Genomic DNA, 53,804 nt, shown 5'->3' with positions numbered 1-53,804 from the left:
GTGCCCTACTAGAAATAGGCTGTAAACAAACAGTTTCACACAAAACAAAGTTCATATTGAATTTTACACCATTTAGAACAAACATGCCATTACAAACAAACATACCCAACCGGATCCTGCGTGCCAAAAGCAACAGCAAACAATTTGCACCATCATTTGGGGCCAATCTTCCCAGAGGAGCAGACATTCGGAATAAAGCATGCCTTACAAACCACAGAAAAGAGACAAAAGGGTCCGCCGGGGCGTTTAAGTAGAACTCTACCAAAGAAATGACATCAGGAGAGGGCAGATACTTGTCATTTATCCTAATCCCTTTTAGCTGGGTGAAACTTCTAACTTGTAAAGGCTGGAAAAACTGCCTAAGGTCAAAAAAAGCAATTTCCACAGAAAGGCTAAAACGCCAGAAAAAAACTCCAGAAAAAACGCCAAAACGCAGGAAAATGCAGTGGCAGTTTTCTTGGCGTTTTTCATCAAGAAAAAAAACGCAGGACAAAAACCCAAGTGGAAACCTAGCCTTAAGAAGTTGAGCATCAAGGGCTTGTCTTCTCTGTCGGTTTTCCCACATTGCATAGTGAGGTTGCTAAAACTCACTAAAGAATCACAGTTTACACAAAAGAAAAAAAATCTTCAGATACTCTTGAGTAACAAGCATTGCTAAATCCTTCAATACTCAGGGTTGTTTGTCCAGCACTTACATATCAGTGCTTGGCTTTACTTTTTTGTTCTGGAGGAAGTTTATAATTCAAAAGACACTAATAATTACACAAATAACATGACAACAAGAACAGATCAAGTAATTTATTCAGCACATACACATTCCAAAAGACATAACATTTGTGGTCAGTATTAGGCAGGGGCAGATGAATTACTGCCCTCGTTAAAACCAGCTCTCCTTGGGAAGCAATTTGTTTAAATTGTACAGTGGAACAGTATGTGAGCCTCATCTCTAACCTTTGGAGAATCACAGATATCCCTCCCTCAGGCTCCACCGTACTTTGGTGAATAAAACATGCTGGAAATGCACTGCACATTGTTTCAAAGAATAGATTAGGATTATCTATCCTTATTCATGCCTCAATTAGAAAATATTGACAAACAGGTGAGGACGTAGTCCATGAAATTCCTTATTTCTTGGCATCATGCAGGAGTGTGCACATAGGATATCACTCTATGGAAACATTCTACGTGCCCTATGTTTATTTGTACACTATACATTTATTTTTAATGGGGGGATTGAGGAATATTTACGTATTTAGGTGGAAATACATCTGCAATATTATGTCAGCTTATAAAGCTTCATTGATCAACCGGAAGAGTCATCACCACAAAAAAGTTAAGGTAAATTGTGATTTGATGACCCTCTATCCCACAATCACATTTATTGTTTAGCACCTACAGATATAAATCATAGGAGTTCAGACATATCTGAAAATAATTATTCCCTCTATCATCTACAGGGAACAAGATTATATTAAAAAAAAAATAACAAAAACATCACTGTTTGCGTTTTAATAGTAAAACAAATATAACATTTCTCAGAGCCTTCTAGTTTAGCTCCTGCTCTTACTATTTTTTTTTCAATGATACTGGGTTACTTGATACTGTCTACAGGCGCTCTCTTTTTACTTCTATTAGTTACAAATAAGTGTTTGATTACAAGGAAGACAGATGTGCAAGGGAGTCATTAAAATTCGATTCTTTGTCATTAAATAAATATGAACAAAATATGGAGAGGAAAATGAAAAACATGTACACCCGTCATACTCCTGTAATCTACATTCAAATGTTAAATCATTGTTAATTAAATTGTTCTGGCTTTTTTTTTAAATCAACTGTTAATTTAATTCTTTTAATTGAATTACTTCATCCACCCTAATAATTACCTCTTGGATATTTAATTTTTATTAAAAAATAAAAAAAAACTGGTATACCAATCTACTACAAGACTCCCATAATTTCCTCTGAACCAAAACTGCCCCACATATATTTCCACAGCCCATCATCTCCTAATCTGGTTCCCTTGACACAAGGTAAACTTAAACTAAATAATTCCAGTCTTTCTCCAAAACCCTTCTCTAGAAGGAAGTCTGTATTTGCAGTGTTTCTAATTCCCTTTTAAAAAGAAAATACTCATATTAGCTGTCAATTAAAATAAAAACTCCTTGAGCTTGTTTCTGAATCGCCTTATTTAAAACTAAAACAAGGTGTTGTGAAGCCGTCACCGATTGGTGACACACGCTTATTTTTATGATAAGTTACAGATTGCAATTAGACAGCTGCCTGGCTGGCAAAACCCAGCTGAAACCAGCAGACCTTTGCTCGGGTGAGGTCCAGGTCTCGCAGCTTGATGCTGACTTCCCCAAGCAGTATATTTTCCCAGAACCCCACCTCACTCAGTACAGAAAGATGAATCTCACGTCGTTGGAGGTCACCTTTAGGAATCCCATCGTAAACCAACTGTAAGAAAAAAATGGCAAATATTAGAAAGACATAGCTAGTGATTATGTAAATAAATAAAATCAGATTTTGGAGATGTCTTAGCCCCACTAAACTGAAGAGAAATCCAGGAAAATACTTCTGACCTATTTTTCATACAGACCAGTGTTACAGCTGTTTTAGAACAAAGGGCAAGGATTATTTATCATGACAGTTATGTCGAAGAAGCAGATTTTTATATCCTGTAATTTACATATATCGCTAAACAATGATTAAGGACAAAATGGAAGAGAGTATTGTGTATTCTTCCTTTTTATTAGTGGTAGATTTATTCACGTTTCACTCCATAGCAAAGAAGTGGTGTGGTGAATAAAAGACACCCCTGCTAATTAGGCAATCAAATAGAACCACTTTAAGAAGAATGTATTGTTTATCAACTTATTACTAGCTTTGCAATGAAACAATTTACAGAATATTTGATACCTCTACCACACTTTGAGAATAACATTTTATCACCAACATCTGCAACTGGCAATGGAAAGGGAAAAGGAGAGCCTTTCACAAAACTGTGCAATGTAGAGGAATGGGTTGCATAAAACACATAGCATCCCCTGAACTGCTGTTGGAGCCAGTTGGTTAGATCACAGAATGTCTGCAGACTAGCTTCTGCTCTGTAGAAAACAATTGAGGTTCGTGCTTTTGCAGAACATATATACCAGTCACAGGCCACCTCGCCATCTATGAAGACTGCAGGGATAGGACTTGGTATCTCTGAGCTCCACATCAAGGAACTGTCCCTTTAAATGTTTCCATCTGCTTACATCTTAAAGGGCTATTGTATTATCAAAATATCTATAAAATACCTGCTTTTTAACATCATCAGTAGTACTTACTGTGTAGAGGAAGTCTTAATCACAGTTAATTTAGTATAGTTTTTTTTGGCATATTACCACTAATAATTATTGTGTTTTAAGTATTTCTATGACTTTAAAATAAGTCATGAGCAAAACAATATATACTTTGTGTCGGTACCTCAAATATGGAAAAGGGAAATCATGGTTTAACAGACATAGGGTAAAAATGACTAAAAATTCCAGTCATTAGGGCAAGAAAAACCCTGGTCGCAAAAGAGTTAAATAGTAAGCCCAAAGAACAGTTTAATATTTATTTACATAGACTACTTTGTACCATTTCATTGTATGTTGGGTTGCAAGTTTTTCGAGCTACTTTAGTCTTCCTCTTGGTGGTCTTCTGTGGGTCCGGCAAGAGGTAAATCTTAACATAAGGATTCGGCTCATTGTTATCCTGAAGAGGCTGTTAAAGAATGTTGACATTACTTGATTTTCTTTAAACATTTTATTAAAATAGTAGGCAGTGTAATACTTGGAAAGATGTACATAGGCTGGTATTAAAAAAATAATATTATTAAAATGAATATTAAAAGAAGGAGGAATATCACATAAAGAAGCCCAACAGGAGCGTTTATTTGGTGCAAGGGGCGCTAAAAAATTAGCTCCAGATCAGCAAATCAAATGTGACAATAAGCAAAATCACTACTGTTTAACTGTATGGGGCCTGCCCCCCCTAATCTGTCATGGCCCCCTTATTGGCCTTCTACCCAAGGCTGGTCCTTTGCAGGCTTAGGATCTTAGATGGACCCTATTCGGAGACTGGCTTGGAGGCCCCTTTGCTCCATTGCAAGCATGAGGCAAGGCGGGGGGTCCTGTCTTTAGGTTTGTACCGGCAGCAAGATTTCCGATTATTCCCTTGTTGCGCGTTTTTTCTTTAAAGACTGAGCTCTAGTTTTCAACTATGCATAATCAAATTTATTTGGTGTACTCATCAAGATATTGGGGCTGCATGTTGACGATATCATGAGTTAAAGAGCTCTAGATGTCTGAATATGAATAGAGACCAAAGGCAGACAATTACCAGACCACGGATGTGCATAACCATAATAAACAGCTTGTCATTCTTGTATGATATGGAGAGTTTAACCTCTCCTCCAACTGTACCAACCGGTACAGACCAAGTTGCATCTGAAAAATAAAACAAAGTTCAACAGACCGTAATTTCCAGATTGACATGTTGAGTATCAACAACATTTAAACTATAGCTATACATTCATTAATAACAGCAAATTACCACCAACCAAAGCAGTACTGAAAATCGGTTAATTCAACGGGAGTAGAATTGGACGCGTGAAAAAGTTAGCTTTTTAATAATTTCAATTACAAGTAAAGCAGCACAGCCTTAGCTGATCCCTGACTGCCTCTCACAATGAACTAGCACTGTAGGCGCATATTCATGTGATCCAGAGCGTACGTTCTCCTTGTGGAACCATGCTCCACTGGGTCATTGGCCAACTGTATGTGTCCCTCACTTACAGATTCCCACTGCATTGGTGTCTCATCACAACACACTGGAAATGTATGACAACTTCCATTTGTTATACATAAATGTAAAACACGGTGATATCGTTTTGGGCCCGCACTGATAAGATGTTGGGGTGGCAGCACTAATAGATTATCTGCTATGTTACTAAGGAAGTAGGGGTAGGAGAAGAAATAGTTCCACTAGGTCATTAAAAGCCCCAGGGACAGCCAGGTTCTGGATCAAACTCATGCATAAAATAAGATTCAATATTTTACCTGAAGGCCTCTGAGCTGCAGCATTACCAATGTTTTTCTCATCACGAGGAAGTGGATGGAAGAAGGTATAAACCAAATCACACTGTAGAAAGAACACAGACATATCCATTGGCTATATATTTGTACACAACATGTGTTTTACCATTATCTATCAAGTCAGCGATAGGCATTGACAAACCTTTATTCAGGCACTGATAAAATCTAAAATATTACATTCATCCATTGTTTTAATTCTTGTCTGGTTCATATCCATCTCAGGTTGTTAGCCAATCTCCCATATGGCTGTATACTGGCATTTCAGTGTTAAGCACATCATATGTACATACTGCAAATCTTCTACACAAAATATCAGGTTTTTGTTTGTATTGGAAAACAATAATAAAATACGTCTTACATAAAAGTAGAGACTCAACTTACTACAAAGAGTAATCAGTCTAATATGTTTGAGTAAAAAAAAAAGTTTTGTAACTTGCTTCATTTTACAATATTATATATACACACATACATATATATTATTCAATTCAGTTGATTGTGGCAAGATGTTTTACAGCAAGTTCTTGAACGCTAAGTTGTTGAAGTATATTGTGCGTTATTTCTATGAAAGCGAAATTATATACACTACTGATCGCGATTTATTAGCCTCAAGGGTAAAATCCTTGATGGATTATATCACCTCAGCTGCAATACACTGTGGTAGTTCATATCATTTGTGTTGCTCTAACACTCAGTTACCACTAATATTGATTAAAATAAGTGATTATAATAAAGGTGAGCAATCTCTTCAAAATTAATTCATTATATAGTAGAATCAAAGCAATATATGCGACACAGTGATCATATGAACTAAACGACATATTAGATGGTAAAATGTTACCAAGCTGACAGCAGTGCATTATGGGTGCTCAGTGTACACTAGCAGGTGGCTGCACCATGGTGAAACATTAACCTCTAATCACCCTTTTCCAGGTACAGCTAGTACACAATAAAGGAGGTCGTAAAGGTCAATGCATAATTAAAGGAACCATATATATGGTAAGTTGACCAGATGTTGCTTTTGATAAAGAATACAAAATAAAATAAATAAATAAAAATCACACATGCATCACACAACAGACGCCCCTGAATACATAACAAGAAGCCTAAATAGCCTTACCACAGTCATTCCCTTATTTGCCTTTGAGCACACCTGCTATATGCACCATCATTGTTATCTGTGCACTCTGTATGACACATGCTTACATCAGCCTCGCTTCCATGCAATACTGACTCCCTCGACACACAATTAATTTCCCTCGTTTTACATCAGTCATCTCAGCTCACATAAACCGGACACTTATGTTTAAAAGGAACCTACCAACAAAACATTGTATAATAAACACAGCTTCATATTGGATATTAAAAAAAAGTTATTCACAGTTTTATAGGTATATAAAATTATACACAGCTAGCATAAAAAATATCAAAAATATATTCGTTAACTTGCCCTGATTTGGAAGCCAAGCTTTATTCCTATATACGTTTATTTTAAGTTTTGTATTTTTTAAATCCCTTTAGGGTCAGATTACACAAAAAAAAATAAACACGAGCCTTGAGACCCAGGGAATCACTGTTTCTTACTGTTCTCTGTCTCTCTCCAAACTGGTACTTTTCTAGACTCAGCCTGCCATATTTGGAGCCCCTATTTTCTCCCTGATGTCCCTCCTTTGTAGAAGGCCGGAATGCTAACTGAGCATGACTGTATCAGTGCTCTACAGCCCTAAATCTCACAATAATATTTACCGAAACAATAGGAAATGGGTTTATAAATAAAACTGTGTAAGCACACTAAAATGAAAATAAAATGGGGATGGGGGGGCACCTGTGCCTGTGTTGCCATTTAGTTTAAGACCGGCCGTGCATAACAGTGTGGCTCATTTTCAATATAAACACATATATTACTAATCTATGAACATGGGAACACTACTTCCATAATGTACTGTTTCTTTCACAATAATAATAGGTATGCCTGCAAGGATAAGGACAATTTCACTGCATCTGCCACAAAACTAAAAAAAAAAAAACAATTATGTGAGACCATGTATCTCATTAGTGGATGCTCCAAACCAATATGGAATACTTATTTTATCTCATCGGTGTATAGTGATCAGCTACAGGCTGCTGTCTCACCTCTGCCACCTCAGGGGTTGCATGGATCAAGTGCCAGATGTAACCATTCAACTCTTCCTTTCTGCGCTCTGCTGCTGCCTCTCCACGTGACCGACCAATCACAAAGCGGCTAGGAAAACTGAAAGAGTATAAATGTGCCCAGACATTAAAAAAAAAGTTCACGAGAACTGATTAAGGTTTGAGTCTTTAACAGAAACAATGGGCAGACTAAATGAGCCAAATTCAAATTCTATGTTTCAAGTTCTTCTGTTCCGGCATACTGTGTTTATATGTAAACATGGAACTATAAAGTCTTTGTATATACGTGAATGTTTACTGCCATGCTATTATGAAATATACAAGTAATATATTTGAATATCAGGGCCCTGAGGATTGTATGTTTCGGGAACCTGGCGGAGGCCAAGTTTCCAATGTGACAATCTATACTGTTGCAATGGTAATTAATAGAACATTAGGTTATACAAATGAATTACCCTTATATGATTTGCTGCTTTCCTGCGCCGGCAGGTGTGCCCCAACTATATTATAAATATGAAAAACGCTAAAACGTTTATTGTACACAGTTCGGGCTGTCTTTAGGTAGATGAAGCGTCCCACTATAAACGACTGTGCAATACATTGGTGCTCTGTAACAACCCCTATATCTGCAGGGTACACATCAAATCACTCAGGTTAAGACCTACCTGGGGAGCTGTGATGATGGGAAGAGAAGCCTAAGCTTGGTGTGCAATTCTTGGAACTCTTCAAAAGATCTTTGAATGTGGGAGGTCTCTTGTGGGCTTTCTCTCACCACCCTAATGACAAAAACCTGTAGAGAGCAACATGGGTGCATATTACATACGTAGCAAAATCAATAATGTAAGATATAGGAGAGCAAAGTTAAGAATAAGTGCCATCGTTGATTTGTACTTTGGAGGTGGGATTGAGAGTTCAGGGTGAGGTCCGGTAAATCATGGAAAAAGCATTTTCTCTTCTTAGTGCAGAATATTATTTACTAATTTGACTGGTGGGATTTAATTAGAACCTAATGTACAGATCTTAAATGTTACGTGTTAACATAACCACAGTTGGCAATCTTATTGGATGTGATCCTACAAACCTGTTAAGAGATATTGACAGATAAATGTTGAGGAAATGAAACTCACATATCCTTTGTTGGGAGTGAAGATTTTCTTGTATCTTGTCAGGAACACATCACAGATCCTACCATCTGTCTTTATTGTGTACGTTCGTGGGGCAAAGGAGAGCACCAGTCGCTCATCTGAGCTGCTAAACTTCAGCTGTGCCAGGTTGTGAAAGAAAAAATTCAGTTTGGTAGCCACCGAACCAAGACTGGACTCAATAAGTCTGAGAGAATGAAGAGATAAAGAATGATTATAATACGTTACCCCAAGTCATTAACATTTATGGTCAATGGCCCAATCTGTTGCTACTGCTAAGGCTCTACTATGTAATTGTATTTTGTTTATTTCCAGTAATTTCTCAGATTACACCATATCTACCATTGCCTTTTGTATGATGTTATGTGCTCCCAACAATCTCTTTACAATCTAACAATTTTATTCTATTATCTTTTTTTTACGCCAAGAACATCTTGACAAGCGTCTTCCTGACCAAATTAGAATGCATTCTACATTCAAAAGAAGACACAACAGTACACTACGATTACCTTGTGAAGTAGGTAGTGGCATCGGACTCTGAATCCTGAGGACGCAATGCATCGTACACATATTTCAGATCCTGCAAGTCTGAGAGCTCTGGAATCCCACAGGACAACATCTAAAGAACACAATGAGAAATGGCAGGTCCTCAGAGTAGTGCCTACATGGACTACTATATTTAGGATTTTTTACATTAACCACCAAGAACAACATAGCAAAATCTATGTACACCAGAAGACTTCATTCATTCAGACAGCCTTGTTCAGGAGCTGAATTAGTGAAAAAACAGAATTAGAGATACTCAAGAGTTTACCCAGACTTGCTAATGACCCAGATGGGTTAGATCTCAGAGATGGCTCTGAAATATGTGAATAGTGATGACACTTGTTGAACAGCTTTATTTGACGATTGCATGCAAGCTAAATCATCTATTTGAGACTACATAATGCTCCAAAGATCCTGCAGTATGAACTACATCACCAATCTTGCATTCAGGCTTAAAATATGCGAGCAGACACTTTCCACTTTTACTCACCAGTCCCAGTAGATTAAGGAAGAGGTGGGTATGCTTTCGGATGAGATTGTACGCCTGGCAGCAGAGATCCACAAAGTCATGGAAGCGGCTTGAAGTTTTGTCTCCGCCGTTAATGACATATGCCATGTCTGATGTGAACACAAAGGGGGCCCGGTCGCTATAGAGCCGGAAGGAGTCAGTGAGAAGAGTAGAACAATAAACATTTATGCTTAATGTACTATATAAAGTGGGGTTTTTGCACAATTCTATAGAAACATGAAGGACACGAAGTGGGACACTTAGTGAAATCTCTATCGCAAAATGTGTGCTATTGCCTATCCCTGGCGATAATGGGTGAATGCTAAAATCAGTATAAATACAAAAAGACAAAGAGACAAAAACACGTGAATGTGACATATGATGGTTATATGAAGAGGGAAAGCACCATTAAGCTTTCAAATCTTACCGTTTTATGTTTCCAAACATCTGTGCATGGCCCAGGAATCGCCCAAAGTCGATGTGAAACATGTGTCCACTGGTCTTAAGCATGATGTTGTCATTATGTCGATCGCAGATACCTAGGACATATGTTGCTACACAGCACCCAGCACATGAATAAATGAAATTTTCCACTGCCTAGATAAAAATAATGACTGCATCAGATATAACATTTAGAGACACGGATATCAATCATTAGCACCTTTCAGGACTTTAAGTAAAATGTGTGAATCTCTTAACTACACTGATAATGAGCTTTACTACATTACAGATTTTTACCTTATCATACTCATCCTCCGTGGGATTGTGCTTTTTTAGCCATTCTGCCAGTGGGCGGTCTTTAAACGAGCCGGTGACCCCATGCTCCACTTGAATCTTTCTCAAGGTCTCAGCTGTTGGAATCATCTCCACCATCCCTGCAACACACATCTCAGTGTTCAAGATACACAAAACAGGCAATTTCATTTCTACCAATAACACACATGCATGCTCCGTGATAAAAGTGCAGACAGGCAAATTTGCTGAGTGTGAGATGGCAAACCTGCAATCCAGTGTGCCACAAAAAGATGGCGCCTTCCTGAAACTGAAGGTTTTGCTTGGCTTCACAGTATGATCTATAAATGCTCTAAACCTCCATATAAGCAACAAGAAATACTATAATACTGCATTTGCAATATATATCAAAATAGTATTTTATTAGTATACTAATAAAAGCTATGTAACGTGCCAAGTCATAAGGGGGGCAGCAGCTTTGTGTACACATCTCCTTGCAAAGACAGCCAATGAGTTGCTCCGAGCAGAAATCCTCTTGAATATATGCTGCACAGATATATTTTGCAGGGGTGAAGGTTATACGAGCAGTTTGTACTCACCTCGCCCACGGCCTGTAGAGAAGCAGCGGAAGATCACCATGCGCATGTCAAGTCCTTCCTGTATCCAGATCTTATTCATGATGCGTATCATCTGCAAAGTCAACATGTCCTGTCTGAGGTCATCCCCACACTGTAAAAAAAATAAAATATAGTGAGCCATTCTATTGTACAAGATAGCATAACAGAGCTAGAACAGATACAAATGCAGCTGCCTAATAAACATCATGCTAAAACTTTTAACTCTTTGGTAAACAAATACAATAGCTTTGAAAACTTATTTTTATTATGATACTAGCACAGTGGAGGCTCCTCCATAGGAGCACATGCGCACGTGAACCCCCAAGTGCAAAAGGAAAGAAAAATTAGCAAAATTCATCAAAAATCCATCTTAATTTAATTTAGATTAAAATGGATTTTTGCAAATGTTTTTTTTCCTTTTGCACTTTGTGGTTCACGTGTGCATGAAGCCTCCTGTCCCCTGATGTAGCCTGTCTATGCCAAGAAAGAGCTATGAACAGGCAGGTAGGATGGGATAGAAGAAAGACCCTATGTGCTCAATTGCTGCCGTGGGATAGAAGAAAGACAGTGTGCTCAATTGCACTTGCTTAAGCGCCGGCTGAGCCGCCCATTTGACCCACGTCCGCACAGTAAAGGCTGTGCGAACGGGGGAGGAGCTCCCAGCCAACACACCGCCCAGCCCCGAGTCTCCCAGCCCTCCCCAGTGACCGACGCCAGAGGGGAGGCGGGGCTAACAATGCAATGTGTTTGTGGAGAGGGAACAGCAGCATGTGAACCCCCATTGGAATTACCCACCAGCCGGCACTGTACTAGTTATTAAAAAATTATTCAGTATTTTTTTTTCATCACTAAACACCCCTAAAGCCACATTCTCATGTTATCAATGCAGCATACTTAGGGAATTTGCTCTAAATTTGGGATTGATTCACTTAATGGAGAGTTTACAGGGCAGGTGTTGTGTTCTACCCAGAATCCCTTGCACTATAAGATTTCTGTGGGAATAGCTAGTGCTTCATTAACTTAGTGTAGGGGATTTTCATCACCTTTCCTGTCCCCACCATAGCATATTTACCGTATTTGCTCGATTATAAGATGAGGTTTTTTTCAGAGCAAATGCTCTGAAAAATACCCCTCGTCTTATAATCGGGGTTCGTCTTATAATCAGACCTCAAATAGGTCTGACTATGAGACGACTAAGATCCAGATCCCCCGCAGCTGCAGGGGACCTGGATCCTCCTGTCTCCTGCGGGGAACTCTGATCTCTGACAGTCGGGGAAGGTCTGCGCGATGGACGCAGACAACCCCCGCTGCTAGCCACGCCTCCTCCCGGCTGCAGCGGAAGTGCGTGGGATCTACACGCTGCCCCGGCTACATGACAGGGAAGTCAGAATCACCGGTAAGTTTGGGGGGGGGGAAGTGTTAAATGGGGGGCATAAGGCATTTCTGGAGGCAGAGTGCTCTGTGAAATGCCTTTTAACCCCCTTAATGCCACTCTGCCTCCAGAAATGCCTTTTTAACCCTCTATACGCCACTCTGAATGCCTTAAACCTCCCTATATGCCACTCTTCCCCATAATATGCCTTTTAACCCTCTAAATGCCAGAGTGGCATATAGGGGTATAAGGCATTTCTGAAGGCAGAGTAGCACATAGGGGGTCAAAAGGCATATCATGGGGCACAGTGGCATTTAGAGGGTTACAAGGCATATCATGGGGCACAGTGGCATATAGGGGGTATAAGGCATTTCTGGGGCAGATGTGCATAACTGGGGGGCAGGTTGGAAAATAGAAGGAAATTAAACCAAAATATTTTCTCAATCATAGCTTTTATAAAAAAAAATAGTTTAGATGAATTAACATTTACTGGTAAAACTTTTTTCCTATAGGGTCATCTTATATTCTTTTTTCCTAAATTAATATTCAGATTTGGGGGGTCGTCTTATAATCAGGGTTGTCTTATAATCGAGCAAATACGGTATATTCGATGCACACACAAAATATACAGTATGTATAGACCAACACACTCTTCAAGACAACTGTCCCTGTAGGATAAATATAAGAAGTTATAAAATTAACTTTGGGCTGTACTACACAGTTAGCGCTATAGTATCCATATTATGCAACACAATAGCTTACATGATGAGTGAATGCCTGCCCAGCCCACAATGAATGAATGCATGAATGAATGTCCATGACAACAGTCACAAACTGAACACCACCTAGCAGCTAAACAATGTGTTTGGTAACCCTGACCACATTGTCAAGCCAGACAAATATTTTAAGATGCAATGAGCACACAACAGCTTACAATATAATATGTTAATAAAAGGTGGTTTCTGTTATTTAAGTGATTCAAATGTAAACTAGATATATGTCAGAGATTTAAAATGCAAACTTAGGACTTTGTTCTCCCCTTTAAAACTTGAGCATTCAAACAGGATGTATGCCTCATCATCAAATGCAACATTTATATGCATAAACAAATAACATAGTCCTATTGTCACAAATCAGAAGCAAAAGGTAATGCTGTGCATACATTTATAGGATAATGTAGGGCTTTTGTGTGTATGAAAATAAATGTAGGTGACACTTTTTATCAAGTAAATATTCAAGTTTCTCTCTACATCCTAATATAAAAAATGGACAGGTACCTTAAATATAATGCGGATATTCTCCCCCAGTGGATCCACATTCTGGAAGGTGAGTTTGAGTGGCACAGCATTTGAGTTGAAGTGTGAGCAATCCTAGTGGATGTAAAAAAGAAGTGTCTAAGGTTATTAATCTTTACCAAAAAATAATTACCTTATTATAATTAAGATAATTATAAAATATCTTAACTAGAACCATGGTCAGGCTTCAGCCTATCAACCTGTCACTTTGAACAACTAATACACAAAGCAACAAGACCAGATTGTCTGCAAGCCAGATCTTATGTGTGCAGAGGTGGCAAGCATCTTACCAAATGTGTCACCATGCATACTACGATTATAAGGCAAGATGTTTTTCAGAGCAAACAGAGGTCTGATTGTAAGACTAAGATCCAGATCCCCCACAGTGATGCAGGGGACCTGGATCCTCCTCTCTTGTAACATCCGCTGCTGTTGGCGCTTCCGCGGGGGGTCTATGACGGAGCGCCGGTGTGACATGACTTTCTGGTGCTCCATCATAAAAGCTCGGGTGGAACTAACGGGCAGCAGAGGTTGTTTACGCGCATGGTGCAGACGTTCACCAGCTGCACCCACTAGACACCAGGCAACCCTCCTGAACCACAGGCCATATTGAGGAAATTGGTACAGTTTGATGTATAGGTGAAAACAGACTATCGCGTTCCATCTAGTATCTGACAGCTGTCCAAAGTGTAGTTCAAGAGGCAAGGTAAGGTGTAGCTGAAAACAGAGGTAATTTACCTGTGGCACAATCCCTTTCACAAGGAGGCTGGGGCTCAGCGGTAGGCGACAGGAGCCACTGATGTTGAAAAACTGCTTGACATCTTCTAAACCATTCCTGAGAATATCCTACACAACACAAACACAAGTTTGAGCCAGCCTCATCACAAGACATATCATCAATGTTAAGGATGAAAAACAGAACCATTTGGGATTTATTCACTTTTAGAGAGTTTACAGGGCAGGTGTTGTTTCAACTACTTGACGTCACTATACAGTAAAAAGGTCCTTCCCCAGTGAGATTCTACATCAGGAAGAGTTTTGCTGGCTCTGTGTAATACATAGCTGAATTTGGGAGATTTCATAAAACATAACACAATAAATTGCATTATATAGGGCCAGCTCAGCCCTTCGTGCTGGAGAAACTTGCCAGTGTTTACAATGAATAGTAAAATGAGAGTGTTAAACCACAAGTATCCTAACGTCTTTACCATTAGTGAATTTACTCCTTTGAGTACCACACTCTCAATACCACGTATCCTCAAAATAAATCAAATAAGGGTTGTTGTGGTACATAGTAACCATATGCATGCTTCTATTCTTTGTATTTATAAACATGTTTTAAGAAAAGTACACAATTATTCATATTCAGATTTATTAAGATGAAAAACATAAAAATAAGTTCTATAACGTCTTATGTGTGCACAGGGGAATGAACTCTGCACTTAGTAGTGTCATAGGTCTCTGCTCCTAGATTCTTCTTTGAGCCGGGTTTATGTCCTGTGTACCCACTGTGGAAAATGATGGCATTATATAAATCAATATTTATTATAGTATACTTCTCAGTATATATAAATATATGATCTAAAGTGCTTGTAATGTTCTCGTTGACATGCTTTTCTGGTATAACACATACCAAATACTCTGTATGATGTTGTTTCATCAGAAAAGAAAAGAAAAACAAATGACTGGAGTATCTCCCTTACCTAATGTCAAAACTTTTCTGGTATAAATTTGTTGTGTTGTAGGTTATAGTGATGCCAACCAGAGGAACCAGAAGCAGTTATATATGTTTCACATGATTAGACAATGAATTAATATATTAAATATGTCAAGATTATTATTATTATTATTATTAGTTAATGTTTTATATAGTACCATCAGATTCCGCAGAACTGAACAAAGGGTAGACGGCACATAACAATTAGTATATAACTTATCAAGATGACATACAGAAAAAAACAGGTGAGGAGATCTTGTCATATTTTGGTAGGTGCTGCCCAAGCACAGTCAGGCAACAGAACATGTATGGAATATCAGCTTGTTGGTAGCTGGGATAAATAATCTCTCTTCTATTGAAGAGGGTGTAGGCATTTATTCTGAATAGTTTTAGAATCTGTACGTTTGTTTTAAAACTGCTGGAATACTCAGGACAATTAAAAACCATGTCATATATACCAAACAAACCACAATTTGTAAATAGTTTGAAAAGGTTGAAATGATTAAAAGCCACGTTAGCGGCCTACCTAGAGGGTCACATTTTCAGGGGCAGACAAGAAATCATTAGCAATTCCTGAAAAGGGACAACCAGAACATATACACCACCACTTACCGATCTGGAGGAGGGAGCACCTTCTCTGACTTTTTGAGCAAGCTTAGTTAAGGTATTTACAAGCCCACACTGACGGTCAAACTCCTCCCGCAGTCCTTTCCCGCAACAGCAAAGAAGAGCAGCCAGTAGATACTGGTAGCGAATACTGAACTGTGAATCTTTTAAGCAGTCTTTCAATAACCTGGACACATGGGTACACAAAGAATACCATGAGCAAAGGAGGTGTACACATCTTTACAACCAGGGAAACATATAATCATACTAAAACCATTATTTAGGCCTTGACTGAAACATAAGAAATAACTGTTATCCGGCTCCATATTTCTTACTCACCAGAAAAAATAATGCGTGATTCTCAAGTCACAGATAGCTCGTTTGAGAAGGAACCGGACAAGCGGACTGTCCAGATAACACTCATATTTCAGAGCCTGTATAGACAGACAACAGAATAATCAAAAAAGATGGAAAAAAAAAAAAAACCAAACAAATGCTGACCGATCTTTATTTACTAAATACAATTCCTAGATAATTGATCCAATCTCAGATCGTAGCAAATAAAATTCATCAGATGTACTCTGTTGCATAATTATAGACTATAATGATTTCACCTCTATCAGTACACATTCCCATGGCAACCAAAATATATTTCGCTAATAAATCAACATTGCATTGGCTTCATAGCATTGCATTGGTTTCAAGCTTAAGAACATCTCAGGGAGGCAAATCTGTGCAATGTTAGGGGTACAAGTATCTTATAAGGTGCAGTGCCATCCTCACCTGCACAAGCTGTGGAAGATAATCCAGGAGTTCACTGTCAGATATGGAATCGATCCACTGGACTGCTGTACGCCGAACATCCTGATCAGGGAATCTAGGTATAAATATAACTTGTGATTTCTTGTTGAGGTTCCCCGATGTCTGGACATTTCAATTTACACGTTTTCTAGATATCTTATTCCCAGGATACAACATTACTTACTTCTTCAACATATGCACTGCCTGTTATCAGAGTTATCAAAACAAGCCAACATTTTTCAGCATAAAAAACAATCTTACAAAACTATTTGCAACATGTTGTTGAAGCCTATTACAGATAAGCGGGGAAGGATCACAATTGTGGTATATTATATCAATCCTAATTCATTTTTGACAAAAAAAACATGTTACATTGGAAAATGTTTAAAAAGTGAACGGTATACTCTAGCAAAATATTTTCTCTTTTTAAACATTACATTATTTATTTCATTTGAGAACTTTAGTTGAAAGAGCTATTTCTAAGAAGGGCAGTGTTCACTCTGAACAAAATGGATCACTTGAAAAATTGGTGAAAAGTAGAGTCATGGCCATAAAGTGACAGAATCCTCAATATTTATGGCTTAGATAGGTTTTTTTGAATGGTATTCACCCAAATTCTTGCTTTGTTTTGTAAAGGAGAGCCAACTAGGCTTTGTAAAGGAGAGCCAACTATGTCTAATATACAATTCAAATAAAGCCTGGGTTATACAATTATATGAACTGATACAACTATTACAAACACCTGATGAACTTCTGGACAGCAGGAGTCAAAGATATGTTGCAGATCTTCAGAATAGTATTGATTACCGCTAGATACAGCATAACAGTAGCAAAATAAAATAAGTGGTCCAAATCAATCCAAATACATACGTAGCATGAAGTAACCCCAGGGCATCCTGATGTTTCATGTGCGTCCACTGGCCCAGCAGGGCATAAATATCGGGCAGACAGGCCCATTCCCAACTAGGGGCACTTGCCAGTAACAAAGGCAGGGAGCTGACCTCAGAGTGGCAGTAATACCGCTTCTCCCATAAGCGCTTCTTATCTTGTTCTGTCAGCCTGAAATAATTCAACACAACATAACCATTAGGTACACAAACTATGCAGGCTGACCACAGAAAGCTCAGCGTAACGGTCCAGTATATAATAGCCAACAAACATTTGGTAGTCATTTAAATAAACTCAACGCCAACCATTCCCGAAACTCAAACAGTGGACCAAATAATGTGATTATTTAAGGAATGCCTGCTTGGAAACTTTGCTTTATCCCTAGATTCCATGAGGCCACAAAAATAGTAGCCCGTGTTTTGTAGCAACATAGAATTTGACAGCAGATAACCAGTTGGCCCATCTAGTCTGCCCACTCCATGTATGTGCCTCGCTATTTACGACAATACAGTGCATATAGTAGTTAATGTCAATAACTGTTAATCCTTTTTTCGTGCAATACAATACACCTTTATTTTATTGGTCTATTCGACATTGCAGCAGTCAAGCGTGACAATTTAATAGTGATTGCAGCAATAGTTAGTCTTGGTCTGTGAAGTAAAAGTCCATCTAAAGTAAATATACATATATACAGTAAGCAGTAAATGTAATTTTGTCCAAGAGAGGGCAGTAGCAATGCATGCCAGTAGGATTGTGCTTGTGTTTATAGCAGCCTGGAGAGCCTTGTGACAGGTTTCTCCAACAATGCCTCACATCCAGGAAGTGACTGTTACCAATACTAATTTGGAGCATGTGTACAGCAGTAACATATCTAACCCACCGTACTCCTATATTGCAACAGAAAGATTAAGGTATCATGGGCTGTTACATTTTAACGTAATAGTTAAATGTAATAGAAAGCATAATTTCATAAAATATTTTGCTACACTAGAAATACCGTATTTGCTCGATTATAAGACGACCCTGATTATAAGATGACCCCCCAAATCTGAATATTAATTTAGGAAAAAAAGAAAAAGCCTGAATATAAGACGACCCTATTAGGAAAAAAGTTTTACCAGTAAATGTTAATTCATGTAAACTATTTTTTTAATAAAAGCTATGATTGAGAAAAATATTTTGGTTTTATTTCCTTCTATTTTCCAACCTGCCCCCCCCCCAGTTATGCACATCTGCCCCAGAAATGCCTTATACCCCCTATATGCCACTGTGCCCCATGATATGCCTTTTAACCCTATATGCCACTGTGCCCCATGATATGCTTTTTCACCCCCTATGTGCCACTCCAGAAATGCCTTATACCCCTATATGTCACTCTGGCATTAAGGGGGTTAAAAGGCATATTATGTGTCATAGTGGCATATAGGGAGGTTTAAGGCATTTCAGGAGGCAGAGTGGCATTAAGGGGGTTAAAAGGCATTTCACAGAGCACTCTGCCTCCAGAAATGCCTTATGCCCCCATTTAACACTCATCCGCCCCCCCCACCCCAAACTTACCGGTGCTTCTGACTCCCCTGTCATGCAGCCGGGGCAGCGTCGCAGACCTTCCCCAACTGTCAGAGAGAATTCCCCGCACCGGTGCTCTGATCTCTGACAGCCGGGGAAGGTCTGCGCGATGGACGCAGACACCCCCCGCTGCTAGCCACACCTCCTTCCGGCTGCAGCGTAAGTTGTCTACGCCCCGGCTACAGCACCAGTAAGTGGGGCAGGGCCGGGGGGGGGGGAGACAGGAGGATCCATGTCCCCTGCAGCTGCGGGGGATCTGGATCTTAGTCGTCTCATAGTCAGACCTATTTGAGGTCTGATTATAAGACGACCCCGATTATAAGACGAGGGGTATTTTTCTGAAAAAAACCTTGTCTTATAATCGAGCAAATACGGTAATACTGTAAACTAAAACAGAACCATTCTATAGCAAAATATATATTTTATAACAATTCTGTACTTAAAAATACATATATATATATATATATATATATATATATATATATATATATACACACACATACCAGTACGTATTTTGTGTAAGTTAAAGCTCCATATTGAACCTATGTTTTGTATATTTCATTAACAGTATGTAAACATCAATTGTAATACAGAATATTCCTGACAGTATTCTGGTATTAGATACCATGATATATCGCCACATTCATGAAAACCAATTTAAATTTGAAAAAATAAAAATAACCGAAGATTTATAATTAAAAAAAAAAACCCTTAGTGAGTATGGTGGAAATCCATCTAATGTAGGTAGGTGTATTGCTATTATACAAGCTGAATATAAGCATTGTGACTTGTGGCTCCCTTGAGATCAAAGATCTGTGTACATCACTTTGTCAGTCTCAGGGTCTTAGAGGGTCTCGTATGACAATTTTGAAGTGACCAGACAGGTCCCTTTGTAAAATGTATTCCCATGCAGATGGAGGTGTTGAGTTACAGTCCGACAGCTGCAACATGCATGGGACTGTGTAGAACAACTACACTCACGTATCTACACACAACCTGACATCTGTACGGCGTAGGTCAAGTTAAGCAGTGTGGGGTAAAGTGACCATAGTCTCAAAGAGAGCAACCGTTTCTAATATAGAATGATTGGGTGTTGTGTTACATACTAGATGAGCACAGCAAGAGACAAAGTGGGGGGAAGCAATTCTTCATAATATTTCTGCAAAAACAGCCCAAGCTGTCCCACCTCCACTGACATAAGATATAGCAGGTTATGGATACAGTGTATATTACATTCAAGAAAAAAGTGAAAACCAGAGTATTAAATACTCTTTTAAATTTTTTTTTTAATTAAACTCCGGTAGTACCCCCCCCCCCCTTGCTGCAACACTTTGTTCTATGGCCTTCAGAAAGCCAGTGTGCCAAGGACATGGACAAGCATCTACAGGGGATCAGTCCTAAATCCCAATGCTAGGTAAGAAAGAATTCTTCATGCATGTTCAGGTTTAGTAGACCTCGCAGTGAGGCCTGCTAGGAAGTGAGGATGGACAGCCACCGCAGTGAAACAGGCTGGGTTTCTGAAGGGAACTTCACGGAAAGAAGGGCATAAGTACAGTTTAGTTTACACGCTAAATGTAGCAAAACACCAAATGTCACACCATAATAGGTTTCCCAAACCAATGTGCCAAAGGCAATGTCCCTTTGTCTCAATAACATAACATGAACCATATCCTCACCAGTACAAAGACTCCTTTTGCATAGCTTCTTGAAGTTTGGAACGGTCTTCCTCACTCAGACTGGAAAACTCGTATTTGGGACTTAAAGCCTCGATTTCTGGTTTTGTGAATTTTACATTAAAAGCAGAGGTGGGAAAATCAATCTGTGAAAATACAAAAAAAAAGTCAGTGTAGGTAAGGAAAGAAAAGTTATAAAATGAACAAACTGTAAAGAGGAAACATCTCACAACCCCTCTTCAATGCTGGTTTATATAATAAAATTAGAATAAATAACTGGAGACTGGCATTTGCCACTTGCCTTTAAGAAAAAGACAAAACAAAAAATATTAAAAATGCTTCATCTGCATAATTTTTTTCTGTACACTCTTAAATTTTTTGACTGATTGTGGCAGTGTGATTACTTTAAACAGAGCCAGCAAACCTTGGATTAAGAAAAAGATTCATATTGTCGGTGACTGTGCAGTGGTTAAGGGAGGGCAGACTAATTCCACAGTAATAAGATTCTGGTTTTGTCAGAAATTTCTGTTATTAAAATCAGAAGACTTTGCACTCTCCAAGTTTCCTGGCACAGGGACCCCAGCAGCTGTTTTTTATTCTATTGATTAAAAAAAAAGAAAAAAGCCGGTTCCCTTTTTCTCAATCCAAGGAATTGCTGCTCTTCTTCCAAATCCAGAGACCAGAGGACGTGGCAGAGTGCTGGCTTGATTCAAACACAAATTGGTAACCAATTAAAGCAGCAAGACCTATTCAGTTTACAGTCCAATATTGATTTTTATTATATCATCGCAAAGTAAAATTACCCAAACCTTAAACAATTTGCATCTTTACTCTACTGGTAACCTTATTTCTTAATACCACTGTTTTTATAATTAGCCATCAGTTTTTTCCTTTTTATTTCATGTAACTAAAGCACCAATCACGTTCTATACCTTTGTGATTAGGCAAACATTTACAGAAAAGTCAAGAACAATACCAACACATTTATTAATGGAGAACATGTTTTGTAGTGGTTGCGGTGAGAACTAACTTAGGAGAGGCAAATATTTTCTGGAACCAAGCTCATTGACATTATGTCACATTATTTGTTCAATATGACAACAGCCCCCCCCCACACACACATCGTATCTTGACCATCTTTGAAACGTGTGTTACGGAGAAGCTTCAGGACTTCCATTTTAAATCACTTTTACAGTGTAACATTTGGTTAAAGAAAAGCTGTTCTAGTTGTGGAATATTAATGTTTTATTTCCCCATCACTGCCAGCAACAGAAACATTAAATATAAAACTTCACTGAAGGCAGAGGCCTCCTGGTTAAAACAAACCAGACACACAAAGCTCTTCCAGGTTTAGAACAGAGCAGCAAAACCATGAAAACTATAAACAGGCAGAAGTCAAGAATGCTTCTTTGAGGTGTTTTTATCAAGACTGCTGAAACGCTATAACATGATAAAAAGAATCTCCATGCTATCAATGCAAATGAACATTTCACATGGCTTTTGTTCTACAGACTTGCACTAAGCAGCAAAGTATGCTTCAAAGCAGACACGTCTGTAAATCTTTTGCCTTTGAATGTAAGCTTTACCTGCAGAATGATGCTATCGGGTTGGTTCACATTTGGTGTGCTGAAGTTGGTACTGCCATGCTTTGTAGTTGGCCACAATCCAAATAAACGCCGACCACAGGTTAAAAGTCTTCAGGGGAGAAGAATTACACGGTTATTATTAAAGCAGATATTTAAAACAGTTACATTGCGCTATTATGCTACTGATTACCTTGATCACAACAGAATATCTGTCTATACTTAGGTGACAACTTTATGAATAGGCTTCTACTATGGAAAATGATAGATGTATTTTATGGATGTTATCCATAGATGCCTAGTTTCAGGTAACCTTTGCATCACAATATAATGATACAAATACAAAAGAAAAAAATTTATGCGTTTGATCACATTGTACAAATACATACAAGGTCAGTATAAACAGCTCTCTAGTGATCTATTCACCAAGCGGTCTCTACAAAAGACACAGGGTCATCAGTTGGGACTTGAGGAAAGAAGATTTTAGCATCAGCATAGGAAAGGGTTCTTCACAGTAAAAACAATAAGAATATGGAATTCTCTGCCTAAGGAATTTCTGTTATCTAACTCTGTGGATATTTTTAAGAAAGGTCTGGATGCTTTTCTGGATAAGCATAACAAAGGGCTACAACTGCTAAAGGGACAGCCGTATTAGAAAGTTGACCCAGGGAGTAATCTGATTGCCGCTTATATTTATATTTAACTATAGAAATAAAAAAAAGTAGGGATGTTAAAATACCGTATTTGCTCGATTATAAGACGACCCTGATTATAAGACGACCCCCCAAAATCTGAATATTAACTTAGGAAAAAAAGAAAAAGCCTGAATATAAGACGACCCTAAAGGAAAAAAGTTTTACCAGTAAATGTTAATTCATGTAAACTATTTTTTTTAATAAAAGCTATGATTGAGAAAAATATTTTTTTTTGTTTTTATTTCTTGTATTTTCCAACCTGTCCCCAGTTACGCACATCTGCACCCAGGCTTGCCACACCAATATGGCACTGTGGCCCATGATATGCCTTTTAACCCTCTATATGCCACTGTGCCCCATGGTATGCCTTTTGACCCCCTATGTGCCACTCTGCCTCCAGAAATGCCTTATACCCCTATATCCCATTCTGGCATTTAGGGGGTTAAAATGCATATTATGGGGCAGAGTGGCATATAGGGAGGTATAAGGCATTCCAGGAGGCAGAGTGGCATTAAGGGAGTTAAAAGGCATTATATAGAGCACTCTGCCTCCAGAAATGCCTTATACCCCTATATGCCACTCTGGCATTTAGGGGGTTAAAAGGCATATTATGGGGCAGAGTGGCATATAGGGAGGTATAAGGCATTTCAGGAGGCAGAGTGCACTATTAAATGCCCCCTTAACGCCACTCTGCCTCCTGAAATGCCTTATACCTCCCTATATGCCACTCTGCCCCATAATATGCCTTTTAACCCCCTAAGTGCCAGAGTGGCATTTAGGGGTATAAGGCATTCCAGAAATGCCCTACACACACACACATACACACACACACACACTTACTTACTTACCGGTGCTTCCAATTTCCTGCTGTATTGCCGGGGCAGCGGGTTGACGTCTCATTCCGCGGCAGCTGGAAGGAGGTGGAGTTGGCAGCGGGGGTTTGTATGCGTCCGTCGCAAATACCTTCCCCGGCTGTCAGAGATCAGAGTTCCCCGCACCGGTGCGGGGAACTCTGATCTCTGACAGTCGGGGAAGGTATTTGCGACGGACGCATACAAACCCCCGCTGCCAACTTCACCTCCGGAAGCACCGGTAAGTGTGTGTGGGGGGGGGCGACGACAGGAGGATCCAGGTCCCCTGCAGCGGTGCGGGGGATCTGGATCTTAGTCTCATAATCAGACCTCTATTTGAGGTCTGATTAGAAGACGACCCCGATTATAAGACGAGGGGTATTTTTCAGAGCATTTGCTCTGAAAAAAACCTCGTCTTATAATCGAGCAAATACGGTAAATGAACAACCATGGGCGGGTCCAGAGGAAAGTCCCGACATCCGGACTTATTGCTTTATCTCCAGAACTTCCAGGAGGAGGCAGGGTCACGCAATGTTGCGAACACCCACACCTCCGTCACCATAGCGCTATTTATTCATAACATAGGACTATCTTAGCCGTGACACACAGTCCACCAGGCTTCACTTTAAGAGAAAAACACAGCTCATCAACTAATAAAGTTGAGCTCTTTATACAAGGCTCATCAAAGTAAAGTTGAGTGTTCATTTTCTTATTAACAGACTAGGTTAGCAAAACATGTTTGAGAACAATTGTCCTAGATGAAAGGGATGCAACAAACCAAACCACTTTGGTTTAAATTTATGTATGCTTTAAAACTAGGACCTACTGTCTGAAGTCAAAGAGGGGTGTGGTGACCCAACCCAGAGCCTCTGGATTTCTCCTCTGCTTGCTGGCTTCAGAAGAACTCCCTGGAGGAGGAACAGGAACTGCATAAAGAGTGACTGTGAGAAGGGTCTCCCGAGGCAGGTGGTTAATCTGGACTGGAAAGCAGATCCTAAATGAAGAAAAACAGAAAATAAATCACATCTCACAATTTCACAGCCACAAATGCAACTATTTTTTTGGGGGGGGGGGGTACAAGGAACGCATATCCGCTGTACAAAAAGTAAAATCCAAATGTGTACATTTTATGACCTATACATGTTTACAGGTCACTACGACAGTTTCGGTACCAGTCAAAGCAAAAAAACAAAAACCAAAAACATTCAATCTTAAAAATGTTTTTCTCCCCAAGTCAAATATGATGGTTCTCATTGTATACCATACCATTCAGTATTCTTTTTAATGCCGGCACTATTTCTGTGAAAAATGGTATCTCACAAAAATGAACACTGAATAGCGCGTGATGGATATGGGGGAGAGAAAGAGTGATAGTAAAAGAAAGGAGGATAAACAGGCAAGCCTAACATTTAAGAGAGAAAGAAGAAGAAGAAATTAAGAGGTTTTGAAAAGATGAACGGATTAACTAATAACATTGAAAAGAACAAGAGGATCAGGACCCCCATATGTCAGTTATTTGGTCTTATTATTATTATTGGAAAGACAACAAGAAAGGGCAATTTCAAATTTTTCAAACCATGGGCTGGTGTAGAAGCAGACGTGGATATTAAGAATAAACAACAAGGAAGTAAAATGAAACACATGGAAAATATAAGCAAAGAAAAGTATATTCCTGCCAGAACTGGGGGAATTTCCAGAATGTGTGACTACAGGCGAGATTAATACCAATGCTAACCATCATGTAACATTATAGTATTTGTGATATATTCCACAAGCCCCGTACAGAATACTAAAAAGACAAAAAAAAAGTGCTTTCTCAGGAAACCCAACCAAATTAGCATTAAGAAAAGGGCGCAAATGTTACACAGTATGGGATATGCATATCTTTTCAACTATCATGAATGGTAGCAAATATATGTTAACTGCTGCCAATACTCTTTACGCTTTCTTGTGGAGGTTACCCATGTGAATGCCGTATGCCTTGTGTATTGGAAAAATGGTTTTATTTTCCCATGGAATACTAGACTAGCCACCTGTCAGGTGACCTCACTCAAGCAACCTCACATGACTTATACAGTATTATTAGCTACTGCACGTATACAGAAATATTCTTCTTCCAGTTCGTATCAACTCTGACAACTTCGTTTCCCTTTTCACATGAAAAAAAATCTATTGTTGGCCAACGCACAGCCATAATTGATTAGATAACGGCAAGAAATTTGTAGCTGAGGGGAAGACCGCTGTGACCAAAGAATATTTGATTGTTATGTTCCCTGAACAGCCAATTTCTTCAGCAGCTCAACCCCGAAATAATATTTTGTTTAAATAATGCATGCAGTGTCAATGCGGCGAGACCAGGACCCGTGTGTAGTATGTCAATGGGTTAATAATCTTGTGTGCTAACAATTAGTCAAACATGTTTGGATTATGATCAAGATGTGTGTAAGCTGAAAATAAGTGAGTAATTTGTATGAATTATTACAGAGATGTGATTAAACAGATTTGAGAGGAAAACCCTGGTAGACAGAATTCAATTCTAAAAGTAAATTTTGATGGATAAGATCACACAGTGATCAGCGTATCAGAGATGACAAGTTGGTCTACAGCTGATCCCCCACATTTCCGAGCACATGATCACTTCTACAGTGACTCAAATGCATGGGCAACATCAGATTACAAAGGCAATGCTTGTAAGTGTTGCCTTTGTCTATGATCTCTGCTCGTGGGTGGAAGAGAAATGTAAGAAAACAGTGCTTCCTTGCATCCCAGGTTTATTATATATATATATATATATATATATATATATATATATATATATATATTGTACATTACTTTTTGTTACATTTTTAAGATACTTTTTAGTTATAGTGGTGTGTGGTTAGGTCATGGTTAAAAAGGGAAAAGAAAAAAAAAATCTGTGGAATATATTTTGAATATTCCAAGCATGTGAAGGCGTTATCTCTTCCAGGAGATTGTTGGACTGAGGAATTACCGTAACATCTCGCCCATCCATACCACACATAGCAGAGAAGGGTGCTTCTCCAACAACCAAGATCCTAGATGAATAGTCCCAACCCTTACTATTTACAACAAACCACTGTTTCTGAAACTACTAAAAGGTACAAGAAGCTATGCATATAAAAACAAACAAGCCCTATATTTCAGGCCTTTATATTTGTCATAAAATGAAAGGCATGATCAAGGATGGCTAACTTAAGAAATTACAATCTAAATTAAAATATAGAATACAAATGATGTATTACCTACAGAATATGGTGGATATATAGAACATCATTCAAGTGAAGGAAGGAAAATATAAAAGTAGACAGTTTTATTTTAGAGGTATATAGGCGCAAATGATGCGAAAGGCATAAAGATATTACAAAAAATGTAGACGTCTGGAAAAGTATCTCAAAATTTGTCACCTAGGTTGCATATTTTCAATGGAAATAGCTTACTGGTGTACCTTTAAAGATATTTTTTTTTTTTAATTCTTTTATAAAAAACAAAAGAAAAAAAAACAGAAAACAGACATCAACAAACTAAATACAGATAACATCAATGTGAATGCACTACATCGGGCAAATAATAACCAATAATACTAATACAGTATATATTATTAGTTCACAACAACAAAAACAACAATTTGGAGACATTTATCCCAAACTATAGTTTTCTTAACATTAGAAGAGTGGAATCGAGAAACTTCTCTTTCCATCATAAGTTGGTATTTCAGTTGGTTTTCTACCTGAACCCAGGTAAATTCTATATCTTGTTTCCATTGTTTCGCTATTATTCTCTTGACTGCTAAGCATAGGTGTGTTGTTAAGTTTAACTGCACAGAAGACAGAGTCGGCCAGCCTATGTGTAGCAAAAGTGAAGCTGGGGAATTAGGCACCTCTATATTGGCCACTCTTTTAAGGCAATCAAGAGTTTTTCTCCATAATTTGGAAATCTTTGTGCAGGACCACCAAATATGGAGGTAAGATCCCTCCAACAGTCCACATCTCCAACACAATCTCGTAGTAGTGTGGTAAATATCCGCCACTCTAGTCGGGACCATATACCACCTATATGCAACCTTAAACTGTGTCTCCAATAAAGATAAATCGTGCACCATAGGTGGCAATCTTCTAAATGCGCTTAACCAATACTTTGTTGGGAGTGCGCAATTTAGATCTTTTTCCCATCTGACTATATATGATTTTATAGGATTATGTCCTTCTCTAAATCTCATAACTTCCACACATTTAGAGTATAATTTTGACGAGTGTTTAAGGTTAAATAATGATGCCAATTTTAGGAGATCCTCTCTGTGAGTAGACAGGACATGTTTGTTAATAAAATTTTTGACTCGCAAATAGGTAAATATGGATATTTTCCTTGGATGGTATTTCTCGTTAAGGATATGAAATGGTATTATTTGTCCCTGCGCAACCAAGTCACCTATCTTTTGCAGCCCCGCCCCTCTCCATTGATATAAAGAGATATCTTCTATAGATGTTTCCAGTAGATGTATATCTAAAGGATCTAACAATTTATCTTTTATTCACAATCTCTTTTTAATATTCATCCACTCTGTTAAGATGTTATCCAGAATACTATTTTTACCTTTAAATTGGTATATAGATGTTCTGTCTTTCGTAGACCAAATTAAATTATTTAACCTATTACTCTCTAAAGCTTTCTGTTCTATTTTATACCAACTTTCCTCTTTGGAATGGTTTTGGTAAGTTCTACAAATGTGGAATAAAATACTAGCTTCGTGATATAGTTTTATCATGGGAAATCCCATCCCGCCATCTCTAGTCCGGAGACCCAAAAGACTAGCTTTAACTCTCGGTATTTTACCTCTCCACACGAAATTAATAAAACTGGAGTGGATCATTGATAAAGATATTAATGAACATAATACACGGGGAATTTTAAGTGTTTACATGTAATATAACATGTCTCTCCACAGATCTTAACAACAGATTGGTGCATTATTAAAATGCTTTAAAAAATATGTAAAGATGGCGCCATCAACCAAAAAAGCATTCGTCATATGTAATGTTAATAAATTTAGTTATACTCATTACTATGAAGGCATAGGGGAAAGATTAGATAGGTAAATGATCAATGCTCCAAATCTGTTTGCTAACATTCTGCTGTACATTATAGTGAAGAAAAAAAAAAAGTAGAAGTGCGCTCAGAAATAAAAAATTATAAAGTCCCCACCAAATGGTGTAGAAAAAATACATATATAAAGAGGGAATACAACCTTTCACAAATACAGGTCTTCTGCAATGCACCTATTTTAAAAATTTTAAATCTGGGAATAACATGAAAAATACATAAAGAAAAAAACAATAGTGTGGTAGAAGACATGTATTTGTGAAAATGTTGTATTCCATATATATATATATATATATATATATATATTCTACAGAATTTATAATTTTTCATTTTTTTCAGCACACTTTTATACTTTTTTATCCACTATTTTGTATTTTCTGCTAAATTAGGGTTATTATGGTATTTGTTGCTGCTCCACACTAAGTAATGCGCTGTGATCACTATATTTTTTGTACATTCCGCTGCACATAACATACTTTTTCAATAAGAAATGACCATCTTTCACCTGTCAAACATGCAGGAATAACTTGCACTTACTGATTCACAGGGAAAGAAATTAAAACCAAAATCCACCGGTAGATTTACCTTGGAGAGTGGATGACCCTTTACTGCCAGGCCCGGTGGTGCTTTTATGTTGTCACACATCAAACAATGTGTGACCTCCAGGAAGCCTCCATCTTTGATAATCACTTCCAATTAATTCTGCGACTGGGCACATCCCAACTCAGAAAAAGAGCTACACAATATTCACCAAATCCAGCAAATGTTGCATAACCGCTCTTCTTGATTACAAATGCATTCTTCTCAGAGGCAGTAACCGTAAGTCTTATACCTGGAGAGCCAAGACCTCAGGCTTTTCTAATACAACTCTCTTTTTCACTCAATAACCCCATAATGTATCTTTCACTTCCACTTATACACTCTCCCGTACTCTCCTTCCAGAAAGAGAACAGGCACTTTCTAAGTTTATCCATGTGCCTGCGGCTGCTTCTCCGCTCAGAGCGGGGAGGGGGGAAAAGGGCTCAGAGTCAGTCCCACTCGGGCTATTTTGGGGACAGCTCATCTGACAACTGAACAGAAGCAGCAGCCAGAAGCTGCAAGGCAGTCAGTAGGGGCAAACATTCACCCTAAGAAACCGTCCAAAATCATGCAGGGATCACATCCCCATCTACAAATGGCACCATCTTGGTAGAGTTGTCATCAATGAAAAATATAACTTCTTGCAATTCCTACAGCATTGGCAGTACTGATGCAGTTCAGGCCAAAAGTAGCTGCAAACTGCATCACTGCAGAAGTACCAAAATGTAATCCTTTGTGTCGTCACATCAGATGTATACAAATATACTCTCTCATGCTCTTACACGTTTCATGGGTTTGTTAACCCCTTTCGTGACAATGGCTGTTTTAACATTTCTGCGCTGCTTGTGTTTAGCTGTAATGTTCTTCTTTCCCATTTACTGAACCCATAAAAGTTATATATTGTGTTTTTCAGGTCAAGAATGGCTTTCTTTAGATGTCATTATGTTGATTGTACCATATCATTTAGTATAAAAAAAAGCATAAAATATGGTGTAAAATTGAGGGGGAAAAAAAGAACAACCTCTGACTTTTAGTTTTACTCATCTATAATGCTAATGAAAAATCTACTAAATAGATTCTACTATTTGTCCTGAGTTTAGAAATACCCAATGTTTTTATGGGTTTTTTTTGCACGTTATGGGGCAATAAGTACAAGTAGCATTTTGCTATTTCAAAACTTTTTTATTTTCTATTTTGCTTTTTTCAAATCTGGTAATTCTTCCCCCCATGTGCTTTTTTGGGTATCTTTGAAGCTGGCCAATGCAATTTACCCCATCAAGTCATATTTTTGAAGACTAGACAACCCCCCAGGATATTTCAAATGCTAATCTCTTAACTCTTTCCATCCACTAATTCTACCACCAGTCTTTTGTCAAACTTTGCGGTAATCATTTCTTTGTGCTTTTTTTCCCACTCACATTTTATTCAGGTATTGAATTAACAGGTCCACGTACATGTCGCTGTCACACAACACCTCTATATGTGTTCAGCAACATCTCCCAAGTACAGTGATACCACCCATTCTTGGGTTTGCCTGGATGTTTGGGGGCAGAAGGGCCACATTTTGGGCATGCATATTTTTCAATGTTGAACTTTGACATTTGGTGATCCACTGCCCTACTTGGTACATCTTTGAGCCTGGTCAATTTAATGTGCCCAATAAAACAATATATTTTTTAAAACTAGACACCCCAGGGTCTTTCAAATGCTGGTAATTTTAACTCTTTGCATGCACTAATTCTACCACCAGCCTTTGTCAATTTTTGCAGTAGTATTTTTCCTCACACACGCTGTACTTTAGGTATCAATTTATAGCTCCTGGTATATCTGACTTTCACACAGCACCGCAATATGGCATTACAGCACCACCGTTTGGGTGCAGAAAGCGAACATAGATCGATTTCTGCACATGTTTAAAGTCATGACAGTCCTGGCACGTCAATTGCCACTAACTGGATGTTTATGCATGACGGACCGTCAGTTGTCATCAAGGGGTTATTGAAAGGCAAGCTACATACCACAATCAAAAAAGAGGAATATGGTCAATGTTTTGGTGATTGAAAGCCATACAAGTTTAAAAAAAAGTGAATAAGTGTAAAATGATAATATCCGATTACGGTCTTCTTGTTTGAGTAGAGGGATAACAATTACTGGCACGTTGACTGTCAGAATTATTTCAACGGAAAGCGAAATTTCATTTAACTGTCCAACCTTGCAAAAGGTACACATCTGAGTATCTGGAGTAACTAGTTAAGTAGGAAATCTTACATCTGGTCCCACACAAGGAGATGGAAGAGGTACTTGTAAACATGGATCTTGCGGGTTTGCAGGGGACTGCAAAGTTCCTTCCCTCCATGACTCAAGGAGCAGGACACATAAAAATCCTCGTAACTGAAACAAGACAGAGTAGAACGTTACATTGGATGAAGACTCAACTTGCGCTAAATATGGCACCAGCCATACGTTAAAGACTTTAATGAACTGGTATGTACGTGGCTGTTAACCATCCACATGAGGGTAACGGTTTTCATACACATTTTAAATCACATTTATCTATTAACCTGTTTTTGTTGTGCTACTGTGCTGCACACAAATATCAAACTATGGTACAATGTACTGCTGCCACACAAATATAAATACAAAGTGACTGTACCAGGACAGAAAGGATAGATACATTCAATGAAATTACATACAACAGCTATATAATCGGAAGGATAACTGGGACAGGCAACCTTGGGCAGTTAAGCCTGTAGACATGGACGGCAGTTATAGTTACAAGAAGCTTTCTGACCATGATGAGAACGACTTACGATCAGACAATGAGATGGCTGTTTTCTAAACAGTCTTGTTTGATAGATTGTCTCATTTTATAACAGTATTACACACGTGTCTTTCCTCCAAAGATTAGCTACACAGTAAAAATATAACACTGGTCAAACGCTGGTGACTGGTGTAGAGTGAGCAAAGAACAGCAAACACATTTATGGTAAGGAACACTATTCTTACTGATAAAGTATGATGGGGAGGAAGCAAGTAAAAACTGTAGATAAAATAAATTGAAAAAGAAGAAATGGAGAAGGGAGAAGAGTGGACTTATGGGTATTGGAGAAAGATATAAGAACACTACTGACTGATTCACGGGGTGAGGAAGAGCATAGACTTTGAAAAGAAAAAAAGGAGCAAGGGTATTTGGGCTTTGGCAGGAGAGTGCCCAGCTGTATGTCTATATCCCCACCCCTTGCAACATTCACAAGGAATGCTTTATTGAGGGCGGGAATGAGGGTGCGGAGTGAAATACCAAAGGTCATACCCCCCCTTGCCCCCCTCCGTTGCACCATGTTTTCTAATCTCTTTCTCTTCCCATTGTACAACAGAGAGAATGAGAAACTCCACAGACAAAGGGGAATGCCCCTCTCCCCATCCACTTCTCAAAGTCCCTGATACTGCAGCATGGGACTAGTAAAGCCTGGAACTGACCATCTGTCATTGCCTAGAGAGGGAGGGGGCGCTGAAAAGGAGAGAGGCTGTGAGAATGAGGAAGCCATGGGATCAGCATAGAGAATTCCAGCACAGCTGTGAGCAGAGGGGAGCGGTGCACGGTACTGCTCCCTATTCATCTCATGCCTCTCACTCCCTGTAACTAACTAGGCACAAGACAGATTGTTCAATGAGAGAATGACAGGGTAAGAAGTAGGTGGATCGGCCAGCGATCAAGAATCCCCTGCCGTGCATCGCATTAACATTTACAGTATCAGAGTTCATGGTAAAGAAAAAAAGGGGGGGGGGACCTTTAACTATTCTGACATGGAGTGTTTTCGACGGACACTACTTTTGGGATTTACAATATATAATTTATACTAATTAACACACGCACATTTGTAGAGCGTTTCAATGAAATACTGAGCTTTTGCAGGTTTTACCATTACCTGGCAACCCAGGAAATGGGGACGCGGTGTGCTGCATAGACTGTAAAGGCAAGAGGGCTTGTTATGAGCGAGGCATCCTGTGTTTGGCTCTGTTTTCTCTCTGCGTGAAGCACTGTCTGGAAGTCGGCATTGAATGTACTGCAATACAACTGCACCAGATCCAAGATGGCTGCTGTAAGACCCTCCACAACCTTCTCTGTAACATACATAACGTGAAACACACAAAGTCAAGCTTAGTCATTACCTAAAAAGATGCCCAAAAAAAAGATTTGCTCAGTTTTTTAGAGATGTAAATATATATATATATATATATATATATATATATATATATATAGTTACTGTCATGAAAGCATACGCAGCAGTTAATGTACTGGCTTTCAATGTTTAATTTAAATCACAAATGGATCAGAAATTGAGCCTCTGAATAAAACCTAGTTCCTGTAACAGTTCCATTTTTACATCAACACAGTGCCTTAAAATGATTCTTGTGGATAGCTACTGTATATTATCCATAGTGCTTTCTTATTGACAACTGAGTCCAGTAAATGGCAGAAAAGTTAGCTTCTAGGGATTCATATGTCAAACCACTTATGGATAGCAATATTTTAGTTACGGAATGAGAATTTTTAATTAGATTTTTTAAGGTTGTATTCTCTAATATGCCGTTCAATGTAGAGAAGCAGAAGAGCTATGCAAAGCTAACATTTTATTCTTAGTCTAGCCAAAATACACTGCATAAACTGCGTTTAGCCACCAGTTTCAAGCCAACACACGTAAAAAGAAGTGTTTAAACATGAAGCTGACATTCTAAATAAACCCAACAAAGTACTATTTAAACATTATAGCTACGGTATCAGATTTCCTTTTTATTGTTTCCAAGTTAAAGAGCTTGAACTAAAACTGGCTTTTTTTACTGGCCATCCCTGAATCCCTTGTTATTTACAGAGCACATTTAGAAAGGTGAAAGGTAGTATTACACTACAGCGGTACTCTTCAAAAGGAGATGATAGTGGATGACTAATTAACTAGTTTAATGTCCTTGGAGAGCCAAGACCCTTACAACAAATATTTGCAAGGATCTGCATGACATCTTACCGACACCTAAGAAGAATTATGGAAGGAACCAAAAGATTTCTAGAGACCATTAAAACAAAAACATGTCCTGTTTTTGTGTCATTAGCTTTTTTAATACAGCTTGCAAAAAGAGCCGAAGCGCTTGGTATTATGCAGCTTTCATTAGTCCATAATATCTTCATCCTCTGACACATTTAAGATGGTCAGTATGAACAATAAAATAAACCACAACATTGTAACACGCAAGTGACTAAATGCTGTAACACCTCAAGAAAGGTAAACATTGACAAATGACAACATGACACACCATGTACGTACATCCTTATTACAGGAAGTGTCTAATCATAGGCTATGTACAAAACACACTCAGCAAAGGTCTGCAACAAGCATTACCTCTGTTTTCTTCCTGCATTAGAAAATTGGGGTCCTGCAACAGAAAGAGAGATGTGAAATTAAATAAGAATTTAAATGAACTTTGCAGCTGCTATTATGTGCTTAAAAATGTCTGCTATATTACAGCATTGCTAATAAATGGAATTCATATATAAATAATGCTACTATTCAATTCTCCTAGGGCATACTGATTACCTAAACTAGGAGCTTCCCAAAGGTGGAACTGTACCAATGATTGCTGTAATGTTTAGGTATCCTTAAAGCAAACTAGTGTGCTTATCTATGCTAGCTGAACATCGCAAATGTTACAGTTCAGCAATGCCATAACGGAAAGGCTAATTGCGGGTTGTCCATGTCTTACACCAATATATTCTTTATTTAATTTCTAACAAGGAACAAAATGATTGGGGAAGTTTTATGTATCAAAAGTGATTGTAGTTGAAAAGGGGTCTTATCACAACAGCAACTGCTAAAACATTCCAGCAAACTGGTTCACTCCATTGTTACGTATCTTTTTACCGCACTACCCCTATTAACTCACCTTACTTGACTTAATTTGTACACGAGAAGGGCAGGGAGGGAGTTGGTTCAGGGAATTGCTAATTTCTAAGGTTTCTACAGCTGCAAGAGCATTACAGATCGCTTTCACTGACTGCACCACCCGCTCTGCCCGAAGATGGAAGTCTGCCTGTGAATAGAAGATCAGGGCATGCAACTGAATGAGCGAAGGAAACATACACTATATGGAAATATATACACCAAAGAGGAAATAAGATCAAGAAATATATAGAGATCGGATATCTATATATTGATACAGTTCTAATGTATCACGCCATTAGGACCGCAATGCCCAAAGCACTATTAACCCTTTGCGTAATACCTCTGTTTATGTGGAAGATGATGACAAAAAGTTACTATTTAATGTGTAATGAGAACATAAATACATTATGTATGTATTGGTGGGGAGTAATGTATTTACTTTTGGGCCTGCCCTAGGCCTGAGGGGACATAATCAAAGGCTGTTTTTCTTATAAAAATTATTTATTTTTTTAATGCTGGGAGAAGGGTTTTAGAGTGTGGGGGCACATTTGATGTTACAATCACTGATGTCTGAATATTAGCAGGGATCAGCAATTTTTACCAACAACAGATCAGCTGGCAGCACGCCGTCTAATTATATTTTTCATGACTGATGCAATAGTGACATATTTGTCTGATCTCTGCCTTCTCCTACTATTTTATTTTTGGAGATCTATTGATCGGTCTGACACCTTTTCTTTGTTACATTGTATTGCTCCACAATGGAACACTTAACTGTTCAATGCGCGTACAGTCAAACTTAGAGATTGTCGCCGGAAGGTGATGGAGGTGATGACTGCCAGCAGGTGCACTACAATCATGATGGCATATCCTGCATAGCAATTTCATGCTGTAAACTTCCCTCCCTTACAAAGGCTGTTAGAAGTAGCTAAGAAAAGGTGAACAATAACTATGTAACAAGACTGTGTGTGTATATTTCAAAATGTCAATGATCTTACCAATATTCAAGCTGTCACTATATTTTTGGAATATGAACATTTTGTTAGCTATGTGATGGCAGCAGAATCAGTCTCACAGAATCCACAAGATGCCCACACAGAAAACACACTTACCTCAGCTGCAACAAACTCCTCCACTTCATTATGGAAAGTGTCAAAGAGCAGGGTTAGAGCCTGTCTGAGAAAAGACGCAAAGCTGTCAGTTCCATCCAGTACCGTCCCACACTTCCCAACCTCTAGCAACCATAGCTAATTATCCATTCTCACTCAAATTCATGCATTGCAACACCCAGTTCATAATATCGATAGCAATAAAATAAAAATCTCAATAAGACATGCCTATAACACATGGCTAAATAAATGCCACCATTTTCTTCTTTTATAACTACAACACTCCTCAGCTTCTGTTGTGTCTTACAATATGAAATGTACAGCAAATGCAGTCTCATGCATGGTTATATTGAAACCTTTATATAAACACATACATATTTTGATATATGCTTACCTGGTGACAGTCTGTTTGACAGGTCTTTCCTGGAGGTGCACATGATGGTTTAGAGTAGATGGACTTTGAGTGTCACTGGCCTGGGGAAAGACGTGAAACTTTAAATTGTCTGTACAAGAACACACCGATTTATCACAAGTCTATACAAGCTTTAAACTGGCAAATACTTTAATTATTGATAACTTTGGAATGTCAGTGCCATGAAATGTCAGCGTTGGGAACTCTCTGTAAGGATCACGGACAAATGAACAGCTATATGCGCCACAAATATGTAGCATGTCAGCAGGCTGTATACTAAGTCTCTGTGTATAATCATGCTGTACACTTAGGAGGTCTCACTTACTGATCTTGCTAGATCCCATCGAACGGCCTCCTTTTTAATCAAATGAAGCCGGACATCTACGTCAAACTTCCTACATTGCTGGATATATTCGTGGCTTCCCAAGGCTTGTTCACTAGGAAAAGAACAATACAAAAGAGAGAAAGCAGGAGAGGGGGAAAAAAAAAAAACGAGATGTGATTTACAGAATCAGAGATATAATAAGTTATAGGAGACAAAAATGAAAGACAAGAAACTCTCAATGAACCCTTTATTCATAAACAAAAACTTTTCTTTCCAGCTGTAGTTCTCTGGCTTTGCTCAGACAATTCTGACTACTGGCTTCTATTGTCTAGTGTCTTCCGGCTGCCAAGGTCAGGGCCAGGGCAAAGTTACTGTAAGGATATTAATAAAGAGTCACGTTTGTTGTTTATCTCAAAATTCTAAATTTTACGGGGAATCTTGTAGTTACTGCTTGGGTCACATCCTGAAGCACGATGACACTTGCCTGAGAAAATGTTATAGTCTAGCGTTAAGTTGAGTTTCTTCCGTTTCACTGTCAATATTATGAAATTGTTTCCATGATAACACTACTTCCTAACCTACAGGACCTTCTTGTAGATTTCCCAGTTTTAGGCTTTCCTTATATAGAGTTTCTATCTGCCCGGAGAAGCTGGAAAGCATATGCTCACATTTCTGAACATACATTGCTAGTCTTCTGGTTAATCTTAAGTATTCACACATAACTAAGTTGTGAGTTTGTGGATATCTTAGGCGAGGCAAACACTTGTGTTGTGTCTAGCCAAAGAGATTAATTAGCATTCTAGTGTCCCAGGATTACTGTTAATGAACATGAAAGAATCAGGTAAGTACTCTCATATGCATTGTTGAAAACAATTACCTACATTAGGGAGAAGAAGCAGGGCTGAATTTGTATTTCACAGGTTGGGATACTCACAGTTTATCCAAGACCCTACAGATTCCTAGAATGAAACTGTGGCAGCATTTGCTATATGCTGCTCTAAATGAACTGTTGGTGCACCAGAGCTATTTAGCACATTAAAGGGACAGTGTAATGTTCCATACTGTCCCACCTGTAGAAAACAGCAATTTCTGCACATCAACGTGGAGGGACTCGTTAGATGCAATGGAATTCTCACATAAGCCAGAACTTAAGTTGGCAGTGAGTATACAGTGTAAAATGGTAGACAGATGTCTACTTTTCTTGGGTTTTGGGTATTAAATTAATAAAAAAATCTCTTTAATATATTAAACACCTATGAAACTAGTAATAATAAAAAAAGGCCGCACATTTGAAATGACTTATTCATTGTTCAAAAAGGGGAGTATAGGTGAGTATAAAATCTGGTGGCAGAAACTGGCCTAGTAAGTGCCAGTTTATCACACTCAGGAAGTGGGCAGGATACCGCACCTAATAACAGCTCACTCAGTCCCCTATCACTGCACCTTCTGCATCCTGTAACATTCAACAATGATGGGAGGGTACTAGATATTTACCACTTAAAGTGGCATTATACTTATTTTACACTCTCAAGAAATCAAGCCATCTTGAATTTAAAAAAAATATATACTTTAAAAGCCCCTTACTTAACCAGCGAGGAGCAAAGCCACTTGCCTCTTTTATTGTCAGACCAGCTTGTGCAATGAAGACCTTACAGGTGTAGAAGACAGCAGGTGTAAATTAGCACCTTCAGGTTCATAAATAAAGGCCCTTCGTAATGAAGAGGCAAAGTATGAACTGCAACTCTCGTTAAAAACACCCCTGACAACTCACTCTAGTGAATCAACCCCTTTGTGTAGAATCACCTATAGACACTTTACAGTATTGAAGTAGTGGTCATTCCTAATTCCCCTGGGATCAATGAGGCAGACTACCCGGTTCCAGTGTTCCTGACTTTCAACTAATATTGATTTCGGAATGATCCAGTTTGAACTCACTTCTGTAGGAACTCCTCCAACCCACAGAGCTTTAGCAGATAGTCAGACACATTAAGGTCCTCTAAATCGTCACTGGTATAGCAAAGCGTTTGGTAAATCAGCAAGTCAACAGTTGATGAACCTAAAGAGAAACAAAAACGAAACAAAAAGTTTTAAAAAACCAAGCACTGACAGATTAAACATTTTCCCTGAAAAAATATATTTTGATGCGACGATGAATGGGCAACATCCAAATGTTAGTGGGAAAAAAAAGGAAATAGTAATTTAATTTAAAACCTATGCACTGCAATTATTTCAAACACAATATGCATCATATCTAAGAGTTCAAGTGGTAGAATCATATCCCCCCACAAGTATGATGGTTAACATTTTAGAATACTAAAATTATTTAATAAAAACTCAAATTCATTGAATCAAATCTACTCTATTTTTCTAAGCAATTTAAAATATAATTTGGCGTTGTTGCAATATATCTATCTTCTGCATGTTCAGCATCTACATGTACAAAAATAACAGACTGGTTAACTACATCCCAAATCCTCTGTATAAATTCAAAGAGTTGCATGAGAAAGCAAGTAAAAAAACCACTCACAATCACACGTAAAGGTCAAAGGATCTCTCAGCCCATCACATATCACTGTCACCTTCAAGCTTACTCCATGGCCGAGGTGCTCAGGGCTCAAGTTGACAGGACTCCAGACAATTCCAGTGTGTTTCTGATCTGTGATGCTGTGTCTAGAGCGCAGGCTGTATTAATGGAAGAGATTACATTAGAAGTTAAATTACAATATTGCCTCTGTTCATAATGCTGAAAAGGTAATTATTGCAGCAGCACTACTCACATGTCTAGCATGTGACAGAACGCAGCAGTCTCTTCATCCCTCTGCTCTGACATTTCAAACAAGTCGCAGCCGTTCTGCTGAGGATTTGGGTTAAAAGAGTCCTGTGGCAGGTGTCAGGAGAAACAGGTATAAAAGTGTCAGAATGCCAAAAGTATCATTTATATACAAACATACAGGCATGTAGAACATTATTTTGATTAAATAATATATCCAGAATGCATAATCAGCAGGAAACAGGCAATATATCTCCCTTTCCTTCCCTTTCAACTATACTCCTTTCCGCTCTTGCTCCCTGCCAGACTCGCACCCAACCTTATGTGTGGGAAAAGCTAGACAGCCAGTAGGAAGCAGCATATGGTACCAAATAATACTTACAACTTGTTGTAAAGCAAACACTCTCTGAAATGTCCTGGAAGAGGGTCACAATAAAAAAAAACAGGATCTAAGCCATATTTGGTACAGTATTAAAATGATTAGTCTTAGTGTTAACATGTGTTTCACATATAATTCACTGTGTATTCATATACTTGTTACAATGTTGCCCTTACACAATGACTTCTCCCTTGTTCCAATAAGTCCCTAGTGCTTATGTGACAATCCTAAAGTCTACTCTGGTGTCAACGAGAAACTGCAGGTCACCTATACAGGACAATGGACAATTCCCAGACCAATTTCCCATGTCACCCCGTCCAGGTTTGAATCAACTGGGCAACTTGAAAGGAATCGAACTGTCACCTTTGAAGCCCTATTGGCCATATTTAGTGATAACAAAAACGTTCTGTTGCTTTTTCCAATAGTGATTCTTGTTTTCATGTATATAACTACCTTGTTTTCCCCCAAATAAAAAAGTTAATCTGCTTTGTCCCTGAGCTTTTGTCGTTACTCTGGTGATTAATTTGGAGCTTCTTTACCCTGAGTATTCCAGAGTGAGGAAGTTCCCGCTAAATCGCTATTGTAGGGCAACACTTTGGGTGACTTACTCAAACACCACATTGTGGTGAGTGTTTAAAGCAATGCTAATGAAGTCCTGTTTATCTAAAATTATCTATTTTTGTCAAACGACCCTCTGGGTAATTAAGACTGAACCATCCTATTGTCTCCAATAAAATTATGCAAAAACTGTTGTTCTCAAACAGAACATACAATATTTTCAAAAACTATTTTTTTCAAAATGTGATACTACAACAAAGTGGCTAGGGTTTAAACTGAAAATAGATGCATTGCAAATTGGTAAAGTAACAATCAGGATCAAGATGTTATGGGGGGTTTTTTTGGAACGTAAGTTCGCAAGCGCATGGCTCTCTTGTCCTTTTGTACCAGTTTGTTATTGTGTGTGAATTTAAATTATTTTACCGACTCTTGTACCAGTGCTAGATAATCTGGGGTAATATAAATGTGATGTATTATGTCATAATACCCTGCATCTTTTTCTCTGCAATCTGGTAGTTCAATGGAATTGTCACCTAAATAGTGTCCATAGTATGAATTACTGTAACATAAAAACAATCTTTTGTCTTTTATACTCACTGGACCAACTGAACCTCTGAAACCTTTAGATGGCCCCCCAACTTTCTGTCCATAGGTGCGTGGTGGGACTTGGGGGGGAAGAGTGTTGCTTCGTGAAACTGGCTTTCCTGTTAGCTTTTTCCGCAGGCCCACCTCCTTCCAGTGTCCTTCAGCCTGGCGCAGTAATTCAGAATCATAGGTAGATGTCAAGTTTAAGTGTGTGATCGTGTCATTGATTCTTTCATAGTCAAGGTCAGAGAATCCACTCCCTCTCCTCCCTTCTCTCTCAAATTCATACTTTTCCTCCATTTGTGAAATTGTACGCCTGAGAAGCTTCCCTTCAGCATCTCCGCTGTATACATTGACATCTCGGCTCTGGTAGCTTTTGTTTGTGTTGGCAGGAAGCAATTCTTTGCGCTGGGTCAAAATGTGAGTGCGTGGAGGCAGTGGAGGAGGGGACACATTTTTTGGGGAGCATCTTTCTTCTCCCCGGCCATTGCTATGGTACCCATCTCCATATATGTACAGGTAATCTTCAGATGGTGGAGGTTTGGTCCTTGGTGGTAAAGGGACAGTAGCAGGTGTCTGGGAGGCTACATCCCAAGAAATAAGGTGGCTCTCATTACTCCCAGGTGGCCTCTTTTCTTGACGGAGACGTGAAAGAGCATCATATTCCATTTGCAAAGCCTCTGCCAGAGCAAGTTCCTTCTGACTTATTCCCAAGGACTCCAGGCCCTGCCATTGCTCCCTATTACCACCTGAGGTTGACATTACTGCAGATTATAAAGTGGAAAAAAGGGGGTAACTGGGAGCTATCGCTGAAAGCAGTTTGTGACTTTAGACAGAGACATAATGTTGCAAAATCCCACCTGTAAAAAGTTTAAAATAAGAATGCGTAAGTGAAACTGAAAGCAGACATTATTACTGTTATTTCTCAAACAACATACAGACATTTCTCAGTAATAATTAAATAAATGATATGAAGTAAGCTGTCAGTTTTTTAAGCAAAATACAGCAACAAGCAGAGCTCAACCTGCATAACTTATTACAACCATGTCCTGAACTTGCTACTCCACCATTTAAGGCCACTTACAAAGAGATAAATAACCATGTTAAAAGCTGCATGACCATCCTTGTGATGACTTGACTTGATTTCTACTGGATGCATGCTCGTCATATATCACATTTAGATGAATTTACATTGTACGCTGAACAAGCTGACATAGGATTCTGGAAACTGGTGTTTCCATTTTGACAGCAAACATTTAAAAGATGAGCCATATTATATGGCTGTATATAGGTTTTATAAAGTGTTTCTTCAATGACAACACATTGTAATCGTTACTAAAATGCTTTAACCGGGCACAATTACAAAAACACTGGTTTATTCTGCTACCACATCACACATGCAACAATGAATCTGTAATTCAACTAGAGCGACCAATGTATGCAAGTCAAATTGTTAGTTATATACCGTACTAGTTGTAACGTTCTGTCTACCCATTGCTATGCAATATGACAGTGCTATATAAAACTAATTATGTATATATAAAAAAAAAATTACTTTGCCTGTTAACCCTTACAATGACTCATTTTCACATATCATGGATTGCTCTCTCTTTATCAGGACTAACATTAAAAGCTACTTAAAGTAAGCACAAGGGCTTCAGCATGGCTCATCATCTTGCTCATAATAATTAAAACAAAATACATTCTGCACTCAACATATATTCCTTTAACATACTCATAAAATATATTTAAAAACAAGAAAACATACCTAATGAGCTTATTAAGCGTCTTGCTTTACTGATGTCATGCCTCTACAGACATCCAGGAAATCTTAAAGCATAATACAATATAGATATAAATTCCGCAACAGTCCCTTAGTCCAAGGACAAATGTACTAAGCAGGAAATTTTCTGCAAGAATTTAGACGCGGAACAAAAAAAAAAAACTATCCTCCTCGATAAGCATAAAAAGATATTTCCATACATTTATAAATGTACAAACGTTTTTTGTTTAGTGTTATTTGGGGGAGGGTGAATATGACAGGTGGAGTGTACACTTACACTTTACATACCAAAAGTATCTGGACACCCCCTCCTAATTTAGGCATGTATGCAGTAATTTGCATAGCCAAACACTGGCAGTAGAATGGGTCTTAAATAAAGAGCTTAGGGACTTTTAAATGTGGCACTGTCATGAGATGCCATCTTTGCCAGTCAGTTTGTGTCATTTCTGCCCTGGCTGAATGTAAGTAGAAGCATCCAGGAGTAACAACAGCTCAGCCACAAAGTGGTATATCGTGCACTCCCAGAGAGGGTTTGCAGAATGCTGAAGCGTGTACCCTGTAAAAGTCACCTGTCATCACTGACTACAGAGATCCAAACTGCCTCTGAAAGTAACATAAGCACCAGCACTGTGCGTTGTTTGCTTCATGAAATGGGTTTCCAAGGCATAGCAGCTGCACACAAGCCCAAGATCACTGTGAACAATACCAAGCATCCGCTGGAGTAGTGTAAAGCCCTCTGGAGTGATGAATCACGTTTCACTATTTGGAAGTGTAAGAGATGAATCTTGGTTTAGTGACTGTTAGAAACACGCTACCTATAGGAATGCATAGTGCCAAATGTAAAGTTTGGTGGAGGATGGATAATGGTCTGTAGCTGTCACCAATTGCGAGCCAGGCCTTCTCATCTAACATTGGCTAACCTCACAAATGCTGTTTAAGCTGAATGGGTAGAATTCCAAAATCCCTGTAGAAAGCCTTCACAGAAGAGAGGAGGCTTTTAAAGGTGTGGGGAGTACCTATTCCATATAAATGCCCTTGGTTTTGGAATGAGATGTCCAACAAGCTCATATAGGTGTGATAAGGAGTCTATGTACATTTGGTTTTATATAGAATTTTCTAATTGACCAATTAAAAATGTGTTACATTATTACATCATCATTTACAAGCTCAAGGCACAGTGCCTAGTAGCCTCCTGACAAAATGCCCTTCTTAAAGAGGAACTCTGGAAAAAAAATCTGAGCATTAAGTACAGTGCTGTATACTGTAATATAGATTAGAATTGACAAACCTTAATTTTAACTCATTTTGTTCCAATAAACTTTCTTTATCTCATGAACTGGAAGGCCTTCTTTGCCTAATATATTGGTTTGTCTAGTGCTAGAGAAAGTAACCGGGAGATGGAGTGGTGTACTGTCAGTGTGTATTTGTGTGTATGTATAGTGCCAGAGTCTGTAAGTGTGTGTATAGTTTTATAGTCAGTGTGTTCACGTGTATATATGTATACTTCCAGAGTGTACTATGTGTATAAAAGTGTGGTATTACTGTATGTGGTGTTTGACCTCCTGCTGATTTTGAACGTTTGCCCACTGACAAAGACTTGATCAGTCTATAATTTTAATGGTAGGTTTATTTAAACAGTGAGAGACAGAATAACAAAAAAACCCTCCAAAAAACAGAATAATGCATTTTCCTCAGTGAAATACGTATTTGACTCATTTGCAAAACATGACTTAGTACTTAGTGGCAAATTACAGAAATCAGACGTTTCTTGTAGTTGGCCACCAGGTTTACACACATCTCAGGAGAGATTTTTGTCCCACTCCTCTTTGCAGATCCTCTCCAAGTCATTAAGGTTTCGAGGCTGGCATTTGGCAACTGGAACCTTCCCTTCAGCTCCCTCCACAGATTTTCTATGGGATTAAGGTCTGGAGACTGGCCACTCCAGGACCTTAATGTGCTTCTTCTTGAGCCACTCCTTTTTTTTTTGCCTTGGCTGTGTGTTTTGGGCCATTGTCATGCTGGAATACCCATCCACGACCCATTGTCAATGCCCTGGCTGAGGGAAGGAGATTCTCACCCAAGATTTGACTGTACATAGCCCCATCCATCGTCCCATTAATGCGGTGAAGTTGTCCTGTCCCCTTAGCAGAAAAAACACCCCCACAGCATAATGTTTCTACCTCCATGTTCGACAGTGGGGACGGTGTTCTTGGGAGTCATAAGCAGCATTCCTCTTCCTCCAAACATGGCGAGTTGAGTGGATGCCAAATAGCTTGATTTTGGTCTCATCTAGCCACAACGCTTTCACCCAGCTCTCCTCTGAATCATTCAGATGTTCATTAGCAAACTTTAGACGGGCCTGTACATGCGCTTTCTTGAGCAGGGGGACCTTGCGGGCGCTGCAGGATTTCAGTCCTTCACGGCATAGTGTGTTACCAACTGTTTTCTTGGTGACTATGGTCCCAGCTGCCGTGTAGTTCTGGGCTGATTCCTCACTGTTTTCATGATCATTGAAAGTCCACGAGGTGAGATCTTGCATTCAGAGCTGGCCTTAAGTGTTCTGGCGCCCTGTGCGGACTACTCCTCTGGCTCCCCCTTCTCCCTACCCCCCGCCCTGCCCCTTCTCCCTACCACCCCCTGCCCGGGACTTAAATTAAAGTTTTTGGGTTTTTTTTTAACTGTATTTAACATGAAGGATGATAAATAAAGTTTAAATTAAAACAAAGAAAAAAAACGATGTTTTAATTTAAGTTCCGGGCAGGCGCCCCTGCTGCCATGGCGCCCTGTGCGGCCGTACACACCTAAGGCCGGCCCTGCTTGTATTGAGCCCCAGACCGAGGGAGATTGAGAGTTATTTTTCCATTTGCGAATAATCGCACCAACTGTTGGCACCTTCTCAGCAAGCTGCTGGGCGATGGTCTTGCAGCCCATTCCAGTCTTGTCTAGGTCTATAATCTTGTCCCTGGACAGCTCTTTAGTCTTAGCCATGGTGGACAGTTTGGAATCTGAAGAGAGTACTCCTAATCTCAGCTGGTTATCTGTACAAAAGGCACCTGGGAGCCAGACATCTTGCAGATCAATTTATAACTTATTTGAAATGCCTTATTCTGTATTTTTTTGTTGTTATTTTCTCACTGTTCAAATAAACCTCCCGTTAAAATTAAAGACTGTTCAAGTCTTTGTCAGTGAGCAAACATACAAGACCAGCAGCAGATCAAATAATTTTTTCCTTCACTGTATGTCACTTTATAGTGTGTATTTATCAGTGTACAGTGTTAGCATGTGAGTGCATGAACATATGGGGTAAAGTGTCAATTGTTTATGAAATGGATCATTAATACATTAAATGTTTTGCAAATACATATATTGATCAATACTTTATTAAAAACATTTTATATTGCTTATTACTTTATGTGTTTTACCCAGAAGAATACATTGAGATTTCTCTCTTTTTCAAGTATGTCATGGGGAGCCAAGTCCAGAAACGGTTTTACATACAGAGTATACAGATTAAATAAAAGTAAAAAAAATACTAGACATGAACAGAATAAATAGGAATTAGTAATCTAATAACAGGTACATTCTGTTTTTAGATTTTAAGAGATGCTCATTTTCACAGATTTTAGGCTATTACATATATTTTGTGACATATCCTCAGAATGGGACATATTTCTTAATTATGATATTTAAAATATTTTATGTTAAGGGCATATAGGATAGTGGAGCATTACCTTTGAAAGGAGAAGGTAGATATGACAAACTTTAAGGATAAGGAAATAAGAACATGATCATGGGAACAAAACTGGCTCCTAAATTTTTTGGCTGGCTTATGGATCCAAACCAAATTTGTCGACCCTTTTTAAATTTGATATTTTAAGTTGAACACACATCAGTAGTGTAAATCATAGTCGTCAATATTTACTAACCAATATTGACGTATATCGTTAGAGGGCTAATTTCTGGGAGGGGGGCCGGTATAAGCAAACATTATTTTGCCAAGAAGGGCTGACTTTGTAAAACAATCATGTGGGTCAGAATAAAAGATATCTGTCTGCATGTTGCAGACTTGTAAGGATTAATGGTGAATGGTTAGTAAAAACAAAACATGGCAACCTTAGCTGAATGAGTCATATTGCTAATATAAATTTACCTTTCATGTATGCTTAAATAGCATGCTTTTCTAGTAATTCTAATAACCACTACCCACCCCGTAATAAATGCCCCCTGGGAAACCACCTGACAGTGGGCGTAAACGGTAAATCAAGAAGCAAGATACGGGAAGAGCAATGTTCAAAAAGAGAAAGATAAATACACCCTAGCATTCACAGTGCTATAGACCTTGAAGCGATGATCTGTTTGCACAGAAAGAGCTAAGTAGACAAATAGATTTGTGCAGAGGGCAATTTTCATGGAAAACAGGTACAGGAAGAAAAGAAAAAAAAAAACAAAAAACATAGAAACCATTCTGCCCCATCTAAGTCTTGCTGGGTTTTTCTGATATTTCCTGACAATCAGTTCCTGGCCTTGTGGATAAACAAGTCTATTCTATGTGCCCTCTACTTATCTATCTGACACTCACACAAAATGCATATTTATAAACAAAAGCTATGCTATATACCTGGGGTTGACAGATCCCAGGAGCTCCTAAATTTATGCCATTTATTTTTGTCTCTATGGGTATCTACCCTTTTCCAGCTCATAAAGAAATATCAAGTTCACACATTTGTGTGTCTAGCTTCTACCTTCTACATAAGTCTACCCAGCCCTGATGCATACAAATAATGAAACACTTATTGTAAGCCCTTTAAATAGTAAATAGCATGACAGAGAAACAAACAAAAATCAAAGATGAACATAGATTTTAGGTTCTAGACTAATACCTGCCATTTAACATTAAATATAGATTAAAGGGCACGTAAGAAATACTCTCATCCATAGTCGTTCATGTGGTTTTGAAACAGAACCACAAACCGACCCAGAAACCACTTTTTGTGAGACAGATGAAAACCACACTTGGTATGAGGATATAGAGGAGATAGAGACGAGACCTACTAAACAAGCGAAAACGAAACCACACAGACATAATTATGCAGATATTAACAATACATGGTCAGGACAACCCAACAAACACACTAAATTCTAAAGCATTCCTGCTAACTAGAGCTTTATTCTCAGATCCCCTACACAACCTCTTTAATTCTCAACAAAAGCGTATTTAACAAAATATCAGGCCTGTGGCTTCATTGAAGGACAGCATAACTCCATGCATGTTCTGAAAATCATTTGCTCCCTCACAAACTGTACAGAGGTATGAAGTAGATAGTTAAATACTTGACTTTTACATACATATTACCATATTTGCTCGATTATAAGACGACCCCGTGAAAATTTGAATGTTAATTTAGAAAAAAATATATAAATAATATAAGACTACCCTATAGGAAAAAAGTTTTTATTAGTAAATGTAAACAATTTTTTCATATATAATAAAAACTATGATTGAGAAAAATGCATTCTTTGTTTTTATTTCCTTTTATTTGCCAACCTATCCCACTTATATGCCACTCTGCCCCCCATATGCCTTATACCCCCTATATGCCACTCTGCCCCCGAGATATGCCTTATAAGACGAGGGGTATTTTTCAGAGCATTTGCTCTGTAAAAAACCTTGTTTTATAATCTAGCAAATACAGTAATTCTCTCATTATATCTAAAATTGGGCAGACCGGACCTGATAGAGATCCCCCAGCTAAGCTTTTAAATTCAAGACGAAGAAATACGGGAAGACACGTGTATATCATAAAGGGCAAAATGTAAAAATATATTAAGTGGTAAGTCAATATTTATTGAAGGTTTTCAAAATTTTTAAGGAAATCATAACAAGGGAAGAAGGGTACAGAAAATAGCTATTTCCTCAAACAAGCGGATGCGTTCGACGGGAAGGAACCACTCCCGGAACGTAGGAGGGGAGGGATCACTCCAAAGAGGGGGTATCAGTGCTTTGGCCGCCGTCAGTAAACGGCAGAGGACTGATTTCTTGAACCAGGAGATAGAGAACGAACCATGGTGGAGGAGGAAAAAGTCAGGGGTAAAAGGGATAGGGACATCAGAGAGAGATTGCATGCACTTCTGGATTGCAGACCAGTAAGGGACTATGCGGAGGCAAAGCCACCACAGGTGTAGAAGCGAGCCAGGAGAATCTTTACATCTCCAGCATTCATTAGGCAAGTCAGGCCTATAACGAGCTAGCGCTGTAGGGGGGTCTGTACCACTGAGCTAAGAGCTTATAAGCCATTCCCTGATCCCTGTTGCTCAGAGAACAACGAATGCAAATCTTTTCCCACTGCTCCTCTGTGAGAACGACCTGCAGGGAAGCTTCCCATTTCCCCATAAACACTGGGGGCACAGGGGTCAGGGCAGTCAGCAGCAGACTATATAGGTGGGATACCCCGTGAGTCAGCCGACTAGACGATACACAGAGCGTCTCAAAAGTGGTGAGGTCGCGGTTGTGTCTCTGCACCAGGGAACGATAAAAGTTGTTTAACTGCGGAGAGCGAAACCGATAGAGGAAGGTAGGCGAGGCCGGCGCAATCAGATGTTCAAGTGGTCTAAGCCCTCCAGAGGTGACAAAGGAGCGAACTTTAGAATTGGCGCCAGCGGGGAACAAATCGACCCCTACACCCGGAGGGAAGTCTGGGTTGTCCCTGAGGGGGGTAAGTGGGGAGGGAAAAGCGGTTAGCTGCGCGCTTCGAGTTAGAGCGTACCAGACGCGCAGGGTGGCTCGAATAAAAGCCGCGGGCGAGTGATAGCAAGGAGGAGGTCGTCAGCGTAACCTAGGACCTTGCGGCGAGTCTTCCCAATGGTTAAGCCATGGATATCGGAATTGAGCCCGATAGCCTGAAGCAGTGGTTCTAGCGAGAGCACAAACAGCAGGGGCGAAAGAGGACATCCCTGACGGGTGCCATTAGTAATAGTGAAAGGGTCCGATAGAGCACCGTTGATACGGAGGCATGCTGAGGGGGCCTGATAAAGTGACTGGATCCAAGTGAGTAGGTGAGGACCGAGTAAAATTAAATTAATACGCTATTCAGAAAACAGCATCTCTTCACAAATCTGCACAATGCTCGGCTGTATTTCAGAGTTTTATTACCATATTTATGAAAGTGTTAATATTTAGTAAAAGTAGAATGTATGAAACCTTTTCAGTGCTTGGAGTTCTATTCTGTAACCGTAAAACCATTTACATAGATGATGTGATGCACTGGGAAGTAGCTACATCCTGAATGGGACTAAAACAGTCCCCATCAGAATCCAGAACAGTTTCGCTGTCACATGGTGCAAGTGTTGCTTGTTTATCCTGAGGCAGTGTCGGTGACTGCTCAGGATTCGAGAACCCTCTCCATACTAGTTTTCTGTTGTCCAATACATTCAAAAAGATTCTTTCCTGAATGAACATCTGTCCTTCAATTTACCAGTGTAGTATACATTTATCCAATGATCTTGATCTGGATGGTCTTTATTAATTGCTTGCTTTCAGCCAAATTCAATAACTACGAATTCCGTAATAAGTTTGGAGCAAGGCTAAATAAATAATGGTTATAAGTTTTAACTCTGGCATGGAGCCATATTTCCTTAATACATTTTTGCCCGTAATCTTTGATATATAAAAAGGATCCCATGGATATTTTTAGTCCGTCTTCTCTTGATATTTCTTAATCTTAACGTGCATCATAGGGGATCATGTGCAGTCTGTTAAAATAATGCATATACAATGTAAAACTACTTGGGCTCATGGTAGGATTTAATAGAGGGAACATAGCGTATGATGGAAAATTTGCTTGAAAGTCCCTGGCTCTGCCCTTGCTGAGAAAAACTAAGATCAGGAAAATGCTGGAAAATGAAATCAGCATTATCTTCGAATGGAACATTAAATAAGTATGATAACCAAAGTGAAACTGAAAAGCTTTTAGTGTATAATTCACTTATGGTTTTATCACAGATGGGTCTTTAGAATCAACTCATAAATCGTCAACAGTACATTCAATGACATATGCTGACGTATATGTCAGAGACTGTAAACATTAAAACACAGCCTGTGATAGCTCCTGCAAAAGACAAAACAACAACAAAAAAAATCAAACTGTAAATTATGTATATCTGGTACGGCAATAAATTTGGATTTCAGCCAGTCGACTAATTTAAAGAATAATGCCTTGTTTGATTATTTACTTGATGTCTGTAAGAGCATTTCATCACTCCCCTTCCCCCAGTATTCCCAGGGTACCTTCTCTAATGACCACCAGTGGGAGGGGAGGAGGGGGGTTACCCATCTGTGTATAAGCAGCAGCACAAGTCACGGAGTGGGGAGGGGAAGAGGGTCACACTGTATGATCACAATCCTCCGCCTGATGCCTCTGTCCTGCACCTGCTGCCCCAGCTCTGTAGATGAATCAAGCGGAAAATTCAACACAATGTCTGTGGGAATGTTTATTTCTATAAGCCTGCATTTTCTCCCATGCTTATAGGAGACGTTTACTACTCTGCTTATTTGTAGAAAAGCCCCTCTTTCCCAATATTAGTACGAAACAGGACTCCTTCCATTACAGATATTGTATAATAAACTAAAAACGTTTTGAAAAATAAAGTGCTAAAAGGAAGATAACAAAATATAAGAAAATGGGATACCAAATATATATATATTTTTTTCTTTTTCCCCTATTTTAAGAGGAAAAGTCTGAATACAAATTATCAATAAACAAAATTAAAATGCCCTTAGGGATAGTCATTTTATGCTATCCCTATTAAGCCATCTTGAAAAGCTTATATTCAGTCTAGGGTTTGACCAGAGGTTCTAGTATGTTTGGAAAGGAGGGTTCGAATGTATTATTATGAGTATGTCCTGATAATAGTGTATTATTTAAAAGTGAAGTAATTCCCACATTTTGTCAGCAGAATCATTAAAGAAAGGCCAGAACAACCTTCAGCAGTGACGTGTCATCCAATCAATGTTATATCACTGACACAGCTCAGACATCCTCAGAACTCTACTCATAAAAGGAAACAGTATAAGAGACAAACAGCTGGGTTAAAATATAATAATAAAAGCTACAAACAATACATTAAGGAATTTTCACAAGAAAAAGGTGAAACAAGCCTCATCCTGGCTTAATGTGAGGTATCTCAAATGGCTTAAACACATCAGGGTCATCGACCTAAATATGCCCCCACCACCACAAGGGAATTATTCCCAGAGGCAAGGGACGGTACATTTCTTCTAATCAGTGTCCATTCGTGGTCAGATGTCATTTTCCGTGCTAAAGGAATAGATCCCACACAACGATGTAAAAGCTTGAGAAAAAAAATCATTATGACTGACGTTTTCTTTTAATGCAGCAAAACAAAAATTCAAATGTATTTCAGACAGAAGCTTTAGTGAAATATTAGTTAAAATCTAAAGTGCACATCACAGCTGCTCACAGAAACAAACTCGTTGAAATAATCATGTTGGCCAAACGAGTCTGCAAGCAGGTTCTCCTGGACCTTTTGCCAAGTATAGCACTAATAACTCATCTAGTTCTTTAATAATTCCATTCTCAGCAAACACTCTTATTTGATATACAATCTTATATTGCCATGTATGATCTAACACTGGCTTTTCACGCTGCCCAGACTATGAGGTTATGGAATTTATGATTATTTTTCTTAAAAAAAAATCTATTCAAAAAATGTTAAGGAAGGCAAGAATCCTCAGGCCACAGAGGAAAGGGGCCGTTGCAGAGCTGCAGCTTCTACGTGAGATAAGTTTTTTTTGTTTCTGAAAGATACATATTAAAGTACTTACGATACAACATATAGAGTTCCTTAACCTCTTCATAACTAATAGTACATTGTCCCCAAAAGACCTAAGCTAGTTAGCCATCTTAGCATACCTTGTTGCCCCATCTCTATGACTGGTGATCACATGACTCTGGCTGGCTCTCATGTACTAGGAATCAGCTGCCATATTTCCAGTAGTGGTCCTTGCAAACCATTTTTTATGATGTGGAACAGTACATCGTAGGGGTTACAAAAAAGGGTCAAACCCTAACACGTTTCCCTAATGCCTGCATTATTTGAAAATAAATTAAAAATAGTTTTTTCACATTAAAAAAACAACCTGTGTTATGCTTCCGACCAGACCAGAATAGCTGGTGCCTTTTACCGCTAAAAAGGTGTGCCATATTTTAACCTTGTGCATTTCCGGCTTCGGTTAGGAGGTCAGCATGCAGAATTCAAGCATAGAGGCTATGATTAAAAACAAAATTATAGTATGCACACATCGGTGTCATTACGCAACATGTTATTCTAAAATGAGCTCCGGTAAACAGGGATTTACTGAGAACTCTCCTCA

The 53,804-nt window shown here is 38.7% G+C and overlaps 1 protein-coding gene across 2 annotated transcripts; it reads right to left on the bottom strand.

Moving 5' to 3' along the window:
• Window positions 1-783: 783 nt before the first annotated feature.
• On the bottom strand, window positions 784-51,841 carry PIK3C2B (phosphatidylinositol-4-phosphate 3-kinase catalytic subunit type 2 beta). 2 transcript variants are annotated; one of them, XM_053454347.1, is made up of 33 exons: window positions 51,699-51,841; window positions 41,644-42,491; window positions 40,117-40,217; window positions 39,867-40,021; window positions 39,275-39,395; window positions 37,340-37,451; window positions 36,997-37,076; window positions 36,606-36,669; window positions 35,495-35,641; window positions 34,954-34,987; window positions 33,487-33,682; window positions 31,829-31,951; window positions 24,690-24,857; window positions 22,321-22,429; window positions 20,738-20,880; window positions 17,478-17,666; window positions 16,590-16,683; window positions 16,146-16,240; window positions 15,813-15,993; window positions 14,222-14,329; window positions 13,466-13,558; window positions 10,799-10,928; window positions 10,206-10,342; window positions 9,895-10,064; window positions 9,450-9,606; window positions 8,923-9,032; window positions 8,399-8,600; window positions 7,937-8,061; window positions 7,254-7,371; window positions 5,088-5,169; window positions 4,369-4,475; window positions 3,625-3,750; window positions 784-2,457 (listed from the first exon to the last, which is right to left on the bottom strand). In XM_053454347.1, the coding sequence occupies exons 2-33, from the start codon at window positions 42,391-42,393 to the stop codon at window positions 2,269-2,271; spliced, it is 4,716 nt and encodes a 1,571-aa protein (XP_053310322.1). In that variant the 5' UTR covers window positions 42,394-42,491; window positions 51,699-51,841; the 3' UTR covers window positions 784-2,268. The 2 variants fall into 2 exon arrangements, with proteins under 2 accessions (XP_053310322.1, XP_053310323.1); XM_053454348.1 differs by lacking the exon at window positions 51,699-51,841 and adding an exon at window positions 43,400-43,523.
• Window positions 51,842-53,804: the final 1,963 nt, after the last annotated feature.

The sequence above is a fragment of the Spea bombifrons genome, chromosome 2 (genome assembly GCF_027358695.1).
Source record: "Spea bombifrons isolate aSpeBom1 chromosome 2, aSpeBom1.2.pri, whole genome shotgun sequence".
Classification (NCBI taxonomy): domain Eukaryota; kingdom Metazoa; phylum Chordata; class Amphibia; order Anura; family Pelobatidae; genus Spea; species Spea bombifrons.
This window is presented reverse-complemented; position numbering and strand designations above follow the sequence as displayed.

Bases quoted from the DNA above. Each gene is read 5' to 3' on its own strand.
- PIK3C2B (XM_053454347.1), bottom strand. From the start codon at position 42,393: ATGTCAACCTCAGGTGGTAATAGGGAGCAATGGCAGGGCCTGGAGTCC. The intron at 37,452-39,274 runs GTGAGTTCAAAC...TTCTTTTCCTAG, and splicing joins TTGGAGGAGTTCCTACAGAA to TGAACAAGCCTTGGGAAGCC. The intron at 34,988-35,494 runs GTGAGTTAATAG...TTTCTGTTGCAG, and splicing joins TACAAATTAAGTCAAGTAAG to GACCCCAATTTTCTAATGCA.